The following is a 72,089-nucleotide window of genomic DNA, read 5'->3' as shown; positions in this document are numbered from 1 at the left end:
CCTGCTACGCTCATGACGAACCCAGCTCGTCATGAAACATGCGTTTTTAAAAATCTCAGCACTCGAGCAGAATTCCGCTAGCGCGCATGCGGTTAAATGTTTTAAGTGTTAACACTTTATTCCAATCAATATGACTTCAGGTGTGCCATACTTTTGTCATAAGTAAGACTGTTAGCGCTCTAGTTGTTCTTTAGAACACTCTGGGACATTCTGTCATTGGGCTATAGTGGGCTACATCTGGTTGATATTTGGGCTACATTTGTTTTTTTTTGTCTCTGGTGGCCATCTTTGGGCTACATTGGGCTACATTGGGCTACATTTGGGCTCTAACATATATATAGCCCAATGTAGCCCAATATATATTTTTTCAAAGTTAATTTTCTCAGCAACTACTGAACAGATTTACACCATTCAAAGAAAAGCGTAATCTGCGAGCCGGACTCTACCTTTCTACCAAATTTCTTATAAATCCATTCAGCCGTTCGAGCTGTAGCCGTGTCTAAACGTCCTATGGAAAATAAAATGGGGAAAACATGTTTTGGGACCCCCCTTTTATCTCAGCCCCCACTTGACGAATCTCCCCCAAATGTTCAGGGAAGGAGCGGAGCGGAGCAGGCCATCTTCTTTGAGAAATTCGCAAAGATTCGTCCACCGGCGCCAAAGTTATTCTCAATAGAATGTTGCAGATTTCCTATGGAAACTAGGTCCTAACTATAACTACCTACTGGCGACCGCCAGTAGGTAATATATATATATATATATATATATATATATATATTGGGAATAATGGTTGGTATAGTAGGTAGATATGGGAGGTAGGGAAGTTATGCTAGGCTAACATTAATAGGCAGGTTAGTTTTAGTAAGGTAGGTTAAGCATATAGGTATGCTGAATCTATCAGGTTGTTATGATAGGTAGCTTAGGCAGAACAATTCTGGTTTGGTTGACAGGTGTATTAACTATGGAAGGCATGGTGGGCTCGTTATTGTAGGTATGGTAGATAAAGTAAAGTTGTTAAGTATCATAGGTATGGTAGGCAGTTATGATGTGATATGGTACGAGAGGTATGATAAGTATTTCATGTTGGTATAGTAAGTTAGGTATATTAGTTAGGTGTGATACTGCAAATGTTTTTTGTGATTTCTAAAGGTTTTTACTATTAAATCATTTTCTAGACTTTTTGTTTACGATTTAGAGCATTGTTAACAAGAAGCCAAAATATGTATAGTTATTAATCAAGCACAATTGCTTGTTTATAGATGGGTGTTTTATAGGCTTGTAGATGTTTTTCCATAATAATAATCATCATCACCATCATCATCATCACTGAAATGGGTCCCTTGCTGAACAAACTGCATTGGCAGCGTTATGTTGTACCCTCAAATAAAATATGTTATAAAATCATGATAAGATTAAGTTTACCTAGGTTGTAAGGTGTTGATAGTAGACACTTTTCGTTGCTTTTGCACAAAACATGTGTACCCACACATCTTTACTTTGTAAACAAAAGAAGATTTAAATCCTGCATGTTATCTTGATAGCCTAATGACACAAATGAACGTGCAAAGTAATAATGAATGGCACTGTGACTATATCGTATGGCCTGCTTATGCATTCAAAGAGCAAAGAGTAAAGTCAAATTATTAGAATATAATTTTGTCGGCAAAATAAATTCATCGAAAAACACAAATTGAGAAAAGCTGCACAGCATTTTGAATCTGTCGTAGAAGAAACAACAATACTTGATCCCATCAATCAAAATCTAATGGGAACAGAAAAGAAGCAATGTAACCAACTATCTTCGAAATGTTGTTGCCTGGACAAATAGCCCATCCAAACATTGGCTGATCATGAAAACACATGAATACCAATGGCTGAAGGTGGTTGACCCAAAGCCCACTCTCTCCTCTTACTACATTACACTTCTTTTTGGTGTATGAATGACAAGAGCTAAAGTTGTCTGTAATGACACCTACAAATAGTAAGTAGGTATTTAAGATATGTCTTAAATTCATACATAACGTAACATAACATAGCATGTCTTTGGAATAGTAAAGAAACAACAGAATATTGGAAAAATATAGAAAGTCAAATTGCAAGGGATCATCAAATATATTTTTATTGATGCACATGGTATGATTTTGTGAGCGCAGGTGAAAAATGGGGATTACTCATGTTAAGTGCATTAATTATACGCACAAACCAAGTTGAACCTCGTGAAGTCATGCATCAGAAGATTAATTACAGTTACAGGGAGCAAACATAAATGCACACACTGAGTCACCTTCATTTCATCTCTGATGCATGTGTAATCAAGTGGGAGGCAATCATCTATATATTCTTTTTGTGTAGCTACAGAACACCTAAATCCCATTGGTCTGAATTTTAAAGCGGAGTTTTCTTAATCTTAGCCGTTCAATTAAAACTTCTGCATTGGCTACATTACCCTGAAAGATGCGAGTAATGCACAAACTAGATTGTGCACATCTGGGAAATCAAAATCTTGGGCCAGTAAGAGCATTAGCAATTGCTAGGAGACCGATTTTATTTAGTGTAATTGAAAATGTCCCCATAAAACCTCCAAAGATAGTTGGTTAATCAAAACGAGCACCTTGACTGCCCACTGTGAGAAACCTCCTTCTAATTTCCAGCATAGATTGGATATTAAAATAAGTATGGTTGACCTTGACACAAGCTCTTTCGACATATCTAGTAAATGATGGGAATAATCCGGATTTTGAGCATTTCACAAAGCTAGAAAGAATACGATGTTATGCATGGGTGGCGGCGTGCAAGTCTTTTTTTACGTGAAGAATGTTTTTCCTAGAAGTGTTAGACAGGGGACTAAAACGTAACCCACACTGAGACACAAAGATTCTGCATTCCCTTTTGATGATTTGGATGATTCCTATGCACTCATGCAAGGCCAAAGGTCAGATTTCTTTGTGCAAAGTAAATTGCTGTCGCGTTTAAGGTTAATGTTATGGTAGTTGGCATTTTTATAGTGCATTCATTTAATTATTTTCATTCCAGAATACAGGACTACATGCACACATAGAAAGAGGCAAAAATGAGGATAAATAAAAGTATTTCTACCCGCTGCGCCACTCCTATGCCTCCCATGGGGAAGCAAAGGATTTTCTGACGCATTCCCAGAGTTATAAAACTATGTAAATCTGGGAATGTGTCAGGTTCCATGGATGTTGCGTGGAAACACCCTCAGCAACACCCATGGAACGCGCCTTTCACGCAGAGTAATGTGTGAAAGGGGCCCATATTCACAAGCCCATGAAAAGTCAAGGAGGGTGACTTTATGTGACCTTGTAAATATGGAGAGGCACTCTGCGCCGCCGGTGTATAAAAAGAAATGATGCACCGGCGGCACAATGGCCTTGTAAACGACGTCCAATGGTTTCCAAATTTTGAGGCAAAAAATGGAAGTCGTAAAGTGCAATCATATTTAGTTAGTGCAGAGTAACATAGATCTCTATACGCCGATAAGTCATAACATACAAGCCACCCCACAATTTCTGCTTCTAAAACACTGAGCGAAAAAGGAGAACAAGGGAGACCCTACTCACAAAGGAACCAGGGTAATGCGTTTATCCAGAAAAACAATGGTTCCTGTGGCATATTACTTCATAATTATTGATAAATAGGGACTTAATACCGATCAAAGTATTAGAGAAAGAGTGGCAATCACATGAGAGAGACACAATTAACGCAGTTTCAAACCATTGTTTTATATGTATTTCAAATGACAAAAGTAATTGAAATAGGTTTGACTACAACATATCATACAATATACAAAGTGCAATGTGTCCCCAGTGATTTGTGAAGTAACCAAAAATCAGCATGTGTACACTAAAGTGAAATATACAGGTTACAGTGGTAGCTATTTACAAGAAGGAGACATGACTCAGAAACAATTATTTAAATCAATCGTGGAACAGTTGCTATACAATCATAGGCACTGTGTGAGTCTTATTCGCCTCCAAGTACGTCGACGGCGTTTCGACCCTTAGAATGAGTGTCTCATCAGGACTAGGGGTGAGGGACGTCTATAAAACATAAAGTATGATGTGGAATGGTAAGTATATGTAGTCACCCAGAATATATTTTATATTTATGGAAGAGTGGAGAGAATTACCTTATAGTAGGCTAGTCATAACCCATGCGTGTGGAAGCAAATCGAATTTACTTACAGTGAACCCAGCCGGGCACTGTCGAGGGGCAGGCAAAGAGAAACAGCATGGAATTAGCCACAGTTAAAAGGACAACATGATTTATCACGTGCACCAATGTTAAAACAACTTACCACTGTCATAGACACCTTGGTAGTTGTAGTTTGTCAGTCTGTAACGGGCAGTGCCGTCGTCGCGCGAAATAACCAGGGGTTTTCTGTAATTTGAGAAATGGCGTCTCAATGTTTTGTAGTTTAAGATTAAGATTACAGGCGCTAGTTATTTATGGCATTATAGGCATAAACATACCTGGGCGCGTTATCCACTAGCTCGATCGCTACCTTCCGGGAATTGTGTGGTAAATGGCGGGTGACGTCACCGCGTTTTAAAACGACCGGCATTGCGCACGTAATAGATACTGAAAAAGGACTATGGTGCAGTGTTTACCATTACGGGGAAAAGAGACACTTCCGTATAGTTGCTCAGAGGCATTTGGAGTAGAGGAGTTTGTCTCTACATTGACCTAAATCACAATTGTCAATAATATCTACTCTGCAGTAAGAACTGTAATGTCAGGAACTGTGTACTATGTTGTAAATATATATATACATAGCGCCTGTAATCTTAATCTTAAACTACAAAACATTGAGACGCCATTTCTCAAATTACAGAAAACCCCTGGTTATTTCGCGCGACGACGGCACTGCCCGTTACAGACTGACAAACTACAACTACCAAGGTGTCTATGACAGTGGTAAGTTGTTTTAACATTGGTGCACGTGATAAATCATGTTGTCCTTTTAACTGTGGCTAATTCCATGCTGTTTCTCTTTGCCTGCCCCTCGACAGTGCCCGGCTGGGTTCACTGTAAGTAAATTCGATTTGCTTCCACACGCATGGGTTATGACTAGCCTACTATAAGGTAATTGTCTCCACTCTTCCATGAATATAAAATATATTCTGGGTGACTACATATACTTACCATTTCACATCATACTTTATGTTTTATAGACGTCCCTCACCCCTAGTCCTGATGAGACCCTCATTCTAAGGGTCGAAACGCCGTCGACGTACTTGGAGACGAATAAGACTCACACAGTGCCTATGATTGTATAGCAACTGTTCCACGATTGATTTAAATAATTGTTTCTGAGTCATGTCTCCTTCTTGTAAATAGCTACCACTGTAACCTGTATATTTCACTTTAGTGTACACATGCTGATTTTTGGTTACTTCACAAATCACTGGGGACACATTGCACTTTGTATATTGTATGATATGTTGTAGTCAAACCTATTTCAATTACTTTTGTCATTTGAAATACATATAAAACAATGGTTTGAAACTGCGTTAATTGTGTCTCTCTCATGTGATTGCCACTCTTTCTCTAATACTTTGATCGGTATTAAGTCCCTATTTATCAATAATTATGAAGTAATATGCCACAGGAAACATTGTTTTTCTAAAACACTGAGCAACTGACCCTCTTAGCTACAGTTTTGAGCACGTCGTGATCCATTTTTAACATTCTACTACCACCCTGCAGTCCATTATTTTTTCTTCTGAACTCTCAAGCAGCTGATATTTAATTTCTCTTCTCGCTACCTCTCCTCCTCAAACATATTCAAACTACAGCAATTCATCTGTCATCACATTCAAAGAGAAAGGGCCATCATAAACATCTTCTTCACATCTTCTCACCATAATCCCTTTTCCACTGTCTCATCCTGCACCACTTAACCACTGCTTTCAATGTAGTCAGCTGCACAAACATGTCACCAACCCCTTTCCTCCTCAGGACAGCCAGATAGATCGACTTCCTGCGATATCTTTCTTATTTTTGAAAAACTGGAAGAGTTTGGCTCATAGCACAGCGCCATTGGTTTGTTTTGAATGTAGTATCAATCTTTATAGCACTTGGGTGCGCATGATTTAGACACCCATCATATTTCTATATGAACAGTATATTTTAGTGCCTTTTACATATTTATGAAATAATAACTGGGATGGTGAAGTGGGAGAAAGTTACAATATTCCAATTACATACCATGAAACTGCATTACACTGAGTCCTACTCTTCCCTTTCCCAGTTTGACTACCCACTCACCTTTTCACGACTCACAGCATGTTGGTCATGTTTTTGTTATTTGCTTTGGACAATGCATGCAGTTTGAGGGAGGACCTACCATTTGTTCCCATCTCAAAGAGTAGGATACCCTCATGATTTAGCAACTGACATGAGGAAGATGATAACTCACTGTAATGAAGGTCATGTGAAGGTAAAGGAGACATTATGCAAGATGCCAAACACACACTAAGATAACCATTGTGAGTGAAGCATAATTGAAGGAATACTTATAAAGCGTAAGCACCAAATAAATTGCTGAAATCCAGCATAGTTTGCCCAGATGAGTTCGGCAGGGACTTTGTTAGATGTTTGCAGTGGTGGAGTCTATCAGGTGATACATGTTCCCCACACATGATAGGGGACACACAAAAGAGGACCACACGCCAAGAGTTCTACGCAAAACTGAAGAACTAATCAACAGGTTGCACTTCACAGCAAGCCCAGTCCCTTCCAGCACATCAACTATAATAATAGTCAAATTTGGTCTTCTCAACGGAACCCATATGTACTTACAAATGTCCTTTTGCACCATTACATGAAGCCCCACCTGATGGTTTATGGCATCAATAGTAATGCAAGCTAGGACCTGATACCAGAGTACTGAGTACTATGTGAATACATGTAAAGACCATAAGCGCTGTCATTGCCTTATATCTCCGCACACTCGAAGTGTGAGGCGATGGTACTGCACAAGCACAGATAACAACAGGCATATACAGTTTGGTATCACACAATTTAATTAATTGTGGCACCCTCAAATCTGAATCCAAAATAATCTACAATGCTGCAGCATGCTGATGGCTTACAAGTTAACGTGCTATCCAGGGCCGTTTCTAGGTGTTTTGCCGCCCTAGGCGAGAATTGAAAAATGCCCCCCTCTCCCTTTTACCACCATCACGCTGACTCTCCCCCCTGTCTTAAGAAGCCTCCAGCTCTCTATGCTATAAAACTGTCTAGGCTCAAAAAATGAGAGCTCCCTGCCCAGCTATAAAGTACTATATAAACGCTCGCGCACGTATTATTCAGAAGCATCCGAGCAGGCTGAGGTAACAGCGAGCAGACAGACTGCCTCTCTGGCCCCACTAATGCCCTTGTCTCTCCTTCGCTCGTGGCCCATTCTCAAAGAAATGCCAGCCGCCCACATCAGTGGACTGCAGGCAAGGAGCGACCTCCAGGGAAATGTCTTTACTCTGTCCCTCATTTCAATTTCTGGACTGGACTGGACTGGAGTGTCATGGGGTCCTCTTGCTGATACAATACCACTGAAAGAAAGGAGGGGTACTGCAACCCCAGGGCACCAGAGATGGATACACCCTCTGGAAATATTCAGCTATACAAGGGTCTGTCATGACGCTGACACACAGCCCTGCTTCCTTTTTATGCAAATTATACTGGTCTCTTTTCAGTAAGCTACTTGGCTCGATGCTTCTTTCCAAAGAAAGACCAATTCGAGTCCCAATCACGATCCCAAGTAACAAAACAATAATCGACTCCTAACATAGCACAAACACAAACTGAAAGTTTTACATGCATATGCCCAGGTACACTAATCCACTGAGCTGTCCAGTCCGCACTGGGCGGCCCTTTCTTTAGCTGTCTAAACATTGGAAGTGTTAAGTTGAAAAGTTTCGTACACAGACACTGAGCCAAACATTGCATCAATATCAAAGCAAAGAAGTCCAAGCACTCGGAAGCAGCCCTGTGCTGAATGCAGTGCTGAACTCACAAAAACAATTTTGGAGTAGGGCATTTAATGGGTTTCTCTTATCTTACTTTAGTGAAAATGTATTAAGCTCAAACCCTTCAAAACCCCATCCTTCTAGGCACTTTGTCTCACCGAAATATCGTGTCAGTTCAATTACACACGATAGGGGGTCCGATGTCAAATGGTGCAGTTTTCTATTCTGCAGTGTGGGAAACTAGTGTCATAGTTTTCCAGGGTATTTGCCAAGTCTGCATAGCTTGGCTATGGATGAGAAGGGGGCATCTACACTTCAGCATAACACTTGTAAATAAGAGACACCGAGATCCACAGCTGCCCTCGAAAAAAGTTTGTTGCTGTATTCCAACCTGTTGCCTAATCCCTCACTTCCTCCCACATACTCTCCTAACCCATCATGGCACTCTCGCACATTACTCAAGTCAGACTTAGCACCCCAAGTCCCCTAGAGGACCCTCACCACCACCTCCTATATGCTCACACTTGAGGTTTTCACTCTTCTGATCTCCCTTAGCGCCTTGTGATCCACCTCCCTTCTGGGCTCTCTAAGTGCCCACAGCTGGCCTCCTACACCCCTCACTACACCCCACTTCAGCTCCTCCACATCCTGTCAGCACTCCTCATCTGTCCACACACACTCTCCCACACCCCTCACATGCCCTCCTCCACAACACTCCTGTATCCCTTCTGGACAATCTTTCTGCACCCCTACACCTCCCTGCACCCCCCTCCTGGGGAACTGCAGCCCCGCTGCCAACCTGAAACTGACCTGAGGCCTGTGCTGTGTCTCTTCTGGGGAGATGTAGCACAGCAGGATAATGCACCCGAGGCCTGTGCTGTGTCTCTTCTGGGGAGATGTAGCACGGCAGGATAATGCACCCAAGGCCTGTGCTGTGATTCTTCTGGGGGAGATGTAACACTGCAGGATAATGTATCCGAGACCTGTGCTGTGTCTTCTGGGGGAGAGGGGGTGGAGCATGGAAGGATAATGCACCCGTGGCCTGTGCTGTGAGTCTTCTGGGTGAGATGTAGCACTGCAGGATAATGCACATGAACAGAGAGGCTTTATAATGGAGAGAGGAGTCCTCGGGCAGGCCTGCGGAGTCTCCAGAAAGTGCTGAATAAGCTAGAAAGGGGGAAAAAAGCAGTGTGTCAGGGAAGGTTTGTCACAAGCTTTATAGGAGGAAAGATCCGCCCCTCTGCCTTCTTCCCCTTCTCTATCCGAGACCTGCCCAGTCCGGCTACTAAGGCAGGCGCCACCACCTCTGAAAAAACGCCCAAAAGACGCAGACCTCCAGAAAAGATGCAAGCGGGCTAAACAATGTAAGGCAAAAGTTTATTCAGGGCATTCACTTCACCACCACATGTGTGGGCGACAAGCACAGGGAGCTCGTTGTTCCAGGTCAGGTGTGCGATTCCACTAAGGGGATTCCCAAACTCATGTTTTTTGCCGCCGTCCCCCTTTTGCCGCCCTAGGCGGTTGCCTAGTCTTGCCTAATGGTAGAAACGGCTGGTGCTATCTAAACTTCATTTACCATCGACTCAAACTAACAACTGACTGCGTATATCGTAACCTTATGGTGCATATTCTTGGATCATTTTAAGATGGAAAGGACTGCACATAAATAAAATGTTTCATGTCACTTGGGAACATTATAAAACTCCATAATCTGCTTTGTCTCTCGTCCCTCACCCATGCTAAAGGGAGGATCCTGGACCTCCTTATATCTGACCTGGATGATGCCCTTCTCCCTAACTAATAATATTGATTCATTAGATCACTTGCTTATCCCTCTGTGTCCTAAAGAACCCCAATAAAGGAAATCTTATTCTTGTTGTTTGACATTCTCAACATCTGCACTTAGATACCTCCTCCTCTTGACAGTGAGGCAGTCGGATCTCTGAGCTGACATCAACATGACTCCACGTTAGTACCATACTACAGTCTACAAAGTAGCAGACTCTTTTCCTGCCATATGACTGAAACTCAAGCTAAGAAAAATAAGCCAACTCTGTTTGATTGACTCAACAAGCAAAGATGAGAAATTTCCCATAGTATGCACCAAACTAAATGCGTTGAGAAGGGCATATAAGCTTGCAATTGTTTCTGTCCGTTCTTACTTCTTACAGGACCAACTTACTAATTATTTCAGTACAGCCCTAACCTGAATTCACTTCATCCACCATTACGACACCGCCTCCCCATTCATTTGCTATGACGGCTCAATTTCTAAATGCTTAGGCGCCCTTGTATCAGACACAAAGCACACCAAATCTTTACGACCTAAACCTGACAACACAAACCTAAGCTAGTCTGCAGCGTTTACTCAGTCCATGTACAATCTTAGACATTGAGAGGTGGGCCTCCAAATAATTGGTCATCAAAAGAAAAACCAGAACAATTACTAGTTGAATACCACGCTTTCTTCTATTTTGAATGTTGCACTGAAACACAATTCTAAAGATACCGGAGGATGACTACGGTGTTCTGTAGGATGGGGAAACCTGCCCACCCATTCTCCTAGAACCCTCAGCGGCTTGTGATTCGCTTGAGCACTGAACAGGGCCAGACTGGCCGTAGCAGGCACCGGGCATTTCCCCGGTGAGCCATCAGGGTAGCAGACCGGTTTTGGACCCCTAGGGGGGACCGTTTTTGTTACAGGCCAGTTTTGCAAAATCGGCCCCCTGTAACAAAAGCAGCTGCAGTGTTTTACACATGCACCCTCCCCTTCCCGCAGCCGGCCTGACTCAATTGCCAGGGCCGGTTTGCATTCCCAGTCCGGCCCTGGCTGTGAAGGCTAATGGACACTGTGGAATGTTTCATAGATTCCAGCAGCCATGTGCTGAGATGTTTGGATTTTTGCCGATTTATCTTAATCAATATGTGATGATCAGCGAACACATTCATGACATGGACACAAATTCCTATGGGGTACCACAGGCCTCAATGCTGGCCACGATATGTATATTGAGTCTAGTGAATTAAAATTGTCTAAGGAGGTCCTTCTAAAGTTTATAGTCTCTTGTTGTCCTCGGACAAGATAAAAAATCAAGAAGTGTATGCAACAGGGAATTAGTGTCCTACTATCCTAGATTCAGTAAACATGTTTCAGCTTTTTTAATTGCTATAGTGATCAAGAGGCTTATGCCAGAACTGATTAATTATCACTTTGTGTCTCACCTAATATTAGGGGTTCAAATGAGCAGTGGCTGCCGGCATGGCTCGCGAGTGGGGGGGGGGCAGAGGGTCAAGCGGGGAGGGTAGGTCGCACCGGGAGGTCGCGTGGGAGGGTTTAATTTAATAATACAATTAAATAATAATTAAACTTACCTTTCTCCCGACTGGGTCCTGCATCTTCTCTGTTCCTGCTCTCCAGCTCCGGCAGAACCAGGAAGCGGAAGCAGGCAGTCAGGCTCCCTCCCCTAATCAATCTCAACACTGCAAGCAGCATTGTGATTGGTCTGCCCACCGCCCAGCCAGAAGCTTATGGGGAGGCCATTTTCTCTATGAAGGCAACATTGCAGCCTGCATGAAGAAGGGTAGAGTGTGCATGACTGGTTTGGGTGGCCCCAGGGGGGCGACTAAACAGTATTTGCACACCCTGGAGTCGGCAAGTACACCAGTTCTCCCCTTCCCTGCTCACAGAGCAGCCCTGCCCACCTCCCCACCAGCAACCAACATAAAAAGGTAATAACTTTCAGTTAATACCATTTTATGTTTCTGCTTCTCGCACTGCGAGAAAGCAGTGGGGCGACGCTACTCCACCCAGAGTGGAGGAGCTGCCCCTGCAAATGAGTCTGAAAGGCATACACATAAAGACAAATATGACTAACAGCATGCGAAAAGTATTCATTCTAACTCAGGTCTCAGCGTTTTTCCTTTCAGCTATGAGTGATAGGCCCCATCTTGTTACATTTTTATTAGAGCATTGAAGCAGTCTCCTGACTATTTTATTTTATTTTTTTATTTTTTTTTGGTTAAAGACTTTTATTGAGCAATAAAATAAGAATTACAGAGATGGGCCCACAACCACACGGGCTGGCCGCTAATAGCAACGCATAACATAAGAAGCAAACGATCACTGCCGTGGCCAGGCACAAAGCTTATACCAATTATTGCTCAGAGCATAGGACAGGACATAACAATTTTCTGCATTAATCATAAGAACAACAAACTCTAAACAAGGCGAATGCACATTAATCAAGTCAGCCCAGAAGACGGAGGGGAAAGCCACTAATCAGGAAGACAAAAGCAAATCAATGGAACTCGGCAAGGCCGGGGGGGGGGGGGCCAGCGGGGAGGGCAGGAAAACCCTAAAACAACATGAAAAATTTTCGGGAACATCAGCCTAGGGGGATAGGGTAACATCGGGAGTGTCAACCAAGGGAGGGGTACAAATATCTCCACGATATGCATTCCACTGACCCCAAATCTTCGTCCACGCCCTGGGTCTGCCCCATGCCACATAGACGGTCTTCTCTCGGAACATGGACCAGTCCATGTTATCCTCCCACACCGAGACTGCAGGAGGTCTGGATGCGCCCCAGAGTTGCGCAATGTCCCGCTTCGCGACCATGTTTCCCAAGGTCGCCCATCTGGTCTGGGCCACAGAATAGTCGGTGGGTTCCCATACGTTCAACAGGCATCGTCGGGCCTCAGGCCGCAGGGTAACACCAGTCACAACAGTCATCACCGCAAGCACATCAGTCCAGTAGGCCGCTACCACCGGGCACTCCCAAAGAATATGCAGAAATGTAGCACTCATCCCACAACCACGCTTGCATAAGCCATCTGGGGAAAAACCCATCACAACCAGACGCGGACCAGTTACATACACCCGGTGGAGGATCTTAAGTTGAACTAAACGGAGACGGGCGGGGATGGCGACCTCTTTCGGAGAAGAGAGTGCCGACTGCCAATCCTCGTCATCCAAGTCCAATCCGTCACCGACCCAAACCTCCCTAAGTCGGACCAATAAATTAGCGCGATTATTAATCAGTTTCTTGTAAATAAGGGAGATAGTGCTATCGGGCAGGTGTCCATCCAGTATACGATCCTCAAGGGGGGAGGACTCGGGCAGGGTCACATCAGGAGTCAGAACTGAGGCCAGGGCATGCCGGACCTGCAAATACCGAAAAAACTCTCTATCACTCAAGTCATATTCTGCCTTAAGGGCCTGGAAAGACTTCACTCTACCCTTCACACAGACATCACCCACTTTACATATCGCAATCATATCCCAGCGGTCAAAGCCCTTGGTAGACCAGAGACACCCCAAACGTTCAGAAGCATAAAGCGGAGTCGCCATTGTCAGTCGATTCTCCCATCCCAAACTCACATTCGCGGCGTGCCACACATTGACTGCGATCCTGGACGGGCCCGCAAGATGGCGCCCAGCCGACCTGGAATAAAGCGCTCTATTAAAATCCCCTCCCGGCAGCTGGAGTCTATACATCTCAAAGGCCGGATCTCGACCCGGGGGAGTACATTGCGTGGTTAATGGCAGACAGCTGGGCAGCCCAATAATATCTCTTGATATCGGGGAGCGCCATGCCCCCGTCATACCAAGGGATGGTAAGTTTCGCAAGGGCGATACGCGGACGCCCGTCCCAGATCAGTTGCCTTTGAAGACTCTCGATCTCCCGGAAATAGGTAGCGGGAATGTCGTCATAAGAATTTTGAAGCGCGTATAGGAATCGCGGCAAAGACATCATTTTAAAAAGGGCAGCCCTGCCCAGAGGAGACAGGGGTAGCTTACGCCAACGGGCCACATCCAGTCGCAGCCTAAGAAGCGGGGGGAGGAGGTTACGCTCGAACCGGAGTGAGGAGTCCAGCGTAATAAAAATCCCCAAATACTTGAAGCCAGATTGGACAACCTGGATAGGAAACCTGTCCGGTAATGGGGGCAAAACACCCGAGAGAACATACACACAGGACTTAGCCCAATTAATAACCAGACCCGAGTTAGCACCAAACGAAGTAAGAACGTCAAACAAGACATTTAAAGATTTACACGGGGAAGTAAGATACAGAAGAATGTCATCCGCGTAAAGCGAGACGCGGTCTTCAAAATCCGGTGACCAACGGATCCCTTTGAGTGAAGTTTCCCATCGAAGCCACGCAGCCAACGGTTCCAGAGCAAGCGCGAAAAGCAACGGAGACAGGGGGCACCCCTGACGGGTCCCCCTACCAAGACAGAAGGGGACAGAAACCCGACCGTTTACCACTACCTGTGCCAAGGGTTCGGCGTATAACAACTGCACCCAACCAATAAACTCAGGCCCAAAACCAAATTTCTCAAGAGCTGCCCAAAGATAGGGCCACTCTACCGTGTCAAAGGCCACCGAGGCGTCTAGCGAAGCCAAAATGGCCGGCTCCGTCAGAAGCCCCGCCCTCGCAACAGCTCCGTGGAGACGACGTAGGTTAAGAGCCGTGTTGCGATGCGGGATAAATCCGGATTGATCCGGATGAACCACGCCACTAATGACCGTCAAGAGGCGGGTAGCCAGGAGCTTAGCCAGGACCTTGGGTTCAACATTCAACAGGGAAATGGGCCTGTAAGACGAACAAAGGTCCCGAGGTTTACCTTCTTTGGGAATAACAACTATCGTAGCCAGACGCTGATCATATGGGAGAATACCCCGTTCGCGGGATTCCAAAAACATGGTACGAAGATAGGGCGCCACCCTGTCAGGACGTAGCTTGTACAATTCAATTGGCAATCCATTCGGGCCCAAAGCTTTGCCCGAACGGAGTGAGCGAATGGCCGTCGCTATCTCGTCCGTAGTAAAAGGGGACTCCAAAGAGACTCGGTCTAAATCGGAAACACTGGGCAGAGCTATATCACGCAACAAAAGGCGAGAGTCATCAACATCCCGTTCAGACACTGGGGTATAAACCACACGAAAATAATCCGCAAAACGGTCAACTATTCCAACCGGGTCTGTCACTCCCACACCACTCGAAGACTGAATCACAGGCACCACACGACTCGCCCTCTCCTTCTTATCCAACCATGCCAGTAATTTACCCGCTTTGTCCCCCACATCATACAAACGACCCTGTTGCTCCCGAAACATCAGTTTAGCCGCATCCGTGACCAAAGACTTATAAGCAAATTGTTTCAGACCCAGGGCGTGGAGTTTATCCGATTCGAGGTCAGCCTCTATCTCAGCAATCCCCCTCTCAAGGTCCACCACCTCCCAATTCCTCGCCTTTTTGGATTCAGCAATAAGGGAAAGGGCCTGCCCGCGAATCACTGTCTTAAAGGCCTCCCACAGGGACACCGCAGAGGAGACGGAACCCTCGTTGTCTAAAAAATAAGTGCCCAAAGACTTAATCAAGAGATTGCGGGTCTCGGGGGAGGTGAGATACCATGGGTTGATAGGAGCCACCCGGCCCGCCGCCTCCACTCCCACCTCAAAACAAAGCCAGAGCGGAGAATGATCCGAGATGCCCCGGGGGAGGTGTCTAATCTCACGAACCGCTGGCGACTGCGCCGCAGGCATCAGGAAATAATCCAGTCTAGACAGACTCCCATGGGCCCCAGAGTGGAAAGTGTATTGAAGCTGAGTAGGATGCATAAGTCTCCAGCAATCCACCAAGCCGAACGTATCCAGAAACCCACCCAGCCACTGTTGGGCCAAAGGGGTGTCCCTAGGAGGGTGACGATCATGTAGACCGGAGAACACAGAATTAAAGTCACCTGCAATGAAGAGAGTACCATCAGGGAGGTTCAACAACACACGGCCCAAATCGGAAAAGGTAGAGGTCTGTAGACCGGGGGGCACATAGACGGCAAACAAGGAAAGGGTACGACCCTCATAGCGACCCACGATGACGGCATAACGCCCCCGATCATCAAGGATCACATCATCAATAGCTAGGGGGAGGGAAGCCCGAACAAGGATACCCACCCCCCTGGAACCCGTGGTAAACCCCGAATGTGCGGCGAGGCGATAGCCCCACCTATTCATTGCACGACATGTATTGCCCACCAAATGAGTCTCCTGTAGAAAAACAATATCTGGAGACAAACGACGTATACATCGCGACACCACACCCCGCTTAATACGATCCCCCAGACCATTAACATTCCACGAAATAAATCTCAACCCGCTACCCCCCATCCCACACAGCAACGCCGCAACCCCCCTCCAATGAGCATGACATCAAAAACATCATTAGCAAGATAGAATCACCTTGAGAACACAACACACAAACATCAAACTTCCCATCCACCCACCCCCCAACAATCAAGGAAACACCCCCCACCCTGCACCCCTGCAAGAAGCTAAAAAGCCACCCCAACATGCAGTGTGCCTGTCGCCCAAGAACCCCCATTCTACAAAAAGACCCCGGAGGAGGAAAGGCTCTGGCCCACCCGCCACCCCAACAAGACAAATAACAAGAAAAACACACAGACAGTAGAGGCACTGAGGCAAAAAACCCCAGAAGAAGTTACTTTACACGAGGACCCGGGCATAGACCAATATTTCAGCTCTCTACACCACCCTCAGCACCACCCGGGTGGGCGGCGGACTCAGCCGCAGGAGGTCGGTCCGGCAGAGAGTCCAGCCAGTCATTCACAGAATCAGGCCGATCAAAGAAAAAGGTTCGGTCACTGCACTCAACTCGCAGCCTGGTCGGAAAAAGCATAGCGTAGCGCAATCCCATGTCTCGGAGACGCTTTTTGACTCCACGGAAGCTCATACGCTGTTTCTGTACCTGTTGAGAAAAGTCCGGATAAAAGTGCACCGTGGCATTCTCAAAGGCCACCGGGCCCTTCACACGTGACGCCTGCAGGATAGCGTCCCGATCCCTATAGTGGAAAAGTTTCGCAACAATAGGCCTCGGCGGGGCGCCAGGCTTACCCTGGCCTCCCGGAACACGATGGGCACGCTCCACTGCGAAGAATTTACTCAGCCCAGACGGGGAGAGGTAGTTCTGGATCAGGTCCTCGACCAGGAGATCAACAGAGTGCGGTTCTGGGTTCTCCGGAACGCCAACCACACGCACATTACAGCGACGTGCCCTGTTCTCAAAGTCCTCCAAGCGCCGGGTCATGAAATCGTTCACCCTACGGAGATTGCCAATCTCCGTCTGTATCTCCGAGACGTCTGCCGTGAGGCTGGATGACTTGAGATCCAATGACTTCACCTTCTCATTGGTTTTAGATAGGTCGGCCCGAATCAAGTTCACATCAATGGCCACGGTGTCGATTTTATGGGCCAAAGCTTCATATTGTTGACCTATCGTTTCCTTCATGCCAGAAATGGCGCCCATGATGTCCTGCAAGGACGGTTCCGTGGACGCGTCCACAATGTGGTCAACCGCACTTGGGCCAGGCAGGGCGGCTCCGGGGGACCCCTTTGCATGGGTGTAACGGTCCATAACGTTAGACTGGACCGGGCCCCCCCGCAGGGGCGTCTTGGTCTTTCGTGTCTCTCGGTCCCCTCTGCCCGCCATGTCGGAAACTGCGTCACCAGGAGACTCACTCGACCCGACGGCAATGGCCACAGGAAAGTAGGGCGTCGGGACCAAAAGGCTGCTGCAAGGGTACCACAAGGAGAGGACCAGCCTGAAAGGAGAATAAGCCAGCCAAAGGCCCGACAGCCGTCCCGTGCGCCGGACCCAGTCCAGGCCAGACTCCCCTGCCAGATGTCTCAGTCTGAGGTAGAATCGAAACCGAAACTTAAGAGGGGGACCCACAAGTCCAATCCCCCAGCCGCTGTTGTTCAACTCCGAGACGGCCAGAGAGCCTCACCCAGTCCCGGGCGCACCTCAAGGGCGGACCCCGAAAGTTCAAGTCACCGTATCTTCGGCGCCCCGGGTCCAAATCAAAGTCCCAAAATCCCAGGAAGATCAGCCCAGCGTCCTCTACATAAATCCTCGTGAAGAATCAGGATATGTTCAGGATATCATGCCGGGAGTGGCGGGGGTCCGGAGAGCGCTGTGCTCACGCGGCCATCACGGATGCCCGCCAAGCTCCTCCCCAGTCTCCTGACTATTTGAGGACCGAATGCTGAGGTTGCGTTGTGTTGAATCCACCTCATGCATCTTTAATCCACTATCATTCTCTCCCCACTCATGCAGGTTCCTGCTTTCTCCCCTTGTGACAAATGTTCCATCTTTCTCTCCCTCATTCTTTCTCCTTTGTGTGTTTTACCCATGTAGGAAAGTGGAATATTATGCAGTGAAACTGGTTAGGATTCAGTGTTGTGTTTGGTGGCTCATCGGACTAATGCGTCCAATGCAGTGGCCTGTGTCTAACCTCGTGGGCACACGTTCAAATCCTAGCAAGTCCACTCAGCCTTTCATCCATTCGGGGTTGATAAAATGAGTAACAATAAACATCTGTTATTCAGCTGCCTACAGGCGAACATGTGTTTTAAAAATTCATATGTTATGTTACAATACAATACCCCAACTAGATCCTTTGGATTCACACTGATAACTTCCTAGATCAGTCCTGGTAGTGTGGCACAGAGCAGTCAGGCTTCACTAATGGAACACATGTTTAGCATTTCAAAGACAAACATGGATGATAGCTAATTTACAGGACTCAAAAGACATCCGACACCAATTTATCAAAATAAAGCAGATTTTTATATACGTTTAAACTTCAAAATGGAGACAATCAGGTAAGTATAACCTGACTTATGGATTTTTTAAGGAATAATAAATCAGTGCATTTCACTATTAAAAACGTTAATGTTCCAGTCAATGGGGAAAAACACTAGTGACAATCGGTCACTTGCAGGTTGAGTTCAAGGGAAACCACTGGGTGATAAGGTGATGAGGGTCCCAGGACCAGGCCACCCCAGGCAATTGGATTTGACCTGGCTCAGAGGGCCCAGGTGGAGAGCTGTCATGGCTGTCCTTGGTGCTGAAGGTTTGCTGCTTTTACAGCTTTGATGGTGCTGGTGAGGAAACAAGTGAAAAATCTTGATAACAGGGCCATGCAGACATCAGGTTCAAGGTTCTGGAGGATTTCCTTGAGGCAAAGTGTTGAATAAAGGTAGTGGCAGCCGCTTAGCTATGAGGGTGCGGGGGGGCGGACCGCCCCAGGCAGCACTGTTTTGGAGGCGGCAAGAGCGGCACTTGTGGCCCGTTGTGGCAGCCTTTATGATTTATTTGGGGTTGTCTGACACTTTGCCAGTCAGTGTCCCCAGCCTCATTGAGGGGATCAATGAGGGTCTCGTTTCATAAAAGCAGCCAGTGGGCAGTGCTTTATTTCCCTGCTTTTGTGCTCTGCCTGCCGAGACAATTAACACCTAGTTGGCATGTTGGCTGGGGGAACTCAGTTGTTGTTATCAGTGGCGTAATGAAACCTAAGGGGGCCCCCCTGCAAAGTGCTTGGAGGGGCCCCCTTCCAGACTTACTTATAGCTGCCATGGTTTCAGATTGCTATGTGTGACATTTTCAAAATTCCAATACAATTATGAGTGACATTTTGACCAGTATGAGGGACACTATGTTGCGAGTAAAAAAAATCAAGCAATGAAGAAAAGGAAACATAAAAATGTCAGAAATGAATTAGATCGAGGAGCTCTAAGATCTCAAAAGTGGTGCAAATAAAAACTGCGGTGGCTGACCCATAATTACAATGAAAATATGAAAATGACACATATAGCAATCTGAAACCTTGGCAGCTATGGGCAGACTGGTCTGTACCCTCACCCGGGAGAATGCTTGACCAAAAGTTAACGAATGCCTTTGCCTCACTTATCATTAATGTTTCAGTCATTCTGAAACAGACAGATGGAATCAGGAGCAGAAATCGAAGCTTTCAGCTGGCGGGGCCCATTCAGCAATAAGTAGCCTTACTTAAAAGTAAGCTGAGTGGGTTAGTACTCATACGTTAGAGGTTGCTTACCCCTACTCCCCAGGACGGAAGAAGTAGCAACAGAGAGGCCCAGCCATCCTGGATTGACACTCCAAGGCCTGAGCTGGCAGTCAGGCAGGCAAGCTGCTAAAATTGAGACTGAGTTAGTCATTAAAGAGAAAGGGCGGGCACAGGGCAGCAGAGAAAGTGGCACCCCTAACCGACACACTGGGGGTGCCCCCTTTGGCCCTAGGAGTGTGGGGGCAAAGGATTGGTAACCCAAGCCTGCTCTGATTGGTTTTCTGAGGCCAGGGCTGCGCTAATAAATTTACAGCTGAACGGCGTTGGTAAAGGCCGAGCGGGACAGCAGAGGGGATGGCGCCCCTGAGCCTCCCGCATGTGAGCGGACATAAACAGGGGCCAAAATCTCTCTCGGTACACCTGTGAGCATGGTGGTGCTGTGGAGTGAGGGTCTGACTACCCATCAAACACAAGACCCCGATCACTTGGCTGGAGCTCTCCAATACCTTCAGGCCGAGTCTGCTCTGTTAAACGGCTCAACATTCAGTGGGACAACACTGCGCATCAGGAAATTAATAGTCAGACAAATAAAGGTGCCACTGCCGCCACCGGGCCAAAACTGCCTCCCAGTCCGGACCTCTTAAATGACGTTAAGTGCACTCACTCACAGAGGCATGTTCCGCTTGATGTGCACGATAATTAGACATTGAGGGCATGCAAGTGTGACCTTTATATCGTATATCCCAATGAGACTGGCTCGAGTCGACCCTTCACTGATAAAACAGAGTATTGTATAATCAAAGTTCTCTTTATGTTATGCTGCTGTGCTGCACTGACTTTACCTGCGCGGCCTCATTCGACTTTGTGCAGACTGCATACAGAGCTCTTCTATGTAACTGTATGCAGGCTGAATGTCGCCGCTCCTAAAAGAAAATTACAGTTGGAAGACAAGAAGAAACAGTGTGTGACACCTCACTTACTTTGATGGCGCAGAGTCCCATTGGCGGTGAGGCCAGTTGCAACGATTTGATTGCACAGTCCCTGGCAGCTCCACGGCTGCAGTCCAGATTGGACACTCCTCTCTGACCGACATGCATGGCATTAAGCAGAACTAGCTGCACTGGGCTCGCTGCAGGTGGCACCTGAGCCGAGGCAGTCATGCTGATGCACCGTCACGGCCGAATAATAATGCCGATCTGGCCGAGTGCTGAGAGCTGCAGCGGAAGGCCCAGTGTATTGGCTGCACAACAACTGAAACTATGCCGCAGTCCGCTCACGGTGCCTATGCTGATTGGGCAAATTAGATCATGGGGCAGGCTCATGATTCAAAGAATGCGCGGTATCGAGTAAAACATTGTAGCTAGCTGGGAGCTGAGCCAGCCCCCTTAAGCCTGCCGGACGAGAAGAGACAGCAGCCAAGTTAGGAGCTGTGCAGTCTGGAGCTCTCGGGCGTTGGTACTGTGGATGGTGAGGGGGCCCCCTGGAGCTTCAGGCCCCCCGCACTGCGTGGGCTGCGGGGGCCTTTGTTACGCCCCTGGTTGTTATAGTGACCCGGGTTAGGCTGGCTGGCGCAGCGTAGTCTAAGATTTATACATTGTATCGACCACTGCGCACTGGAAAAAAAACTTGCTAAGTGTGGTCCCGGGAGCGTTCTGGGAGTCAGGTGATGTGGGACTTCATCGGCTACCCTGGAGTTTAAAAAATAAGAAGTGTCTGTCTTGGTCCATGCAGCAGCACAAGTGATTGTTTTCTTTCGTGTGACCCGGTAGACACCGGGTGGTGGTGTCAGAGTTGCCAGCAGCAGAGAGTGGCCATGGAGGACGTGTAACAGTTCAAGTAAAGTATTTGGAAAGGCATGATCATGGCAGCAGCAGCAGCACTAGTCTTTGCTGATGATCGAGGACAACCAACAGAACAGGAAACAGTGCTCACCCGAATACCATATTCGATGTGCATTTTCAGCTCTGGCCAAAGTTTGTACTGAAAGAAAACTTGGGGGCATATTACCAAGCCATAGCGATAATTATCGCTATTGCTTGGTTAGAGACAAAATTTTACCGCTGAGCTGCGGCGATTTTTATCGCAGATAAACCTTGGTATTACCATGGTTTATCGCAAATGCGATAAAAAACGGCCGCAATGCATGAATATCGCTGAAAAGTCCGCGATATTCATGCATTACCGAGCTAATGCTCTTAGCCATGTTATCCACCTCCCATTGGATAACATGGCTAAGAACTGCTCAGGGCAGGTGTTAGCTTTTGGAGATATTCGAGCTTAGCGCGAATATCTCCAAAAGTTGGTAATAGGAGATAGCGATGTTAGCGACTGTTTCCAGTCGCTAACATCTTGGCACGCCCACTTTGCATGTCATTAGTGATAAATATCACTGACATGCAAAGTGGGGCCCAAGATGGTCGCTATCTCCTACTAGCTGTCGCTAACTGGTGTTAGCGACAGCTAGGTAATAGGGAGATAATTTTGTCTCCGCTTTCTTGGCTTTTAAAGCCAAAAAAGCGGAGATAAACCCCCTTGATAATATGCCCCTCAGTGTGTAATCTGTGCTGGATTAAAAGTGTGCACGCATACCATGAAAGGCCGTTAACGCTGTTTAATTACCGAGTAGGTCAGTTATTTCACTTGGTGCCTCTTATAAGAAGGAGATGCGCAGATCTACCCGGTGGTTAGATTGTCCAGAAGATGTAATCTTAGATTTAATCTGCAAGCTGACAAAGCCCCCCTCCACCAGGTGCAAGGGACTAAGGGGCATATTACCAACCAATAGAGATAATTTTTGTCTCTAACTTGTTTAGAGACAAAAATTATCGCCGCAAATCGGCGATTTTTATCGCAGATAAACCTTGCTATTAGCAAGGTTTATCGCAAATGCGATAAAAAAACGGCCGCAATGCATGAATATCGCTGAAAAGTCAGCGATATTCATGCATTATCGAACAAATGCTCTTAGCCATGTTATCCACCTCCCATTGGATAACATGGCTAAGAACTGCTCCTGGGCAAGTGTTAGCTCCAAAAGTTGGTAATAGGAGATAGCGATGTTAGCGACTGTTTCCAGTCGCTAACATCTTGGCACGCCCACTTTGCATGTCATTAGTGATAAATATCACTGACATGCAAAGTGGGGCCCAAGATGGTCGCTATCTCCTACTAGCTGTCGCTAACTGGTGTTAGCGACAGCTAGGTAATAGGGAGATAATTTTGTCTCCGCTTTCTTGGCTTTTAAAGCCAAAAAAGCGGAGATAAACCCCCTTGATAATATGCCCCTCAGTGTGTAATCTGTGCTGGATTAAAAGTGTGCACGCATACCATGAAAGGCCGTTAACGCTGTTTAATTACCGAGTAGGTCAGTTATTTCACTTGGTGCCTCTTATAAGAAGGAGATGCGCAGATCTACCCGGTGGTTAGATTGTCCAGAAGATGTAATCTTAGATTTAATTTGCAAGCTGACAAAGCCCCCCTCCACCAGGTGCAAGGGACTAAGGGGTATATTACCAACCAATAGAGATAATTTTTGTCTCTAACTTGTTTAGAGACAAAAATTATCGCCGCAAATCGGCGATTTTTATCGCAGATAAACCTTGCTATTAGCAAGGTTTATCGCAAATGCGATAAAAAAACGGCCGCAATGCATGAATATCGATGAAAAGTCAGCGATATTCATGCATTATCGAGCAAATGCTCTTAGCCATGTTATCCACCTCCCATTGGATAACATGGCTAAGAACTGCTCCTGGGCAAGTGTTAGCTCCAAAAGTTGGTAATAGGAGATAGCGATGTTAGCGACTGTTTTCAGTCGCTAACATCTTGGCAAGCCCACTTTGCATGTCATTAGTGATAAATATCACTGACATACAAAGCGGGGCCCAAGATGGTCACTATCTCCTATTAGCTGTCGCTAACTGGTGTTAGCGACAGCTTGGTAATAGTGAGATAATTTTATCTCCGCTTTCTTGGCTTTTAAAGCCAAAAAAGCGGAGATAAAGCCCCTTGATAATATGCCCCTAACTTCCGAGACAGAGAGCTCCGAGCTCTCCTTGGAGCATGCACACACACCCCTTGGCAATGGTGCCTGCATGGCAGACTGAAACACTCGTCAGCCGCTGCTGTGCTTTTTCACACATCTTTGCTTGCTCTTAACTATTGCCGTGGAGCCTTCAAACGGAAGCAAAACAGGACCTGTTCTGTTCAATGCGACTAGAAGCCTGGAGCTGGCACGAGAGGAGCTGGTGGGGAGAGAGACTCTGAGTGCTCACACATTTTAAGGTCTACACAAAACTGCAGAAATCGGACATCAAGCTGCCTGCATGCTTTTTATAATTAACCATTACTGTTGTATTATGAAATATTTCGTTTACTCGCATGGTTGTGCAGCCTGCAACAGATTGTATGTGTCTGACAACTTTGGCTAACCTTGCCTTTTACTAGAGCCAATTGTGTTTATCATTTTAAACCACCTCAGACTTCTCCCATTATATTACATAACAGGCTCAAAAGTCCCAGCATGTAAAAGGAATGCTTATGTTGTATACCCGTGAATAAGAACTTCAGGCGCATTTCCACTGGTGCTGTCTTCTATAGACCCTAATATGGTGCAAGAAGTGGAAATCATTTCTTTAATTCATCACCTTATGCTAACGTGGCCGCTTCGGTCAGCCCGGAATAGTGTTACATTAGAAGTATTCAAATGTCACACATAACCATACTGCCAGCATAGAAATGTCACATAAACAAACTGAAAAATTGGGTAGTGAGTGGGTAAGCCCATTTCAGCTACTGCTAACTTCACTGTGAGGGACAGAATTCTGCCCTTTCACAAGTAATGCCTCAACACAGAAATCACCCCCTTTCAGTGGCAGGCACTACTATAGCAATAAGAGGTTTTTTTCGAATGAAAAAATATTGAGCGCATGCTTCCCCCTCATTTAACAGCTCTGCCAAGTATCGGGCATCAGGCTTTAGACCAAGGCAGAGCCTGTATGTAATGTAGCTCTGTGTGACAGGCTGCAGCTGGTGTGATTGTGCCGCAAGTGGGGCTGGGGAGGTAGCAGGCGGCGCCGCAGGCCAGGGCGGACCGCGCAGTCACCTAATGATTTTTATTGATGACCCTATTTCTTTTTTAAATACAGCCTGTGACCTATGATGTGACTCTTCTTAGAGTTTCTTGTTGCTTAGATTGGTGTAATTTCTGATACTTATATATGTTTCCCTCGGCTTTAATGCTTGATTTTGTTCGGGAGAAAGTGTCACTCATGGTCATTAAAATGTCACTCATATTTACACTGAAATTATGAAAATGTCACACATAGCTATCTGAAATCTTAGCAGCTATGAGTCTTTTGTAAGCCTTCTCACGGCTCAGAAGTGGGTAGTTTCCGATATTTATTTCTTCACATGGACTTTATTCCTCAGTTACATTTGTGAGAAACTGTTACTCAAGGTGTCACAAATTTGGAACTACCAATGTCACTCATGAAAGCAATTATTCCATAGAAATGTCAAATTTATCAATCTGAAAACTTGACAGCTGGGTGTAATTTCTGGTATTTATATGTTTTTCTCGTCTTCATTGCTTGATTTTTCTCGCAGTGTCACTCATAGTCATTGAATGTCACTCATAATTACAGAGAAATTCAGAAAATGTCACACCTAACCAATCTGATACCTTGGCAGCTATGCGCACGTTGCACGCATGGTGGTGTGGTGTGCGCGCCGCGACAGGCCGGTCATCCGGAAGTCAGGCAGTCTCTCCTGGGCAATGTCAACCTCCAGCACACATACGGGGGGCGGCAATCTGAGGGATAGCCCCGGGCTCCACAAGCTCTAGCTACGCCTCTGGGTAGTGGTAGCCGGACTGGCCACCAACAAGCTTTGGCAGCCGCAAGTTCAGACTTCGACGACCTGATGTCCAGGGGAAAACGGTAGCCATCTAAAACTTGCTGGAGGTCAGGACTACATTTTCTACAATGTACTAGATCATCTACTTTTGGGCAATCCCTTAGCGGACCCGATGGCCAGTGATTTTTTGGTTCCAGCAGTGTGCTTTACCTGTGGCTGCAGGGGATTGGTACCTCTAGTTCAAGAGAGTTCTGAAGTTGCCTTTGGCTCTTGGAGGATTTTCTCTTTCCTTTGGAACTGATCTCTGGTCCGGGATGAGTCGCTGTTGTGGAGTTGCAGGATGGTTGCCACAGATTCGGGTATTGTGCATTTGATTTGTGCAGGTCATCAAGTCGTAGACTTGGGCCTCTTCTTTGCCCTTCATTGCAAGTCGATTCAGATCTGAGGTTCTAGTGCCAGGAGAACCCCTTGAACCGTAGATGTATGGATGTTAGGAATGTGGGTCCTGGTAGCCAATGCTACTTGCCCCAACATCTAATTGGCCCCTGATGTGACCACTTCCAATGGAGTGTGGCACCTTTTCTACCCAGAAGACACTATTCTCCCACTTTTAAAAATGGCAGAAACCTTCCTTGGCAGTACAGACCAGGTAGCCTACCATAGGGCTGTGGTTAGCCTTCTGGGGCTGTACCCCTCCTGACTATCTCCTTTTCCTGCCTGCCTGAGTTACGAATGTGCCTGGGCCAGGGGGCTTGATTAGGCAAGTTGTTTTATACCAAACATTACATCTTTCAGTGAGTCCATAATGGAGCTGGTAACTGGGGTGTTCCTAGGTGCCAGCCTATGTTATCTTATGGCCCCCGAATCACTTATAATAGTCCCTAATGGAAGGCAGCAACTATAAGGACATATATGTTTTCACTCATATGTCCTCACTATTAATATAATGCACCCTGCCTCTTGGGCTCAGAATGTCTCCATTAGTGCTGTGACCTTGCCACTCATGGTGAGAGCCAAGAGGAGTTTGATCAGTCTGCACTACTCATGCAGTCTGCACATGTAGGCCTTCTGTGATCTGTCCTCTTGGGTCACTCTGGGTGGCACAATCAGCTCTTCAGTCTTTGGTGACCCCTTTAACTCCCATGTCCTTGTACCACTTACTAGGGACTTATAAGGGGTTTAAATTCAATTGGAGTTATCAATTCACATGCATCATATTTAGGGAGAGACTACTCTAACTGTGGCCTGGTTAGCAGGCTCCAGTTCCCTTTCAGCATCCTTTAGCACTGGAGACAAAAAGTGTGGGATTGACCATACAAAAAGGTCACTTTCCTACACTCTACTCTTGCTAAATGTCTGATGAGGAAAAATAAGTGCGCCCCCAAAAATCAGTGCGGCACTGCTTGTTTGGTCATAATTGCCCCTTTCCTCTTGTCATAAATTCTTCTCACTAACGTCAGACATCTTACACTGTTTCTTCCACATCACTTTTTGCCATAATTTGAAAGGTTCTTGGTCAATATTTTGTTTATTCAGAACCTCACAGGGTCAAATGTTCCAAAATGACTTTCTGTACAACTTTTCAAATTTTGAAATGCTTTATTACAAGTTGACGTGTGTTTCAATCTGAGTGATTTTCTTTTTACAAATTACTTTTAATGTTGCTTGGCTCTGTGTATTTTTCTCAGTGTGAAGCCATCTGCAGTCGCCAAATTGCAAACCTTTTCACGGCACTAAAGGCTGAGAAACATTTTACTTTACCAAGCATTAGTGAAGCTTGAAGAAACATCTGGTTGAACCCTAATATGTGCAGAGATCAGAGTGGAACTGATACTTACTCTGTCACAAGTCATCAGAGGATGCAGATAGCAATTATTTATATCTGCATTTTACTTACAAATATTTGAAAAGGCTTTTCGTTTGCATATTTATTTAGCATATCTTCTTTATACCTTTACACACACAACACTTCAGTACGTTTAAATGTCATCAAGATTTCATTAACGGCGCGGGTGAATTTGTAATTAGTGGAACAATTACGCTTTGACTCATCCACTACTGAGTCACCTTCCTGAAAAGTTATTCAACAAGCATCCAAGACTTCATTCCAACTATTCTGTCTTTTTAAAATAATGTTTTGTCTGATGCTTACCAATGAAACGTTCCCCCTTCCCATTATTGTTTTCACTATCTCACATGCTGTTGTCTTATTGTTAATGTTATCGTGGGGGCCGTGTGGCTCTTCCAGCACCCTTCTGTGTAGGTACGTGTGAATGTATGGGCTTTCTCTGTTACGCTTTTGAAGAGGGGATATTGTTTCATTTGCTGCATAGCTTTTCAAGCGCAAAGACAGGAAAGTCTGCTTGGCATGTGCTGCGTCGAGCCAAGCTTCCATCTTAGAGTTCGAAGTATGTTGACCATCCAGAGAATTGTCTTAAATTTCCGTCTTGTCTCAGCAGGGAGTTTGGTAGGGATGGATTTGAGCGTCTACCTTACTGCTAAATTCGAATAGCGGTAAAGCAGCTTTTACGATGCCATGGATTCCTGGGCCTGGTTTTTGTGCCCTTCAGTGCCAGTTGTAGCTGGGGGAGGCGGTCAAACTCTGTTGGTGGGCTTCTGGATGAAGGCCAGCTGCATACTGGCAGACGATGCACACACAGGTGTTCCTGACCTGCTATCTCTTTAATTGATTCAGCCTCTGCCATTGACTACAGAAGTAGTTGTGAGACAAGACAGATAGCATCTTGGGGACATGTCTTCTGTGTACTGTGGATCTACAAGTCTAAAGAGCATTCCCTTTGTCAGCACAGAGACTGAATAATTCAATATAATAGTTGAGTCTTGCTGCTGGTTACAGAAGGTGGAGACCGAAACCATGTGCCTAATTTCATTAAAAACTTGTTTTCTCATGTGTGTGATCTAAATTTCTAACTTTAATGCGTGAGCTGGAGAGACCATAGCAATGAAACGTGGAGCAGCATCTCAAATACTACTCTAATATCACAAACGTTGCGCATACCTTGCCATTAGATGATTTCATGCTCCCCCTCCCGCCCACCATCTTCAAGGAGTACTTTACTTGCAACACTTTCAGGAGGTGAACACTTAGGGGCAGAGGCCTAACTAGAGCTTGTGGCGCCTGGGGCTATCCCTCAATTTGCCGCCCATGGCAAACAGTGGCGCGCCACTGTAAACAGTGTGGCAGGTGGCAGTGCGCCTCGGTGGCCAGCGTGGGCTGCTCCAGCGTCCCATAGGCTTGGGATGCTCCCAGCAGCTGAGCAGGCTCACAGTCAGATACAATGTGTGTCTATTGTTGATTGATTTCCCACTGCGCTCTGTAAGTCAGACATGGGGGTAATTCTGAAGGAAAGGAATCTATAACTAACATATGTCTCTTACAGATACATCATTAACGAAGGTAAGTAACTTGTTCTTCGCTACCACACTATGCTTTTGTTACATTAAAAAAATCACCCATCTCCTTTAAAGTAAGGTGGCTTATGAATGTTTGATGTAAAAATTGAATTATGGTTCTAAAACATTTAGGAAGAATGCTGTAGAGAATATGAAGGAATTAGAGACAATCTGGTACATTTGATGGAGCCGGGACTGAGCTGGTCCTATGTGGAAAGCAAGGCTTATTTTCTTCTATCTAGTTGCTAGATCCAGATTTGTCCTCCGCTTTACAGGTAGGGAAACTCAAATAGGTCATATTTTTGTTGAAACAGACTTGAATAGCATCCTACTTTCCTACTTTTCAGTCCGTCAGCCTCTTACAACATTGTGCCTGGGGCCTCAAAGCAGACTGCCATCATCAACTCCTGCTGTCTGTAAATCACTTATAACTTGGACAAATATCCGTCTTCTGCACCGATAATAACTTAGACTAAAACCTACTTATGCCAAACGCTCTTTGAATTTGGGGCAAGAACTTAATTCAGAACAACATTATTGTGCACTGATATGAGATGGAGGGTCCGGTATTTAAAAAAAGGGTATGTTTACTCGCCAAAGAACACTGGATCTTGCATGAATGATAGTGATCAGTACACTGCCCCAAATATTGCATGACGACATTGAGGATTGTGACTAACCAGACCCGGAGAGTAAAGGACACAAGACGATCAATGGAAAGCTTTGCAGCTGTTCATGGTTGTGGATGGTAAGGAAGAAGAGGGGTGGATAGATGAATACATGAATGGAATAAGGGGATGGGAGATGTTTCTGTTGAGGATGATTTAAAATCACTAGTTGAATGCGAGAAGCAGTGTACATCGATCTGGTGCCTTGAGACTAAGTGACAGGAATGGAGCAGGTTGTGGTTGAACTCAGATTGAAGTCCAAATGCATTCCATAGTCTCTGATTCTTTTTTTTTTGTTTTGTTTTATGAGATAAAGGGGTGTAGGTGGGGGAAAACCTGCACGAAGTTTAAAAACTTGACAGTTCACTGAAGCACTGGGTCTCTTTTGCAGCACAAGCAGACGCTGAATTAGCACATGCCCTCAAGTTGTAGTGTAATGGGACCTTCAATTCATGTAAAATATTGAAATCTATTATTCCAAGCTGTCTGATTTGAAGTCTAAAGAGTTACATTTGCAATAAAACTGGCACTATGGATGGACAGAGTCAGCCGCTGTGGCTGTTGGCAACCTCTGAAGTTTAATATTCTGGTAAAGGAGGACATTACCACAGTTCCATACAGTTCGAGGTAGCAGCATTTAAGGAGAAACTTGGTTTGTCAAATGTTGGATGCAGTAATAACGTAAAAGATTATAATAGCCTTTTCCTCTTGGCAGACATGTTACTGGCCTTGTGAGGAGTAAGTTAACTGACTGGATTACTTGCACAGTCTGATAGGTACTGACCTAAGTAGTGCACTCCTTTGGTCACACCACCTTGGTTACATTTCTAAAGGTGTATTTATTTATTGCCGAACTTTGAGTTTTGCCCCTATGTACTGATGAGAGAGCCAGGAGGCCCCAAACACGGAAGGTTACAAATGCCACATACTTCGTACATAAACTCACTTTAAAACACCTGCTGGTCACCAAGGGACACCCACACGCATAAGAAGCAGGCTGCAGGATAGGCAAAATGGCCCAGCCTTGACACTCGTGACTCCTCTCTCGAGCTTCAGTCAGACTCAGCAATCCGAGTACCTGTGCGCCCGCGCCAACAGAGGCAAATGGAAAAGTAAAAAAAAAATTATGACAGGCCCGCCCCTCGCAAAATGATTGGTCGATTCTCTCTTAGGGCAGGTCTGTCAACAAGAAGCAGGGCAGTCATAAGTAGCACGTTTGCGCTATGAGTGATTGACGACTGTTTATAACAGCTTCTCAGCCGCAGGAGCCAGCCACTACTTGTGCGCACACAACTGCAGCTTTTAAAATGTATTTGGGGACAATGACACTACTGGGTAGGAAAATGTTGGGGGAACCACTCAAACCATACATCACTGGACTCCCCCGGGTGTCTAGTTTTCAGAAATGTGTAGGTTTGGTAGGTTTCCCTAGATGGCCGCAGAGCCCAGTGCCAAAAACTCATGGGACCCCCCTTGCAAAACCAGGTTGTTTTGTGATAGGTAATTTTGATGTTGCCTCAATAGGTTTTGGGCCCTTGCCTGTCGCGGGTACTTGACCCACCCACGCAAGTGAGTTATTATTTTTATCGGGAGACCTGGGGGAACGGTGGGTGGGAGGAAATGTGTGGATCCATGTAGATTCCAGAACTTTCCCACACAGAAATTTGAGAAAAAAGTCATTTGTTCAGTAAAATTTGAGGTTCCTAGGGGATTCTGGTTAGGCAAACATTAGGGGACCCATGCAAGCCATACCTCGCTGGACTACCCCGGGTGTCTAGTTTCCAGAAAATGTAGGGGTTTGGTAGGTTTCCCTAGATTGTCGCCAAGCCCAGGGCCAAAAACTCATGGGACCCCCCCTTGCAAAATCAGGTTGGTTTGCGATAGGTAATTTTTACGTTGCCTCAATATGATTTGGGCCCTTGCCTGTCACGGGTCCTTGACTCACCCATGCAAGTTAGGTACCATTTTTCTGGGAAGACTTGGGGAACGCTGGGTGAGTGGAAATGTGTGGATCGACGCAGATACCAAACTTTTCACCATAGAAATGTGAGGAAAATGTGTATTTTTTGACAATTTTCTAGGGTTTGCAAGGGATTCTGGGTAACAGAACCTGGTGTGACTAGTCAAGTCACCACATCCTGGATTTCCCTGGGTGTCTAGTTCCAAAAAATGTATATGTGTGCCAGGTTTCACTAGCTGCCAGCAGAGCTAGGGTTAAAAAACTACAGCTAGGCACTTTGCAAAAAAAGGGTAATTTTTCATTGTGAAAATGTGGTGTGTTCACGTTGCGATGTGAGCCGTTTCCTGTCATGGGCACTAAGCCTACCCACACAAGTGAGGTACCATTTTTATCGGGAGGCTTAGGGTAATTCAGATTTGTAAAGCAACTGTTACTTCCTATTGACTTTCAATGCATTTCTGCTTTCCAAATGAAAGACAATGTGTGAAAAAGAAGTAATTTTGAAAAATGAACGATAATTCTCATGCTAGTATGAGTATTCTCAATTTTGGAAATGTGCAAATATCTACTGTTTCTAAACTCTATATTTTGTTCCCATTTCAGAAATAAATAGGTGTCTTTCATACCGATTTTTCCATGTACACACTTTCCAGAATAATTGCTATATACCAAGTACATAATAAAAAACCATTGCAAGTTGCTGCTCAGTTTTTGCTCTTTATTCGTCGGGTTCTTAGTGAACCTATAAGTCCCATATATCCCCTCAACCAGTATGGTGCAGTGGATGTAAAGGTATATTGCTTTCAAAGAAGTGTCATAATCAGATGAAGTTACATGTGGAAAACATGGAAGTGGATATACCTAGTTCAGTAAAGCTGTTCGCTGGTCGACGGTAGGAAGCCTCATTACTATGCATGCATGCATGCACTGCTAATTTGATTTAATTACAGTACTTGGCGTTATAATGCCAAGCACTACAGCTTAATATTTGTGCAATATCACCCACCTGGTCACGATAATATGATGGTGGGTAGGTAAGAACAAGTAGAAGAAATAAACACTTGGAAATATATATCAGATTCTTTGGAAGGTCTCGTTGAGAAGTTACTTTGCGAATAATGCTTTAAATCATGCACAGACTTTCAGCTACATGATATGGCAATTCTGACCTTTAGAGAAATGCAGACTATGAAAGACCATAGCCGATCAATTACAGGAAGTGGTGTGTTATCAATCTCGATGGACATGGTCACGCCTACTATTGCAGAGCATAGGTCAAGCAGAGGAGAGCGCTCTTTATAACAAAATGTAATTACAATCCTTCACATGCCCTATTCAGACAGAGGGAAAAAGTTTCGAAAGAAAGCACGAGCAACACATTCAAAATGATAATTCAAACCAAGTAAAGTTCAACAATTGTACGTTTCGCTGTGTATGTAGTCCTCGGAGTCTGAAAAATGAACTCCGAACTATGGTTAAGGGACGTGTTAACAGTGGTAGTGAAGAGAGAAATACATATTTCACAGTTAAATTGAAAATGCAGAAAGTGCGCGCCTGTTCCCAGATCATAATATATCACCTGAAGTGCCCCTGCATGCCTTGAAGTCTGCTCACATCTGTATAGAAGTCCAGCACTGCTGATAAGATTTCTCTTCAATTGCTCTGCGTGATAAATGATAGCACACACCAGCACTTTCCTGATTGGATTTTAAATTGGTGCCACTTACCTATTCCAGCTTTCTCCTTTTGTGCCATTATGTCTCTCCTCTGCGCAGACACCTGTTGTTGCATATCAGCATGCTATAATGGCATAAAAGAGCCCTAGCTAGCCCTATGAGCAGGGTACTGTGTAGGTAAAAGGTAGCCTATAATCAAAAATGGAGAGTGAGGAACTAGAGTAGCTAGTTCGTTTCCCCAGGGGATATGTATTAATCAACAGGAGCTAGCTACTTGTAAAAAGTTATGTGTCTGTTGTGTCAAAGCAATTTTTTTTTGAAGGAGAAAGAAAAAACAAGTGTTTTTTATGAAGGCCTTCACCCACCAACCTAGTTGGTGGCATGCTTCATCCTCAGGCCCCACCCGAGGCACCGAGTGTGCCTCAGGTGTGCTTTGACGCCTGATTGCTGCGGAGCTAGTTTTCTTAAGTGAGTGTGCAGTGAGGTGATTTGTGTGGGGTTAAAAAGGCTGTCCTAGAGGTCCCAGTCAATTAATTTATTATTGACCCTAGGCAGAGTTAAAAACAAGGCTTTTGGACGTGGTTGGAGAGACTTATGGTCTCCCACGTCCCGTGTGGTCAACTAGTTCAGCCAGGCCTTGGTTAAAAAACTGGCTTTCTTCAGGACCTATGTTTGAAGGGGTGAACAAGGGGCTAACGTGTGTTGAGCACCTTATGTGAAGCACTCGCTAAGATGCTGTATGTGTCAGAGGAGGTTTTCCTCTCAGTTTGTACCTGTGGAGAAAAAGGGACAAATACAAAGACACAAAGTTCATAATCCACTTAATTTAGGCACACAACAGGGTAATGGTGTCTGGTGCCTAAATAGTGAGCGAATCAACCTACAGTGTAGGCGGCATGTGTCGGTAGTGAGAAAAAATGCAGTGTAGTGATTACTATGCGGTATAGGTGCTAGTACCTGGGGGGGGGGTAAATGCACAATGCATAGGTGATAAAGGCTGAACATTTTTGAAGTGAGAGCTTACTTCCTAATTGTAAAGGGCAAACATCATGAGTCTTAAGGGGGATCCGCAATACTCAACCTTTCTAAAGGAATTCAGAGAGGTGGGCATTAGAGTACTAGCATGGAGAAGGGGGATCTCAGCAAGCGATAAAAAGTTTTGAAAGAAAGCACGGGCAACAAAGTCAAAACGATAATACAAACCAAGTAAAGTTCAACAACTGTAAGTTTCGCTGTGTATGTAGTCCTCGGAGTCTGAAAAATTAACTCCGAACTATGGTTAAGGGACGTGTTAACAGTGGTAGTGGAGAGAGAAATACATATTTCACAATTACATTGAAAATGCAGAAAGTGCGTGCCTGTTCCCAGATCATAATATATCACCTTAAGTGCCCCTGCATTCCTTGAAGTCTGCTCACATCCGTATAGAAGTCCAGCACTACTGATAAGATTGTTCTTCAATTGTTCTGCATGATAAATGATAGCACACACCAGCACTTTCCTGATTGGATTTTAAATTGGTGACACTTACCTATTCCAGCTTTCTCCTTTTGTGCCATTGTGTCTCTCCTCTATGCAGACACCTGTTGTTGCAGATCAGCATGCTATAATGGCATAAAAGAGCCCCCCTAGCTAGCCCTATGGGCAGGGCGCTGTGTAGGTAAAAGGTTGGACATGTGCCTTAACTGTGTGGCATGTCCTGATAGTGACAAACAGCGTATTTGGTTTCTCACTGCTGTGAGGCTGCCCTCTCATAAGGAAGCATTGGGGATTTCCTTATATGTGCTTCAGTTCCTAACATGGGAGAGGTAGTGTAACCAAGTTTGGTATGTTTAGAATAGTAGTGATAAATCCTGCTTATTGGTGAAAGAAGATTTATTCTTACTGTTTAAGAAATGCCACTTTTAGAAGTGGGAATGTCTGTGTGCTTTGTGTCTTTGTGCCTGCCTGATGTGTATTGACCATCTGGTTCTGACTGACAGGGGAGAGAGGATGTGCATTCACTCCAGCCAGTCCCTGGAGGGGGGGGTTGAAGTGTGTCCTGCCCTGCCTGGGTGACTCAGAGCTAGGCCGAATAGGCCTGGTATGCATTCGGAGTGGTGAGAGGAGTTGCACCTGCACCTGAATAGGGCTGTAGCTGCCGTCCACAATGATGGCTCTGCCCCCCTGTGGTGTGTCTCGAGAAAAGTCTTACACTAAGAAAGGAGAGTGTTGTGCACGGTTAATTTTATTTTTAAAGTGCCTCCAGAACTGTTTTGGACTGGGCTCAGAGCCCTGTGCCGGGGAGAAGAAAGACATGTGGACTAAAAGCACTGGGGCTCCATGTTTTTTGGCTTGAACTGGAACTGAACTGAAAGAAGAAGACTCTGGGTGGATTGCTGTGTGCCAGGAGGAACCACCATTTGGCACTGACCTGCTGCCTGCTGGGTGACTGAAAGGACTTCCACACTGCTGAGTGACCCTGTGTGCTGGCCTGCCTGTGCCCAGCTCTGCCCTGTGTGCTTTTAGACTCAGTGCATGGTGAGCGCTGTGTTTCCCCTCCCTGTTGTTCCAGAGCACGTGTGTAGCGCTATACAGGGTCTGGAGACTGCTGTCTCCTGCCAACTACTTGGGGCACTTTTACTTCCCCGACGGGAGGAGCGTTTGAGTGGCTCTACTCCCTGAAGTGTCTGGGGAACGCTGTCTGACAGCCGATTTTAACCGGAGGGCGTGTGGAGCACTTTGGGTTTTAACCCACAGGCCCAGGGGATTTTGAAAATGTGGCTGCGCTGCAGAAGCCTGGCCATTTCCCAGAAACCTGGCCAAAACCAGAAGCAAGGCAGAGGCTGAGGCTGAGCCTGGTTGGGGGCGGGCCAAAGACTGGGAAGTCTACGGAGACTTTGCTCCGTGTTCTGCTGACCGGCTCTTCAGTTGTGGGATAGAGCTGCTGCACCACATTGTTACGGGCAGTCGCGGGTCAAGGATCCAGACCAAGCGGACCCTTGGCCCAACAACGGATTTTTCTGGTACTGGAGGAGGAGAGCCAGCCCCTAAGAAAGTGGTCTTTCCCTAGAGGACACCCGCGGGACGTCTGTGTGGAGCCGACAGGTCAGCAGAAAGTGGAGGAGGGCGGGTGGGTTTGTCCTCACCATCGGCCACTGCTGAAAGGGGATCCAGCAAGGTTTTGTCACCGGGTGCAGCTGCCATCACGGGAGTTACCTTCACGGGAGACCAAGTGAGGTCTCCCCACCCTTGAGGGCCTTTTCGAGACGGGAATTTGGCATTGCTTTTGTTCGGGGCATGACGGCCCCGGTGGCCTGAGCCCTCACTCTTGGAAAGGGCATTGTGGGGTGATCCCAGGATGGGGCACTGTGTACATTACCACATTGTCTGTGGTAGGTGGGCAGGTAGTCCAGACGTCTACACAGGGAGGGGACAGTGACTGCGTTTTCTGCATACTACAGATGATACACTGATGTGGATATCTGTGGCAATAGATCTCCTGTTGGCATGAGGTTTCTGATATGTGCACTGTACAAGTGACTGCTATAGTGGACTGCTGATGATTTGAATACCTAATACTTTTTCAAATATGTGCACGCTATAAGATATTGCTATGGTGCACTACTGAGGATGTTGGTTATGACTGATGTTTTTATGCTTAAGGTAATCCTACCTGTAGTTACTAGTCACCCTAACTGATGTTGATGACAGTAGCCCAATTGGCCTATTGATTTATATAATCTCTGTGAAGTCATGACAAATGCCTAGTGGCATGGTATTATAAGTGATTGTGACCTAATGTGTTTTTATGGATAATACAAAGGATATTTTTATATAACCTTGTATGGAGTTTCTTTTGTGGTGTGTCTAGTGTGTTTACTGCTGTGTTAGTGTGTTGCACAAATGTTTACACATTGTCTCTGGGATAAGCCTGTCTGCTTGGCCAAGCTACCAAAGGGGTGAGCAGGGATCATATTCAGCATGTAACTCCCATGTCCTGACTAGAGGGTAGGTTCTGCCTGGCTCAGGTGCATATCCTAACCAACCAGAAACCCCATTTCTAACACTAATCTATTTTTTTATCTACTTTATTTCTTATATCAGCACCAAAGGGAATCATCTAAGGCGGGTGAAGGGTCTGTCACTAATAGTGCCGCAGGGTGAGGTGGAACTACCCCCACCTATGCCACGGACTATGGTTCTGCTGGCCCCAGTAAATCCTGTTATTAATATTATTTTCTTAACTTTTACCTATCCCCACTATTAGAATATTTTTGTCTTGTTTATTTTTTTAAACTGTCTCCTATATTTTCAACTTCTTTTCTATCTAAAATGTTGTTAAATTCTTGTTATCCCCGCATGAACCTTATTTTCTGTATTCCATATTTCTCCAGCTGACATCCTCTTGTCTGTATTAGTCTGTAGCTTTCTTCTGCTTTGTTATTAAGCTTTCCCTCTCCCCTTATATATCCTGTGGACTTGTACTGTAAGACTAAGAGAACAGATTTTTGTTGAGAAGGGTTTCTTTTTCTTGCTTGTGCTCAAACATTTCAAATCATTCATTTATACAGTATACCAGCAGCGTCCAAGACAGTGCAGCATGGCATGAAAGTATGAGGTCCCATTGTATTTGCCAACAAAGACTATATGTCCTTCTTTGACCATTATTCCACCCATTCATTGCACTTCAATGACTCAGAGTCATCATTTCTCTGCCCCTACATTATGAAAAGTATTTGGTTGGCTTGACTACCTGGCTTTTTTAACACTGTCAACCAACAAACCGCTCAAAGGGATAGTTTTGATAAAAGTTACTGGTAACTGAACTGCAGTGAGGTATTTTGGCTGGATTTTGTTAAAAATAATAAGGGAAGACACATCTGGCATCTAAAACGTTTAATATTTTTTCTAGCCGCACAGAGCACCAGTGCAGTGTCAGTGCACCAGTTGCAGCAGAGGAGGCACTTGGAGTGGGAATTCCTGCGGTGGCAGGGACAGTTGGTGGCAAGTCACATTGCTTGCTAATTGACAAATTCAGTATACTCACTGTATTTGTTAAATGAAGCAGATATCCCACACATCATCATTCACCACCTCCCTACCCATGGCATTCCATCACCTGCAGCATGGTTCCCTTCACCACTTGTGACCTAACTGCAGCATGGCTGCACAATGTGCATCTGCTTCAATTAATGCACCATTTACACAGCTTTCAATGCATTACAAATTGAAAATAGGGTGTTTTTCTCACTGCGCACTCAGTCACCTCCTTCTACTTCTTTCCTTTTTTCTTTCCTAAGTTCTGTTCCAACCGAACAAAAACTCTAAAAATCCATTCTTGGCATGTGCCACATTATTCTGGTCAAGTGATTTATGTATATATATTTCATGACTTCCAAAATGGATTCTCATGCCTGTTAAAATTTTTCCTTTTCAAAATGTGTTAACTCCAGTGACTGACTAAGCCAAAGCTTAAAACATGATGATCAGTGACATCCCACTATTCTATAGCAAAACCTCTACCTATGTGGCCTAATGACTCCAACTTACACTGCAGTGGATAAAGTTAAGTTTCCCTACTGCCAAGTGAAGATATTTGTTGAAAATATTTAATGGTGGATGGCGAGGCCAGGGATTAAATTGGGACTAAGGGGGTCATTATGATGTCGGAAGGACCGCCACCAACGGGCTGGCGGTCCTTGTGCCATCACCAAGCTAATTACCCACTTCCAAATTAGGATGATGGTGGATATCACGAGAGACACAAAGTCCGTTTGCCTCTTTTCCGCCAAAGGCAATCACACCGATTGCCTTGCGGACGGTGCAGGGCCCCTGAAATAGTGGAGGTGCCTAGCAGGCACTGTCCATCAGATCAGGATCTGGGTTTAGGAAGGCTAGCGGGGATTTGGTTTGGGGTCCCGTTGCGTGCCCCCATTGTGTGGGGGGGTGTCGTTGCACAGGGATACCCATGGTACCCCCCTCATTTCCATGCACCAAGTGGCAGGCACCTCGTGGTGCCTGCCATATAGTGCGGGGAAACGCTGTGCATGCACTTTTTCACATTGTGTGCGGTGCTGCAGCAAGCAGCACCGCCTGCAATGTGAAAAGCTCAGGATGCACCCGCCAGTATGGCGGGCACATCCTAATAGCAGTGGTGGGACCACCGCATATCTGGCAGGTGGTCTCAAACACCGCTACGATGGCAGGCGCACCTAGTCCGCCCGCCATTGTAATCAGCCCCTAAGTGCCTGATTTCGAGTTTGGTCGAATGGATACTCTGACAAATGTGCCAAATAAAATCTATACACCTATCCTTTCCGTGTACTGTAGCGCATCATTTTTCCCACTGTCTACTTACACTGGGTGAAAAGCAGGGCTATTGCAATTAAAGTAAGATAATTGTCCATTACAGCTAACTCAGTTGCAGACTGCAGAGAGTAGCAAAGAACCTGAAGCGCTAGCATGCCTCTATTAATCTAACAATAATTCTTGTGCTACATAGTGCATACTACCTTACTCATTAATGAGAGATAATTTATTTTTTGTTTTATGCACAAAGTGTCAGTTTAGCTTTTTTCTTTACTAGGAAAGCCTTTAGAAAGGAAAAAATAACACTTATTATTAATCTGGTGGTATTCTGGCTTAAAACTGAAGTGAAATCCCACTCTACCTATTTCATTCTTTATAGGCTTGCTAGAGCTCTAAGGGCTAACAATCACTAAATGTGTTAAGTCATAAACATAAGCATACTGACATTTATAATTTTATTATATTTTTAAACTTGTTCATATTTTGTTAATGGGAATTTCTAATTATATAAATGTTAAAAACATATTTGTAAAGCCACACATTAATCATTAATACAGGTCTACAGTTCTTCCACATTGTAATACAACCAGTGTTTGTCCTATCATAATGAAACAAATTTTAAAACTATACATATGTGATAAATCATGTACCAATTATAACATATGGTATTCCCCCTATAGCCAACCACACATAAACATTCTAAACTCATACACAGCAGCACACTATCACACTTTCATCTCATATGTGACCTTTTGGTTAGGTACGTCATGCATGAGATGAGAGTGTGATAGTGTGGTGTTAACAAATTTAGTGATGGCCAGCCCATAGAGCTCTAGCGACCCTACAGAGAAGGAGTACAGGTCTTGTGGGAGTTCACTTTAGTGTTTTGTCTCCTCCACTGCTTCCTGACCTACAAATTAATTCCAGAGGGTACCTCTTTCTATATAGTGGTATTCTGGCTTAAATCCTTGCAGCCAGACAGTGATTTTATGTGAGGCATGTGTGGGTAAAACTTGTCCTTATGACCAATCACACCAAAAATCCCAATGGCCCTAGAGGGCTATTAGGTAAGAAAGTGTTGGCGCAGAGCATTATTTACAATTTGTCTTTTTTTTCCTTTCATGATATATCTACTTCTGCTGGTCCACCACCACCCCCATATCGGCAGGAGATAGCAGCCTGTTGCGCGGCACCGGATGGAGGCCATCCAGACTGAATATCATCAGCAGGTGGCAATGGAGGAGTTAGATTCATCTGCGACTGCCCCGGGCCCCAGTTCTTCCAACCAGCTGCCAGTACCTCCATCCCAGCCACACCATCACCAGCACTGCCAGCAGCTAGGATCCGCCTCAACCACCACAGCTTCCCCTTCACACCCACACCTCTTTCAATGATGTGTGCTTCGGGAGCTGGCACTGTTTCGTTAGCATATGGCAACCCTTCTCCAGTTGGGAAGAGTTGGAAATCTTTCACATTCACATATTTGATGCCCTCTGACGCCCTTTTTTCTCTTTTGCTTTTGTGGGAGGGACTTTTGTTGTTCGTGGTGTGGGTGGGGATTAAGAAGGGAATGGGACAATGGACTTTTCTTTGGACATTTTGGACATCGGTTGGGGAAGGGTAATTTGTTTGAGTAGAAGGGTGGTCCTGTTGTGGGTGGAAAGAGTGGGTTTTATTTATATTGTTAAGAAAGATGAAAGGAAAAAACAAGACATTTAGCTAAATGTGCCATTTTTACAGTTTGCATTATTCATAATACGGACAATATAATTTTGCGTTTACTTATTATCCTAAATAATTAACAACAATAGTGTATCCATTCCAAAGTCAAACCACACCACCATAACATTTAATTTTCAATCCTTGATAACAACATACAATGTAACTGCTTTATGTTCATCTAAGGGAGACAACTGTGGCAGTCTGGGAGGTCCAGGAGAAAATAGAATACTCCCTAAAAAATGCTGGTGTGCACTGTGCACCTACGACAGGCATGGGGGTCCAAGAGGAAATGGAACAATCCTTAAAAAATTAAGGCTTGTGTGCGTCTATGGCAGGAAAGGGAGTCTAGGGCTAAATGGAATAATCCTTAAAAAATGAATGCTGGTGTGTATATACCTATGGCAGGCTGGGGATAATGGAATAATCCTTAAAAAAGAACACTGGTGTGTGGCTGCGCATATATGGCAGGAAGAGGTCACTGGTCCAGGTGAAAATGAGTAATGGCAATCCTTAAAAAATTAATGCTGGTGTGCAGCAGGTGCTTACGGCAGGCGGGAGGTAAATGGAGGGAAAATGTAAAATAAGTAAATATATAAAAATAATAGCTGGTGCACTAGGGAACTATGGGAAACTCATTGGAAGGCAAGGAGGTGCATGGAAAAATGAAAAAATGCATTTAATATATAACATTTTTCATATATAATATAATAGTATAATCCTAAAGCTTATCAAACTGATATCAGGAAAAAGTAGACACAAATTAACAAAAATAAATAGGCAAAACCCTCTCCTATCAATTTTCCTAGAAAATGGCTTTGAAAACTGGAAAACGAAAAGGATTTAGTAAGTGGAAGGCTGCACGAAATGGATACCACCCACACAGTCAATCAACAGCAAGGAGGCAATGCCCCAACAAAGTACACTGGCTGGCTATACAAAATGGCCATCAGCCACATGGCCAAACAACAACAGCAAACAAGGAGGCATGGCCCCAACAAAGAGCCTATACAAGCCTAAGGCAAAAGCACACTGGCTCGCTATACAAAATAGCCACTGGTCATATGGTCAAACAACAACAAGCAAGGAGGCATGGCTCAAACATAGAACACATGCAGGCCTATGCAAAAGTTTACTGGCTGGCTACACAAAACGCTCATCAGCCACATGGTCAAACAACAACAGCAAACAAGGAGGCATGCCACAACAACGAACACATACAGGCCCCAGGCAAAAGCACACAGCCAGGCTACGCAAAAAAAGTCACAGCCGCATGGTCCAACAATAACAGCAAGCAAGGAGGCATGGCCTCATCCTAGATAACATGCAGACCTTTGGCAAAAGCACACTGAGTGGCTACAAAAAATGGCTACCAGCCGCATGGTTAAACAACAAAAACAAGCAGGGAGGCATGGCCCAATCAAAGAACACATGCAGGCCCATGACAAAACCACACTGGCTGGTCACACAAAATAGCGACCAGCCAAATGGTCAACAAATAAGCAAGGAGGCATGGACAACAATGAACACATGCAGGCCGATGAACACTGAATACACAAAATGGCCCCCGACCACATGGTATGGAGGCCGATGGCAAACTCATACACTGGCCAGACAAAGGAGGCATGGTAACACTGAAGAAAACACTACTATTAATTCAGCAATGCCAAAAAAGAAAATTAAATAATTTATACGAATTATATAACAACATAATCCTTCAAAAGCATCAAATATTACCCCACCAAAACACACTTTTTGCCAAAAAACTATGATATACAAAACAAAACCTACGTTTTTAATTTAATCCAAAGCCACCCCTGCCTTAAAAGATCTTTTGAAACAATATATGACACAGAAACAAAAGTTTCATGTACCATGATTATTACTGGGCTTACTGGCTGGATGACCCATGGGCAGACTTACCCACATAGTAAAAAAAATGACTAGTGAACATTTTACAAACTTGGAGAAAATGTACTGTACTGTGCAAACTTTTCCCCTTACAGACAAGAAAAAAATAAATGTAAAAAAAATCTAGGCCCCTAAAAAAATCGAATAAAGGTAATATAAACACTGGTGCATGCCCTCTATCAACCAAAACCCCTAATATGCAGAAGTTTTTAGACTAACTTGTGATATCTCAAAAACAAAGGCCCTTATTTTTGGGGATTTGCCAAACTGAACTTGCTGTGCTGCCCTATTCAAAAGTGAAATGGCAGGAATGCATCGTATTAATGCAAAAAAGAAAGGAACAGCTCTAGCTTTCGCCCTCAGATCTATCCACAAGAAACTATATGGCCCAACATTTGCTCCAATACTTCAGGTGGCACAGGCAAACGTCATTCCAACCCTAACATATAGAAGTGAGGTGCTAAAAGGACTGGACAGCGACCAACTAGATAAAATTATAGTTAAGATTTTTAGAACAGTCTTCCAGCTACCATCCTTTACGTCACCGGCACAAATTAGGCTGGAACTGGGTACTTGCAAACAATCGCTGGGCAGAATGATACATTTTCTAACCTGCTGCCACAAGTTGAGGTCATCGAAAGAAGGCAGCCTAGCGGCACACCTATGGACCAATCTGAACACAAAACATTGCCTAGCAGGGCATGGCTACTTGTCAAGTGGGCTAAAAATCTTAGGCCTGAGCGAAGTCTGGGACCTACACGTTAGCCGAAAGGAGTTTAAAAGGCTAGCAAAAATAAGTGCAAAAAAGCTCTCCTCTATGGAAGACAAGGCGAGCCTTGCTAGAAGAAGCCATGGTTGGATGAAGCTCACAACATATGACCAGCTGACACCTCAGAGCTACTTAACTTGTCCTTTCAACGCACACACCAAACTTTGGTTCTTAAGACTAAAATTTGGGGTGATCAACTTCTCGTGCCACCTTCCCAAATGGAAAAGAGTTCAAGCCCAGGAACAATGTCAACTTTGTGGCAACCATAGGGAAGACATAACTCACGTTCTGGGCCTATGCCCAAGTCTCTTGAAAGAAAGAAGGACCCTTCTACGGAGGGCCTGGAACGAGAAGGGAGTAAGATCATGCAGATCGGCAGTTTCGGCTTGCTGTGACCCAAGGTACACACACCTAAACTGTGCCCTGGTGAAGTTTTTGAACTGTGTAGAAAAAAAATCGGAGGAGTAGAGATGTCTACCCCAACCTCAGCTAGAGGCACAAACCCATGGTCCTCTATAATAGCAGGAAGTGTGCCTAGATATGTAACGGTCGGAAACACCCAAACAAGACCGATATTATAAAGGGAAGGGCGAATAGACTGGACAACTTTTGGACTCAAAACACAATCTTGGCCGCGACAAAAATTGCCCGGTCGGGACTGTTCCCATAGGAATCCAAGGATCAGTGTACCCACAAGAGAGCTCGGACATGAGGGGGCTGGGTATTTTGTATTACTGGAACTGGGGTTCCATTTTATTAAACCTATCAAGTGTTATAACCTATTAATATGTAACAGTGTCACAATTTTATCTTTTGTACTTTGCAAAGGTTTTCTTTTAAATCATGCAATAAATAAATAAATATTATTGCAATACAGCGTATTTCTGTCCTGTCGCACTGCATGGGTGCTGTTTCAGCTGCCTAGCACCAACACCAACACACGAACTCTTGCACCAAGGTGCAAGGTTTGCTGTGTTGTCGGCGGGATTCTTTTTGTGCAGGAAGGGGCACCTTCCTACACAGAAATAATCCTAAGAGGCTTTTCCTATTTATTTATATGCATGCTGCAGAATACTGTGACCCCCTAAATTTGGTCCTAGAGTCCCGGAGGAACCATGCAAGGCCAGAAAAGCATTTCTTTAATGAAAATAGCAGAAAATTCATGCTATTCCCAAATTTGCTGTCAAAATAAAAGCAACACAAGCACAGGCTCCCCTATAACATCCCTCTTTCTCACATTCTAGATGGAGACACTGTTCTCCTCTTGTGCAGACCCTGTGCGCCCCCCAAGAAGAGGGGCCAGGGTAGTGAGCAGTCCTCTCCTATGTGGTCACTCAAAACTGGTTCTGGGGGTAGCTTTCCTTCCACAAGGTTTGATGCCAGCCTGAATTTGTGAACAAAAGGCTGAGCCTTTCTAGGCGCCACCTCATGCTAGGGTAGTCACTTTTGAAGTAAATTAAGTATCTTGGGTCCACCACAGCTGGTCATCTTTCCAGTGCAAGAAAAGACCTCACAACTCCCACGCCATTGTCCGATTTGAGAGCAATTTCCCATATTTGTATACCTTATTCAGTCCAAGTACAGACTTGGCAGTTGCTAGAGAGCTAAAGCAAATTAATCTCAAACAGCTTATGACAGGGTGAAGGTAACTTTATAAAAGCTACATTTCTGATATATATAATACAAATCTAGCTTTAACATTAGATTGAATTGTTATTAAATATAAAATTAATTCTTTGAATGGAGTCTGTAGCTATTATAAGTCAAAAATGATATATTCAAGTGTACAATCTATACTTTGATTTTTCCTATGTACAGTTACAGCCTGACCAGTAACAATGTAGTTTTGAGTCTAGTCAGGTCTGAACATGCCATTTGCAATTTCACACACTTTCTACTCTTGGTGTGCTTAGGCGTGACTTATTTAATATTTAAAAATCAGATTTTCATACTTGTCAAAATCATGATTTTGGCACGTCTGTGCAGCAGGGATTAAACTGCTGCTGTCAGGCTACACAGGGTGTTCCTGAAGCCATTTTTTCTTGTCTGTATTGGATGGCACAAGAGGTACTGTATCCACAAAAGGCATTTAACTTTGGAGTCCTGGGTCAATCAATCAATCAATCAATCAATCAATCAATCAGCAGGACTTGTGGCTAATCGCCAATAAGGGTATACAGTTGCTGAGAACCCTGCTGCTTAGAGAGTGCTCAGTTGAACAGCCAGTTCTTGAGTCCTTTCTTGAATTGCAACAGACAGGATGAGTTCTGGAAATGAAGGGGAGGTATTTCAAGGACTTTGCAGTAAGGTAGGAGAAGGAGCTTTCTCCACTGTTGCTTTAGCAGATGCAGGGGATCTGAGTGAGGGAGCGGGAGGGGGAGTGCAGGTGCCTTATGAGTTGGTGGAAGTTCAGGTGGTGGGTAATGTACGCTGGTCCTTGGTTGTGTAGGGCTTTGGAGGTGTGGATCTGCTTCTTGAATTGACATATTTTCTGAATGGGAAGCCAGTGGGGCTTCTTGGGATGGGGTGTGATGTGGGTTCTCTTTGGGAGGTCGAGGTTAAGTCTGGCTACTGAATTCTGTATGGTTTACAGTCTCTTCAGGTGGTGCAAGGTGATTCCTATGTAGAGTGTTTTGCGATAGTCTACCCAGGTAGTGATTGGGAGTTGACAGGTGGTGCTTCTGGTGTTCACGGAGAGCCATTTGAAGATGTTTTCATAGTGAGCTTGCTGTTCAGGGTGATGGCAAGGTTGTGGGCATGGTCTGTCGGAGTGGGTGAGGGTTATAGTTCAGAAGGCCACCAAGTGTCGTTCCGCGGCAAGGTGATGTTCATGAAAATCAGCACATCCATTTTTTCTGTATTGAGTTTTACGCAGTTGTCTTTCATCCAGTCAGCAACGCTCGTCATGCACTTGTGGAAATTGGCCATCGTTATGGAGAGGTCTTTTCATAGCGAGAGGATGAGCTGGGTATTGCGTCGGTGTAGGATATAATGTTTAGTTCATGGGTTCTGACAAAGTTGGCCAAGAAAGTCATGTAGATATTGAACAGTAGGGCTGAGGGGCTACCCTTGGGGGATCCTGCAGATGAGGTTCTGAGGTGAAAGGTGACAGGCAGATTCACTGAGTTCTTCCGGTGAGGGATGAGGTGATCCATTTAGGAGTGTTTCCTTGGATTCTGATGTGGTGAAGCATCTTGATAAGTGTATGGTGGGATATGGTGTCAAATGCTGCTGAGAGGTCGAGGAGGAACAGGACAGCCATTTCTCCCTCCTCAAGGAGGGTGCCGATGTCATTGGTGGCAGTGATCAGGGCGGTTTCGGTGCTGTGATTCATGCGAAATCCTGATTGGTAGGTATTCTCCAGGTGTTCTGTGAGAATGTCGGTTGTTGGCTTTTTCAAGGACTTCAGTGGGAAAGGGGAGCAAAGGGATGGGACAGTTGTTCTTGAGTTCACTAGAGTTGGTGAACGGTTTCTTGAGAAGGAGTTTAACCTTTGTGTGTTTCCATACTTTGGTGAAGGCGGTTGTGGTGATGGATGCATTGAAGATGACGGTGAGCTTGTTGCTGATCATCTTGCTCTCTATGTTGAAGATATGTTGGGGACAGGGAACCGTGAGTCATCCTGAATGGATGGAGTTCATGATGGCTGTGGTGTTTTGAGTGATGAGCTGGTCCTATGTTATGTTATGTTATATGTATTTGTTTTGCGCACAGCTGCTCCAGCGGAGGAGCGTCCTGGCGCCACCAACAAGATGAAGCACAACACAACAGCAGCCAAAAACAGAAGAAGCTAAACAAAGGTATTAAAACAAAAATGTTTTGATAGCAGGTGTGGTGAGCAGGTGGTGGGGGTTTTCATCTGTGGGAGCGAGGAGGCTGAGGATGTCGGCGGCACAGGGTTGGGGTTTAAAGTTTTTATAGATGGTGGAGATCTTGGGTAGATGGTGGAGACCTTAGGTACTTTTTTATACAGTATACTTAGGACCTACAGGTAAGTGAAATAAGTCAATTAGGGCAAAGCCAATTAAACGTTTTTAAAGGAGGGACACAGGCACTTTACTTCTGTTTAGCAGGGATGAAGTGCGCAGAGTTCTAATTCCAACAAAAATAAGGTGCTGAAAATGTTCAGATCAACTGGTTCTCCAAAATGTGATTGAATTGGAGTTCAAGGAAATTGCAAGTAGAAGGATCTGGAATCAGCACAACATTGAACTGTCAATAGCATTTATTTTAATTGATTTGGTGCAATGGTTAAGTCTGTGTTAACAGTAGTTAGTTTAGGCATCTTCGTCATAGAAAATTTACCTGCTTGAGCTTCTAAAATTAGTACCTATTAGCTAAAATTATGAGAAAACCTTCTCATATATTTTACAATACGGGATGTCAGCATAATAGGAACCATTGTAGGATTTTAAATGCAAGAGCTCCTAGGCCAACTATAGTTCAAAACTGTTTTTCTCCAAGCCAAATGTCTACTGTCCACTAACCAGTCGCCATAATGGGAGTGCAATCTGAGCCCCCTGACAGAGCGGGTGAAGACTGAGATTGGGTTGTGGTCGCCCTTACCCCTGTCCCTATATGATAGCTCTACCATCTTCAATATGTTTTCCTGCCTCGCCTCATTTACCAACTCCAAAACCACGCTTATCTGATTCCCCCGGCGTGATGTCCAGCCTTGTCAAGCGACCTTGTACCTTGAGGTACAGCCCCAGATATGACCCGGCTTACGCAGGGAGGATCTGTCTCTGCGCCAGTATCTTTATAGCTGATGATGTGGGACCTCTCCTGCTGGTGACTCGGATTTGAATATTCTTGTGGAGAGAAACTCTTTGCAGGAAGGTTTGGTGTGGCCACCTCACACAGGTGATCCAGCTGTGGCAGAATAGACTTCTCTCGGATTTAGCTGACCTGTCGGCTTTTTGAGAATGGGGCCACATTGTCATCCCCACCCTAGGGGATGTGATGTGGTGTCCTATTCTTAAATCATCCCTGGAACTCCAGTATGAGTTCTCAATGCCCCGTAGCTAATTTTGTAAGTATCTACAATTCTGACATGCCCTAATGCCTTATATTACCAACCTCTCAGCCCTCCCAGACTTCAACCCGTTAGAGGGTAAGCTTCTGATGGTGACCTCGGAGATCATAAAAAAACAAAAGTTCTACCAATCCCTTATCACAAACAGTATCACCACCCTAGATTCCTTCAGGGCAGCATGGCAGGATGACTTGGACACTATCGAGGATGACAACTGGAGAGAGGCCTTGGAGTCTCCGCATGGTGCAACAATATCCTCCTGCCTATGCCTGTTACAGTTTAAATATCTTCATCACGCTTATTTTACCTGACATAAGTATGGTAAATGAGTTTTACTGACTCTCCCACATGTTTGCGCTGTGAGGCTGACAATAGTACCTTCCTACACACAGTATGGGCCTGTGCTGCTCTTGCTAGGTTCTGGAGTGGGGTAATGGCGTGCTGGCAGATGTCCTGGGTTGGCATATTACCATGTTGGCGAAGTTAACATTACTACCCTGCACAGAATGGATAGGTGGCAATAGCAACAAATTACACCTGCTGTTCCTGGGGCTCACCATTGCTAAGAGAGACATTGCACAGCAGTAGAAGGCTAGGTCTCCGCCCTTGATAGGGGTTTGGAAGAGGAGAATGGACTTTTGCATGGGTTTGGAGCAATGGCAGCCGCTAGTGGCGGGCGGGGGGTGGAGGAGGTGTGAAGGTTGTAAATTAAAATATGAAATAATGAAAAAAACACTTCACTTCAGGCTGCCGCCTCTCAGTCCACTACCCTCTCGCTCCTTGGATTCAGGAACCAGGAAGCACTCAGGCTCCTGACTCCCCCAGCCAATCACAATGGTGCGAAGAAGTGTTGTGATTGGTCTGAGTGCCATGGTTCATCGCTCAGACTGAGAATGGGGGCCTGGCCATGTTCTGCATCCAGGCTGTAATGCAGCCTGGGTGTAGAGCATGCAAAGTGCACATGGCTGTTGGGCTGACCATAACAGTCATGCGCACTTTCGAGTGTTGCAACCACTCCTCCTCCTAGCCCCTGAACTTTCAGTCCAGCCCCACCCTGCACCAGGAAATGGAAAACATAAATGATAATAATAATGCTGGTTATTATCATTTAAGTTTCAGTGGTGCAACGCTCCACTGATTTGGAGGCACCCATACTGCAGGTGAGGGGGTGCCCATGGAAAAACACCCCAGGATCTGGCTGAGATGGGCAGACTATCAGGGCCTGATCATGGAGCCAATCATCCTAGCAGACACAGTCCTGGAAACGGAAATTCGGCACTATGGTCCGGACACGCACACTGTTTCCAAATCCGGGCACATGTTGACGATTTATGTGATACCAGGCTCCACAGGCCATGCTGTGTCAGAAATTCAATTAAAAGTGTTGTGAAAAAAGAAATGCATTATGTACTCTGATTTTTGCTGGCTAGAGTAAGTCCAAACAAGTGTAATGTCCCTAAACTGCAAATTTTAATGGCTGCACTGGCAAGGCATTGTCACACCTGAATGAGAAACAATATGTCAACACACTTGACTGTTCATCATTCAACCAGGTCGATCATGAAGGTGGAGGTGGGGCAGATGATGCTTGCGGGTTCCCATGGCCCATGCCTCTCTCATGTCTGGCATCTGACATCAACAGATTAAAGCACATGTGATACAGACTGCTTCTGATCATGTCACTAATGAGGGCACTTGTACGGGCTAGAGGGATGGTGTCACTTAGTGATATTGGATTGGAAGCTATCTGTACCTCATACCATACTAGCTCTGTGAAAAATTGCAAAACAAGAGCAGACTAAAGATGCAGGTAATTTGCAGACACAATGGTAGAAAAGAGATCTCTTTTACTAGTATGAGAGGCAAATTGAGCCTTTTGATCATCAAATAATGATGTGTGGGATAGAGGTAGCACTATTCTCTTCAACTCTTTGGGAAACTCCTGGTGCTCAACTTGAGTCTACTCTGACCCTCCACCTACCTCTGTAAGCAGAAGTGAAATCGCTTTTGCTTCCAGACACACATAATGATTGATTTTAAGGATGATTTACACATGGTTTGCAGGAACATCATCTAAACTGCTATACTGAAGCTCCCCAGCTTTCTCCAGTGGACAATGGATGTGGCTGCTTAGGAAATTCCAGGTCAACAAAAGTGCATGCCCTGAGAATGGCAGTGGCATCATTAGAAAGGATTGCCACTTCCCTTGCCACTGTTACCCCTCCTCTAAAGGAATTTCTGACTATGGATTTTGGAATGGCCACAATCCCGGAGCTGTCTATGATGGTGCCTCCGCTAAGGCAGAGGAGTGTCGCCCCTCTGCTCATTCAGCAGTGGAAAATAAAAATGAAACTATAATAACAAGAAGTTATTACCATTTTATTTTCCTTTGCGAGTCCTGGGCGTGGCTGGCTTGCGCAGAGGTAGCAGGAGTGGTTTGCACTCCCTCCCTACATGTGCATGGCGCTTTGACCGGTCCTCTAGGGCTGGCCAAACAGTCATGCATAGTTGGCATGTTCTCCATTGGGCTGTGTTGCGCAGCCCCATGGAGAACATGCCCAGCCTCCCCAGGCACTGCCTGAATGGCCAAATAGGCCGCTCAGACCAACCAAGACACTGCGTCATGGTTGGCTGGCAGAGTCAGAAGACTGGGGGCTTCCGGTGCAGGCTGCACAGCTGGGAGGAAGATGATAAAGATGATGGAGGAGAGGTGTGCGGTGGATGCGGCGGCAAAGCAGGTACGTTTATTTAAAAAAAATTCATCCTGACTCCCCGCCTCACCTCCCACGTTCAGAGGCAGCTGCCACTCGAGGCTTTCCAACAGACACTCAAGTGCACATTGCAGCCTCTGGGACAGTGAATCCCCCCTGGCTCCCATTCTCAAAGAAGTTTCACCTCACCTAAAAAAAAGTTCAGGAGTTAAATCTGGAACCCACAAATTGGCACTAAATTACAGGTAACTTTTCAAGTCCCTTCCCATGCAAAAAGCCATCAGGGGTAATGCTGGAAAGGAGTGAGTCCCCTTTTCCAATGGTTTCTCTAATTAAAGCACTCATGCTGTGGGATCATGGCAGTATCATGATCCCTAAGAAGGAAGCACTCCTCCAGCCCCCAGGGGACTAACGTGGAGCTTTGGTACCCTGGCAGAAAACCTGATTGCCTCCATCTTCTCCATGCACTCAAATGCCTCTCTTGTAGGTATCTCCACTATGCTCAGACAAGATAGCTGTCCACTAGATCCCATACATAGGTTTATACACCATAGTGGCAACAAAATAAGGGGGTAATTTACTTACCTTAGGCATGGAGAAGGGTGGTTAAGGTACCTTTTGAAAAGGTACCTCTTGAGAAGGAATTCTGGCCTGGGAGTTGAAGGAGGACTGCTTACCCTAAACATGAGGCACTCAATTATGGGAGTAGAGTGAAGGAAGAGGCCACTCCTGGGACAGGGCCCGACCCATCCGTCTTGCCCTCCCAAAACATACCACAGAATTGCACCTTTCTTTGGCTCAGATTGGACCCTTGCTGATCTGTTCATCTGGGGACTTGAATGGAATTCAGGTGGCTTGACACAAAGAAACCACAACAAAGTAGTAGCATATACTTCCAACTCACACAATCAATCATTGTTGAGGACTGCATCAGAACTGCAAATCACTAGCCAGTCTTCCTGATGAAATCTACGTGCAACCTACAAGTGTGGATGAGTAGTCTACATAGCAGAAGAGTTGCCTTTTGCTATTTCTGGTGGGATCTTCTTGCAGAAGTTTGCCCAGAGCAGTGGCTGCTGTTTTTACCATGTATTCGACATAAACTAAGGAAATCTAATGACCTTGAAGGTTTTGAACAACCGAGGCCATGGAGAGTGTAAGGAACAGAGGCTTGTAGGAATTGCACAATCTTTACCTACTCATGTTACCCTGCAAAGATTATATTTGTTAAAAAATACAGCTTCCTTACTGTTAGACATGGCACCATTGGTGTTGGTCTCCCCTGCCTTTTTTTGCCTTGGCCTCCTGTAGTTTTTGCTGTGTATTGGACTCTGTTTTGCTGGTCTAGATGCTTTAGGCTCTTTGCCACTGCTGTTCAATGGCAAAGTGCAAGTCCTCCCTTTGAAAATTACTGTTATAGATTGGTATTTCCATGATTGGCTATTTATTTACTAGACAGTCCCCAGTACAGTGCACCGTGTGTGCTCAGTGCCTATAAATCAAATGCTGCTAGTGGGCTGCAACACTGAGTGTGCCACCCACATAAGCAGCCTGTAAAAGTAACTCTGGCCTGCCATTGCAGAGCCTGTGTGTAGTCTAGTACTGCCATGTCGACTTGGCAAGTGCACCCACTTACCAGGCCCTAACCTTTCCTTTTCTTACATGTCAGTCACACCTAAGGTAGGCCCAAGGTACCCCTGTGGGCAGGGTGCAGTGTATGTGAAAGGTAGGACATGCCCTGGTGTGTGTGGTATTTCCTGATAGTGAATTACTGCCAATTTCGTTTTTCACTCTAGCAAGGCTACCTGTTCCCATAGGATAGAATGGTGAGTTTGTTTATAACATCTTATAAACATAACTTCCCCTAGGAACATGGTAGGAAACTAAAGTTTAGTATGTCTGAACTAAGAATGTTAAATGCATCTTTTAGTGAGGGTGATTTTTACATTCTTTGATTGAAAATACCACTTTTAGAAAGTAGGTATTTTCTCGCTTAGCCATCCAGTGTGCCTCTGCTAGGTTTCTGTATTGCATGTCTGGCTTTTTGGATGACAGGGCCTGGGGAGGAGCAGTGGCTCCAGAGAGTCTGATTAGTCAAGGCTGGGTTGAATAGACCTGGGCTGCATTTAGAGTAGGGGGAGGAGATTTCCTTTCACCTGAATGGGCTTGGTCTGCCTTTCACAATGCTGTCTCCACCTCCTGCCAGGAAGCTGCACCAGAGAGGACAGAACCAGTTTTGACCAATCACAGGGCTTCTCTGCCACCAGAGAACAAAGGATTTTGTAGTATAAATAATGGGGCCCAGACCCCAGAACTTTAGATCCCTTCTGGGAATTAAGAGGAACCTTTGCCAAGGAGAAGCTGAGGAGGAATACTGCTCCTGTGCTGTTTGCTGTCTGGGGTTGGCCTGCAGTGGCTACTTGCTGCCAAGGAAAGGAGAAAAGGACTTTGCTGTTTGCTGTGTCCCCTGCTTGAAGAAGTTCTCCAAGGGCGTGAAACTGAGCTTGCCTGCTGTCCTGAAGTTTCAGGGACACAAAGACTTCACCGCCAGCTCCCCTGAACTGCCTTGCTGGGAGTTCTGACCTGCAAGGAGGTGACTGCTGTTGAATTGGACCACTAGAGACTGTTTTCAATTGGCACCTGGAAAATCAACACATCACTGAGAAGTTTGATGCATTCGTGCCTGTTTCCAATGCATCGCCGAAGAAACCTTCGCAGCCCCTGCCGCTGCTCGAGAAATCGCTGCACGCCGCATCGAGTGCAAAGATCTCCAAAGTCCAAGGTCACCGCACTGATTCAGACGCAAGCCCTACTGTGCGGCTGCAAGTATCCATGCATCACCCCGGATCATCGCATCAAGGCACCAAGTCTGTCTCATTGTTGGGAGACACAGTAAGAAACTGATGCATCGCCTCCCCACGCAGTAAGATACCGATGCATCACCTCCTCTCTGGTAACGAACCGACGTAGCACCTCCCCTGCACAGCAGTAAGGAACCGACGCATCACATCCCAAAGAGCAAGAAACGGATGCATCACCTACCCTGAGTGTAAGGAACAGATGCATCACCTTCCCTGTGGCCCATTTTGTTTGCTTGCGTGATGCATCCAAGGTACTTTGTGTGAAAAGTGTTGCATCTGCAATTTGCTTTGAACTGAACTATTTCTACCATCTGAAAGTCATATTTTTATCACTGTATTATGGATTTTTGTTGTTTGGTCTTGTTTTGGTTTAGATAAAGATTACTTATTTTTTCAAACCGGTGTGGTGTCCATTTGTAGTGTTTTCACTTTATTAATGTATGTGTTCACAAATGCTTTACACACTACCTTTGAGATAACAAGCCTGTCTGCTCGTTCCAAGCTACCAAGCGGATGAGCAGGGGTTATTTTAGGAGTGTATCCCCCTTACCCTGACTAGAAGCATGGGTCCCTATTTGGACATATGTACCTACCTCTGCCAGCTAGAAACCCCCATGTCTAACACTTACAAACAATGATAACAACCAAAATGCACTTATAGCAGCCAGTGACCTACCATTAAAATAGCAAAAGGTGCTATTATGAAGTCAGGATTGTTGAAGCCAGTAATAAATCAACAGAGATATTCAACATTCATAGCACCTAAAGCTGGTGTTAGAAACAAGAAACCCTCAATTGAATGGTGTGAACAACTGGCCTCTTTTTTTCATAATAAAATTACAGGAAAATCAAGCCAGTCTGAATATGACATTGCTATCTGAGTCTAGTCTAAATATTCCTACTGGAGCGGTCAAAAAAGTATTGCGCGCATTACTTTCCTTTGACCTTATTTTGTCAGAAGATACTATGTCACCAATTCTAGGTCTTAAATTGGCATTGCCTTCAAACCCAAGCCCCCCTCCTCTTTTTGTGATGGCTGAAAAAAACAATACGATGGCCAATAGACTCTTCAACAACTTGCTCTTCACAGCAGTTGTTCTTTTGAATTTGGAAACAAATAAAAAATTCCTTTATTAAAAAAAATCGAATGCTGATTCTAATGTGCCAGGGAATTACAAGCTTTTTTCCTTGTTGGTGGTTCTGTCTAAATTGCTTGATAAATGTGTTAATTGGCAACTTTCACGCTATCTAGAAATTAATGAACTTTTGCACCCTAGCCAGTCAGGCTTTAGGCCTAAAATGCAGGTGGTAAGGCTGTACTCAGTCCTGTCAAGTATCACGCATCAGGCGTGACGCTAACACATTTCAGTGTGGTGTTCCCGCATCACCGCACTGAAATGCATTGTCACGCATTTCTGTCACTGACCTGACAGCGCTGAAACTGGCTGCCTTAGCCTATGCTAGGTGCTAGCGCGTGCTCTGGTGCCTCTGACACCTGTGTGCTGTGCGCCCGGCCTGGGCTGCAGCAGACTTCACTTACAGACTTCACAGGTTCAGTATTTAAGAGTTAAAGATCCGATGTGCACTGCTCTTAGTGCTACAATCTTACATCGGATCAGCCCTGCTGCCTGGAAACGGACCGGGGCGAGCCTGCCCGCCGCCTGGATGGTGCAGTTAACACTATGTGGCAACTTGGCCGTGGCGCCCTGTGTGGACACGACGTCACGTCCTGCTGACAGGGCGCGCTGGGAGTTACATTTTGAAATGAAATTATGGAAGTTGAGGCCGGCTGCTCAATGGTTAGCGCCCCGGGCGGCGCCGGAATCATGGGTCTCAGCTGCTTCGCAACACTGCTGATCACACCGGCTGCACTGCCAGGCCGCCCCGCGCTGTGGGGCAGAATAATTTTATAGCTGCAGTGCCGGCTAATACTTATTTCTGAGCTGGGAGCTTGGCCGGGCTGAGTGAGAGAGAGTGCTGCAGATAGGCTGCCCCGCAGTGTGTGATCCCACGACTGACCCGACCCTGTAGTGTCCTGCTAGGACACAGTCTAGTTGTTCCATGTGTAACCCTACACTAAACACCCACCCACCACAGACGTCACTGGGTCAGGTGACGCTGTTAATAAAAGAACCCGAGCGCACGTGCTCGAGGCCAGATCTACTATCCCCTAACTGGTGTCCTGTGTCTCATTCCTTCCACCATGGGGGCCTAGGGCCCCAACACTACTTTGGCGACGAGGTCGGTAGTGAAGCCCACGCGTGCCACTGCCATACATCCTGGAAAAAGGGGGAGAGAGCTGCCCGCCTGCAGGGCACCCCCTGTAGCAGGGCGCAAAGCGCCGGAAAGCCGGTGGGCACGTCTGAGCCCCACAGCCTGCAGCGACCGGGAGGCCCACCGCACCAGCCTTCAAGGACGAGCCGACCGGAGCCTACCCATGTCGGCCGCCACCATCCAGCACCACCGGTGCCGAGCGGACCGCCCAGTGCCCACCTGCGATGGCCGAGAGGCAGAGACCCCCACCGGAGAGGTACACGGGCCGGGCGGAGCCCACCCGCCACGACCGCGACAGAGCATCAGGCCCGCCGGCCGAAGGTGAGCCAAGGCGAGAAGTGCCCGCCCATGAACACTGCCCAATTATAAGCAGGACCAGCGGAGCCCACCCGCGGCCTGCCAGAGGCGTCCCCTGCCCCGCCGCGTGTGCGAGTGAAGGCGGTGGGCGTAGAGACTGAAGACGGCGTGGGGAGTGTGCGGCCGGACCCGTACCTTAAGTGAACTATGAGGGGGAGGGGGCGGAGTAGCTAACCGCCTCCCGACCCCCCTCGCAACGTGGTCTGGACTTTCAACAGTCCAGCGGAGCCCACCCGCGGCCCGCCGGTAGCGCCCCCCCGCCCCGAAGGAAGACTCAGCAGCGCCAGCGGAGCCCACCCGCGGCCTGCCGACGGCCCCCAGCGGAAGAACGACTGAGCAGAGCCAGCGGAGCCCACCCGCGGCCTGCAACATGCATGGTAGGTCTCCGCCGCGCAGCGTGAGCAAGGTGAAGCTGCTGCGGCGGGAGACCGGGAAGAGTGGAGCCTCCCGTGCCGAGGAATGAGCAGCGGGTAAATCAGCAGAGCCGGCGGAGCCCACCCCCGGCCTGCCTCGAGCGCCCCCGCCCAGGGAGGAGAGATGGGAGCGACGCGCTCCCCCGCCTGAGGGAAGCATCAACACCCCCCCCCCGCCCGCGTGAGGACGGCCGCGGGCTGGGAAGGGAAAGAACAAAGTGCCTGTAAGCGGCCAGCGCCGCCAAAGATAAGCTGTGCCAATTGTGCGAGACACTGAGCCTTTCATCCCCTGCACAGCACATACCCACAGAACTGCCTCGCCATCATGCCTGCGCCCTCCCACCCCCAAAAGTACACGAAAACAGGGAAGGGACTCACCAGGTAGGCAGCGTGAGGCCAGGTAACCAGCAGCAGCTCCGGCCCACAGTGAACACCGGGAGGAGAAGGGACAGTAGAGTGCACAGCCAGGGAGGAGAGTATCAGGCACAACAAGCTACTGCTGAAAGAAAGCTATCCAGCAACACTGCCACCCAGTGGCCTAAAGGAAAAGCGCACCTGCCACCAGGAGAAATAAAACAAGCATTGCACAAAACAAGATAAATCAGCAGCAGCAAGGGGCAACAGACTGAGTAACGCCCCCAAGGAGAATCTACTACCACGCAGCAAGTAAGTGCGCAACCACGCAGAAGACACCCACACACACCAGCAAGGAGTCTGAAGATGCCACTTCCAGCGCGACGTGGGAAAGAGGCACGAACGCCTCACTAAGCATCCAAGCACTGACAGAACGTCTGGAGGAAACGACTGCCAAGCACTGGGAGAACGTCCAGGGGAAACGAGTGCCGAGATCAAACGACGGAGAGAGCAGCGACGCCTTGTGGCCACAGGTGTTCACCGCAGCATCAACCACTCCCGCCAACGGTCCAAAGCAGCAAGTCCCTGACAACAGCCAAAGCAGCAAGTACCCAACGTCACGCAACAGGCGTCCAAGAACCCTGAACAGTAAGAGCGCAGAAACGCGCCACACAGCAACAGGAGAAGCTGTCCAAGCACAAGGACACTGCCACGCCCGAATGACGCCACGTCAACATGCAACCTCCTGAACACATCAGGAGACCATGCAGGAACGCGCCAGAAGCACAGAACCATGAGGGACGCGGCAGAAGTCCAAGAACTCCACACCCGCACGACAAGACCGCGCAGCACTGCGCCGGAACGTGCCAAGAGCGCCAAGGATCAGGAGCGCCAGAGTGACGCTGCACAGCGACACGCCAACGCCACGGGACAGAGTACAAAAGTCCCCAAGGGAGACAGCGATGTCTCACAGCAACCAGAACGCCATCGTCACTGGGTCAGGTGACGCTGTTAATAAAAGAACCCGAGCGCACGTGCTCGAGGCCAGATCTACTATCCCCTAACTGGTGTCCTGTGTCTCATTCCTTCCACCATGGGGGCCTATGGCCCCAACACTACAGACCCCATCGGGCTCCTTATGAACTTGCATCAGGTACCGTTATCTGCACTTTTGGGGATTAAGAAGAGGGCTGCAGCAGCTCCTCCGACCTCGCTGCTGAGGCTCAGGTCGCAGCGGGGAGCCATGTTTTTGTCTGGTGCAGGTGAACTGTATGGAGTGCTGCTGGCCGCGGGCGCCGACTGCACTGTCTGGCAGTCTTTCCGCTGGGCTGTTTGTTGCAGGGCAAGTCAGGCGGAGAGCAGGATTCGCCGCTGCCCATGCCGGCGGTGAGGAAGGGAATCCAGTCTGGATGGGATTCCCGCCCCCGTGAATCGGCCCAGATCGGCAGTCTCATTCGGAGTCACTCAGGCAGACCAGTCGCTCAACAGAGTGGGTACATTAAGCTCCGCTGCTCTCTGGAAGTATGATGGGCCCCCTCGGCCCGGTGGTATCACATAAGTCATCATGCGGCGAGCGGGAGGGCCCAATCCCAGCCTATCAGGCTTGACACCAGCAGCCGTGCTCAGTTGGAACCTGTGCTACCAAGGACTCATCTGCATCAGGAATCATAAGTAAGTGTATGACAGTTAGAGCTGATATTATTATTATTTTCAAAGTGTACTGTGACAAATATTGATTGTGTTACAGAGTCATCACGATGCCAGTGCCCAGCTGACTCTCATGTTCTAGCGGGCGGCACGGCAGACCTCGGGGTGGTCAACCGTTCATCAATTGATATTTATACTATAGCTCTCAGTGTCTTTTTAATTTCAAATGTGTTTTATTAGTTTTTAGAGCAAAAACAGGCATCACAGTGCAATGGGCACATACGGCGAGACAGACAGACAGGTCTTCTCTGCAATTCGAACAATGAGCGGAATATATATGCCAGGTCAGAGGTGTAATACCAGGATAGCAAATGGTAGGCATCGTAAGAGAACAAAACAGTAGGAGTAGAAACCAGGAATCCACCGCCACCCCCGTGTCAGTGTCTTTTTGAAAAATTGTTCAGCCGGCTGGACGCTGCGGCACGACTGTGACCTAGGCTCTCTAGTGCCATAGCCAGCCTCTCCGAGGCTTGCCTCCCCCCCAACAGTAACAGTACGATCAGATTAGAAAGGTATTAGGTTAGTACCTTTCCAGCAGTTTAAAGAGTTTTTCGTTGATCATATAGGTGTAATTTGTGATATTTATGTTTCACTCATCTTCCTTCAATGCTTGATTTTGTTCGCGAGAAAGTGTCACTCATAGTCACTGAAATGTCACTCATAATTACACTAAAATTATTAAAATGTCACACATAGCAATCTGAAACCTTGGTAGCTAGATGTATCAGCTCCATCAGCAGCCTTTGACACGGTGCCTCACATTATGATCTTTGCTTGTCTTCAGAGCATATAATTGATGGGCATGCACTGGAGTGGCTGAAGTCCTTCCTAGCAGATAGAGATTAGGAAGCACAGAAAGCCTCCTTTTTACTCAGGCGTCAAAAGACTGATGGTCGGAGTCCCTCAGAACTCTGCCCTCAGTCCCACGTTATTTAACATCAATATGATCCAGCTAGCTTCTCTGGTGGTCCTTTGATGCTAAAAATAATCTCCTATGCAGCTGATACACCGCTTTTTTTCTCCTTTGGTAAAGGAAAATATATATGGCTTGTCTTGCTGCAGTCTTCCAATGGATACGTACAGATCTGCTATAATGCAATTCGGATAACATTGAGGCCTCTGTTTTGCCTGAAACTTTTCATTAGAGTGGCATATTTGCTGGCCCGATGGAGCTTCCCGCTAGGTCCCCAGTAAGAGATGGTCACAAATCTTGCAGTGAAGTTGACAATCAGCTGTCATTTCAAGATCAAGTTAATACTGTGATAGGTACCTGTTTTGGTCTGCTACATACTGCAAAAATGTGTTTTCACTTTCTCTCCCTCCCTGCCAGGAAAGCAGTCATTTTAGCTCTCATTATGATCATGCTGGATTATGCAAATGCACTTGATTCTGGCCTTCCTAGGTACTTAGGGCTTCATTATGAGTTAGCTGTCCGCCAAAGTTATTATAAGGCCTTTAGTAAATAGATTACAGATAATACAAGATGCAGCTGCTCCCTTGATGCTTAAGCTTCCATTGAATGCACACATCTCCTCACATCTTCGTGCCTTGCATTGACTCCCAGTGAATAAATGCCTTTTGTTTAAAATAATAAATAACGGCACAGTGGCAGGGTATATCTTGCTGCACCAACTACCAGTGTTTGTTCAAAGTAAATCACAATTAATTCAATAATGCTCCAAACATTTGCTAACAGACATTGCACACCTCTCGAAACCAGCCAACCACTATTGTTTCAAATACAACACAAGAGATGAGAGAGGCATTATTGTAAAAGCAAACATGCATAGGATTTTAATCCCACAGAGGATAAAGGAAAGCGATGACAGAAATAATCATTCTTTCTCTGGGTGGTGTGTTGATCCTTTTATTCATTTTTTCATACACAATAGCCAACGCGTTTCACCCTTGCGGGCTTCTTCTGGGCAAGTAAGTGGTCCACAAAGTTATGAAAGGGTTTTATCCCAAATTGGTCGACAATTTCTTAAATATTATTTCCAATCACGGGATCTGAAAAAGGATATATTTTTTATGTAAAGATCCATAGTCACTGTCCCAGTCAAGAACCAGGATATATGAAGTGTTGCGTGCTCAGTCGCCGGCCTGTTCACGCCACCTTCGAGGAATCTCCTGTCACGTCAAGTATTTGAAGTAAAAACTTTTTACTTCATGTATCCTGGTTCTTGACTGGGACAGTGACTACGGATATTTACATGAAAAATATATCCTTTTTCAGAACCTGTGATCGGAAATAATATTTAAGAAATTGTCAACCGATTTGGGCTAATACCCTTTCTCGACTTGGTGGACCACGTACTTGCCCTGAAAAAGCCCGCAAGGGTGAAACGCATTGACTGTTGTGTATGGAATGATGAATAAAAGGATCAACAACACCACCTACTGAAAGAGTTATTATTTCTGTCATCGCTTTCCTTTATCCTCTGTGGGATTAAAACTATATGAATGTTTGCTTTTACAATAATACCTCTCTCATCTCTTGTGTTCTCGCATTTTGTTTAAAACTCTGGTTCTGACCCATAGGGCTTTACATCTGTCTGGTCCTAAATATCTTTGATTTAGGATACACCTATATTGCGCAATGGCCTTAGGACATTGTATCTGCCGCTTTAAAGCAGAAACCTATTTTGCCCCTCATCAAGGAACAAATTCCACTTGGATCTTTGTCAAACTGAATCTGGACACCAGTTTAAAAAGAAGCTGAAAACCTGGCTCTTCTCTCAGAATTAATCTCCAGGATTAATCATCATTTACCACGCTTCATGATATATGAAAACTTGTTTCATTCATTCATTTTTCATTCCTACACTCCTCTGGATTAAATCAGTAGCCACACTTTTGGAATGGGCATATTACCTGACTGCAGAACAGGCCTAAAAGATGGTTATAACTATCACTTTGTTGGCTTTTTCTTTACAGAAATTGGCTTAATGAGATGGCCGTAGTTGTTGGCCAACCAGCCAGACCTAAATATTTATGAAAGCTAAAGTCACAGGGCAATCCATTGAAGTACGACTTGACAGGATCGAATATTTTTGCTTAACCATAATGCCCTGAAAATGTCAAACTATTGCTCACATAACAATATTTCCTGATATGTGTGTATGGAAAACGCCATAATTTGCTGCCTGCATCAAATACCCTGTTATTCTCCCTTCTTACACGTATTGCTACAAAAATAGTACACAAAGCTGTGCTGGAAGTTAAATTAAGAAGACCTGTGGGGTCATCGAAAATTTTACCTTGACCTGCCCTCATTGTACCTCCTCATGAATTGATTACTCTTTAAACAAAGGCCCATTTTTAAACCTTTATTTCACATTGTGAAATACTGGAGAGTGGCACTATGAAGCATGCACCGATTCCATTTATCTTTGGCGAGAGGGCAAACTATGTCAACCCTGCTAAATTGTTAATTGGGGGTGCTGGGTACAGGGATCTGTGAGACAATGAGCCTCTGCGCTCATGTATCCATAACTATACATTTGAAAATGTAGGCACCTCCACGTCCTCACAGACAATATGGGTAGTAGTAAATCTACGTAAAAGGAACTTATGATACCAGATCTATCATGTACAAACAAAAGTCCAAGGCTGAGCAATCAAAACTCTGGATTACAGCCAAAAATATAACATTATGCGAAAATACTGATCCCAAACTGACTGAAATTTGTCAATGAGAATCAGCCAATATTGAGATCAATACTTTTTTTCACTAGTAAAGAAGAACAGACCTTGTTAAAATTAAAACAATGGCATTATGCTCATGGGATGAAGAAAACCAGGCATTTGTGGACCCCCCCCCCCATACACAGCCCTTCACCCGGGAAGGCCCCGTCACAGACTAATCGTCCATTTTACTTAACATCCTTTTTGGTTACGAATACACTTTCTGTTTCATCACAAAGCATTATTTGCAACACATATGCATATTTAAATAAATGAATCACATCCCAATATATCCTAATATTCTAATATTCTACACATATTAGAAATACACTGAAAGAGAGACAAATCACAACAAGCATTGGCATTGCCAATAGGTCTCGCTTGTGGGACCTTATAAGTATTTAGTTTTGCAGCACAATATCCGATTATGCAACAAGGATATTGTGCTGCAAAACTAAATACTTATAAGGTCCCACAAGCGAGACCTATTGGCAATGCCAATGCTTGTTTAAGAGTGCTAACAATGTTAATGCACGTGCTGCCTGTGACCTGTTTTTCAACCTCGCTCAAACGTCCTCCAGTGTGCCCAAAACCCAACACACGTCATTATTGTTGCTGCTGAGGGGGTCTTCATCTTGACACTCCACTATTTGCTAAGGCACAAAACAAAATAAAGCACCCTAAAGTGGCCGGTGTTGCGGGGGTATCGATTACGCCGCTCTGGCTGTGTTGTGGGCCCCGGGGCTCGTGGAGGTGAAAAGTGTTTTGTTAAAGGAAGTGGGTGTCTTAAGCGGCCCCTGGTAAGCGAGTTAACTGTTGATTTAAGGCTCACGGATATTTGTTCTGATGTTAGGAACCTACGTGATGACGGTGACTTCCATTGATGCCGACGACCCCAAACAGCCAAATGGCAAGCTGAGGTACAAAATCATGTCCCAGAACCCCAGCACCCCGTCGTCCAACATGTTTACCATCAACAATGAAACCGGGGACATCATTACACTAGCGGCGGGGCTTGACAGAGAGGTAGGACTATTTTCGCTGGCACGCAGTATGTAAACAGGCAGCTGGAGTTGGTCACAGTGGCTGCAGCAGACAGGGCGCAAGGGAACTATGAAGATAGTAATAGCACCAGCCTGTCGGGTGTTTTTCCGATTTCTCTACATGCCTGTCCCTCTCTGGCAGTGAAATGTTCAGCAGAGAGCAGCTGAGTGCGTGGCTCATGGCTGTTAGAGGCTATGTTGATTCCAGTAATTAATGGGCCAGCATACACATGCAAGAAGTTAATGGGACTGGTCCAGAAAGGCATTTTATTCGTGCATAGACAGAGAGTGATCGTGAAAAATCTGAGGGTGACATAGTAAAACACACACAGCCAGGTGTGGTGGGTCGTTTGAGGAGTCACAGTCTGTGCAAATACTGAAGGTGTAGCGGTATGAAGAGGAAGTAGGACAGGCAAAGAGAGAGGATGTGAAAAGGTAGAGGAAGGAAGAACAAATGGAGAGGAATCAGAGAAAGGGAGCCGAGGGGGTGTGAGGGATGAGGGAACACGGCCTGGGGGAAGCTGGCTGGGGAGGGGGAGGAGAAATGCAAGGAAGAATAATTAGGGGAGGAGAAGCCGAGAAGCCGCAGAGCGCACGCTGGGCGAAGCCCTTTGATGTGCTCTGCGGCAAGATGCAATTAGGAGGGAGGGAGGCTGATGCGCGTTCATGTTGATCACGTGGTTCACGTGAACTTCGTGAAAACGCCAGGCAAAAAGCTGGTGGTTTCACAAGCAGTTTGCCTACTTGAATTCTCGCTCCGCTCGATGCGCTTGCGCGCATCGATAGGTCGCGAGACCTAAAAACCACGTGGCACTTGTTAACTGCCCATTGTCTTCAAATATTCTTGTGCAGCAATCTCTGAAGTGAAAAGTTGAGTTTTTTCTTGATACAAAACCTTCAATTTAGCAGGATTTAACAGGAAAGCTTGCCCACCTTTAGCCTGAAAAGCTGATATTAATTGCCGCAATCTCCACCTTTGCTACATGGTAGCCGGGCAAAAATCGGAGCGTACAAAAAATTTGCACCCCTTACCAGCCCGGCGCATATCAGGGCGAGCAAGATCGTATATTGCCTCACGCAACAGATAATTATTCAAACAAATTAAGATTGCTCGAGGCTGTACATTAACCACTCCCCCAGCCCCAGTGGCTCTCATACGCTGAGCAAATGGAAATCTATGTGCCCGGATAACCTTGGTCTCCCAATTCCAATCTTTCAAATCAGGGAAGGCCTCCTTGAACATTTCAACAATAAATTGTCTCACATCCTGTCCTTCCCTCTTTTCAGGAATACCCAGCACGCGAAGATTATTGCGCCTTGCTCTATTTTCGAGATCCGTTAATTTCCAGTCAATTTTCACCTTAGTTTTTTTGTAGAGCAGCAATAGACGACTGCTGATTCGCCAACTAATCTTCCACACCAGAGATGCGCTCTTCCACTTCCACAACCCTTGTCGTTATTTCTGCACAAGACTTTACCGTGCGGCGAACTGTGTTTTGTAATTTGTGTACTGCCCCCTGATGACGTAGACTTTCTGCCTTAGTCTCCACCCTGTGGGCCATTATGAGCTTATCATTTGTATTTAACGTAACTTCGCCGCCATCCTCCCATAGATTACCAGCCTTGCTTTCAGGCTGTGCACAAGGTGTTCCATCCCAAATAGGCTGGTCGACAGGGATCATCTTCTCAATCTCAAACTGGTCACCATACTCTTGTATTCTCCTCACAGTCTCTTGATTCACAGATCGCTCCATACAGGAATCGGCACCCTCTAAATGTAAGTCTGTTTCATCCCCCCAATCCCCCACTGCAGGCAGCTGGGGCAAGATGAGGCAGCTGGGGCAAGATGGTGGCCGCTCTGATGGCTGTGTGTGCAGTCTGTGTACTGCTCCTCCGTAGCCCGTAGCCCTTACCTGTGGTCTGAGGCACCCGTCCTGAAGCATCCTATAGTGGCTGTGGCAGTGGCTCCTCAAGGGTAGTCGGCGGTGACTCTCTTGTTTTGTGCGCTGATCGATTTGCGATACTCGTCTTGTGGAGGATCGTCTCTCAGCAGCCCCGCGTGTAGCGTGGGGCGGCGTTGAGCTGCGGCGTCTCCTGTTGCCGCTGCTGACACTGTCAGCTTGAGGGGGCGGAGTGGAGACGCAGAGTAAGCGGATCAGAGCAGCGCAGCAAGCTCGATTTGAATTTCGGAGTGAAACATAGGCATTGCTGCGTGCTGCCGCCGCTGGCTGGAGGGAGCACAGTGGAGCCGCGGAGTGAGCGGAGAGGCAAGTAACTACGCGGTATCTTCAATTAAAACACCTGGATTTTAGTTTGGTGGCATTTTCCTTTTGTCTACCTGTGGCCTAACATGGCTCCAAAAGGCAGAGGTGCAAAAGCCCGTGGGGGTGCGCCATCAGGATCAGGATCAGCTCCGGTGTACCTGTTTCAGGTGCGGCGGGAGTGGCTGATGGCGGGGTAGACACTCCAGAGGCTGCAGTGAAGGTACGGGCGGCCAGTGGGGTATTTACCGCCTCGCTGAAAGGAGCTAATGAGGAAACTGGCCCTGGAAAAGGGCTGCAACCTTTAGATAAGATGCCCGATCCCAATGGGGCTGTGAGAAGCGCTGTTAATGTCACCACAGGAGTGGAAAAGAAAACTGGGCAAAATGAAGCTAATGGGAAACAATATCAAACTCCCCAAAAGGAACGGATAGTCCCTGCAATGTTTAAGAAAAAAAATGATAGGTCGCAGGGTGCTCCATCGAATCAGCCTGCTATATCGAATATGGCTGGGGACAGCAATGCTCTGGTGGCAGATAAGCCACATAAAGGTGAAGGCACAGTAGATTTGGCGGTCAATACCTCATTGGGTGCAACTGACACATCAGCCCTAGTGGTGAATGCTGACTCATTTACCACAGAAGGGCCATTGACCATGGGAATTGATATATCAGACAGGGCAAACATGGCGCATGATGGCTGTACTATGTCGGAAAAGGGGAATGACGCGGACTCTGCCGGATCGGGTAGGAAATGCTACTCGATGTCGGACCTCTCAATTGTCTCAGAAAATGATAACGATAATGAAAATGATAACAGTGGCCTCCATAGTGTTGTTCTCCATTACTGCCAAGAGAGCTTCAAGGTCATCAGGCTCAGAGTAATCAGCATTTTAATGTCTCTCGTCTCCTTCATAACCACAGGGTCCAGTAAGCCTTATTTAATGTCCCACTTCCATATCTGGGTCACAGCTCCATGGACATATTTTTTTTAATGTTTGTCTCATATGAATAGACTGCCAAGATGTGCACGGGATCTTCCCTAGCAAGAATAAATCATTCTTCTTTTTCACATTTTGGAGGATAACTTGATTCTGTATGTGTTATAAGTGGCATGAGAGGATGTTTTTTTATGTGTTTGGTTCTGTGCCCTGATCTTATGTGCTCTATAAAACTTTAAATGATCTGGTAAAGAAACCTCCAGCAGCCATGAAACGAGATCTGTTAGAAATTCGATTATATCATCTCCCTCTGCTTTCTTAGGGACTCCATAAAGGCAGATATTGTCTGAATCTGTGGTGTCAACAACAAACGTCTTTAGGTACCTAATGCCTTGCCCCCAGTAAGGAGTACAGCTATGTTTTTTTCCTGCTTGTCCAATCTCTTTTCGGCTGAATCAAGACATTTTTTGAAGGATACATGATCTGTATTTATGAGTCAGACTTCTTTATGCAGTTTTTTTTCAAGGCCCCTTAGTTCCAGCCAGCATTTTAAAACAGCTGGCAGCTGCAAGACATGGGTTTCTTACAAATAGATATGTAGGCATATTTCTCAGATAGCGCAGGGCATCAACTCACAATGGTGCCCTTATCTACTATGTCTGCCTCTAATATCTTACCCAGTGTGTTGTTCTCAGAAGGTCGGGACAAGGCAGTGAGTCAGTGTGAAACAAGGTTCAGTGGTGCCTCTGTTCTTAGGGCTTGCTTAACATGCCTTGGGTGCCTAAATCCTAGATTATCTTGTGTTCCACAGTGCACCTCCAGTGACTAAAAGTGCTACACTGTCCCTTCCGGTTTCAGTGTTAATGGGGGAACCTAAATGTTCAACATAATGGAGGTCACCTCGTTCAAAGTAATGATGGCTGGTGGTGCAACACGCCTACTTGCATTTCCAATTTCCCGCTTGTACTGGTGCCAAATGGGCCTCGGGGCAGGAGGTGGCATCTCCTATGTCTGGGGCAAGCTGGGGTGGCATATCAAAGGCAGCTGAGGCTTTGCAGCCTCTGGCCTTGGTATGCAGATTCACTATCCATCCTGCTGGAGGAGGTGTAAACCTCCTGCCAGAACAGGCATGGTTTCTGACCTATGAGACTCTCACCTCCAGGGGTCAGAAACGTATCTGTGGTGGCAGGATGGATCATATCAGTCATCCAGCACACTAAGAGACTTGTAGGTTCCCTCTGTGTGCATATATTAACAAATCCATTACTGGAATCAATATGGATTTTATAAGGCAAGGTATTTGATACCAAACACCATAGGTTTCAGTAAAGCCATCATACAGCTGGGGAGGTCATAATGACCAGTGCCCAGTACATATGCTTACGATGGCTTCCCTGCTCACTTGTACTATCTAACAATTGAGCTAAACAGTACAGGGGCATATCTGCTCATGCAGATATGTCCTTAAGTGTAATATAATGCACCCTGCCTTAGGGCTGTACAGCCTGCTGTAGGGATGACTTACATATATTGGATCCAGTGTATGTGAGCATGGCACACAGGGTCAGTGCCATGGTGTGTTTTCATATTTGTTTGCACCATTTCAAGAAGCCTGCAATGGCAGTCTGCATGAGTTTGGTGGTAGGTCCCTCAGGGTGGTACAATACATGTTGCATATATTAGGGACCCTCTTTAGTATCCATGCTGTAGGTACCCGGGGTAACATTTACTAGGGACCAACAGAGGTGCTAAAGCTCTTTCCAATTGGGGAACAATTGCACAGTTACCTTATTTTAGGTAAAGAGAATTGGCACTGGGGACCTGGTTAGCAGGAACCTAGTGCACTTCAGTCATAATTGCATCAAATACCGGGCAAAAAGTTGGGGTGACCATGTTAAAAAGGGGCACGTTCATACAATGAGGAATCTCTATACTAACCAAGAAGCGACAGTGAGGACTGATTATAGAGACATAGGCCACCATTAGGATGGCCGGCGGATCGCCCCCGCCATATTAGTATGGCTGGGGGATCCGCGGCGGATGAAAAGACCGTCCGCCGCTTTTCAGCACCGGTCGCCTTGTGACCGGGGCGCCTTGTGACCGGGGCGGAAAAGGGTTTATATGGTGGCGTGTCTACTTTCAGTTATATTAAATCCCCTTTTTTTTAAACAAACTAAAAAATAAATTTATATTTTTTAGGATATATAAAATCTAAATCACCAGATAGAATTAACTTCAGTTGGAAATTCATCACTGGACGAAAATTGAAATAGGTAAACACCATCTTGGTAAAATCCTTTTTTCAAATTAATAATTATGGACCTAGCAATAACATCGCCTTGTCCTGCTATTGTTTTCTTTTGGTCTAGAGCATATCATCAGATATCAAGAAAAGATATAGTTCTCGCTTGGGAACCAGACTCATTCTTGGTGCTAAACGTAGTACACTCCATGTTTTAAGTAAGTGACCTTATACTTTGAATGAATTCATCTAAACAAACCCATGGGTTCCCTCATGATGAAATAATAGGAAAGTATTAATCTCCCACTAACGGGTTCCTTTGAAGCCCCACCTGTACAATTTTCTATCCTATACAAGTGGTCAGCTACTGAGGGAGCTTTGTATTAGGAACTTTAAATCACACAATCCCTTTTCGTGTTAGTTTGTTATTTCCAATTATTGGAACCACTATCCCTATATAGGATATTACTACCTGGGACTACAAGTCAGGTCTATAACTGTATGGCTTCATCCTATTATCCATCATCCCCAGCCATGTATGAGGTATTAATAGGAAAATATAATCCTTTGAATAATGACTTTTGTCATGCCCCATTTGTATTTTTCACAAGTGGCCAGTAAGTAAGGGAGCTAAACTGGGCACTTTAGATTATACACCCTTTTCTAAAGTTTGGTATTTCCGATCCTTTGAACCGTTAATTCTATACAAGCTATCATCTACTGGAACTAATGGTACTGTATGGCTGCATGTCCATCTTTATATCCGCCATCTGCAGTCACTGATTTTGGGTGTCTATATATTGGCCTAAACCCCAAAAAAATGTAATTGAACTTTGCAGCGGCTAGTAAGGCAAGGAAACGAAATTAGTTGACGCAAACTGTTGAAATGTTAATATGTTATTGTATGATGGAAAGACTGAGACTACTGTTTAAAACTTTATAAATTAAAGCATTACAAAGTAAAAAAGTTTGTATTAGAGAACTAGGATTTGAAGAATATATAAGACATTATGTATAATCTTCCCTGTATGGCATTTTCCTTTTTTAGAAATTATCGTGGCTGCTCCAGAAGAAGGCGCTGGTCCGCCGAAACGCGCGTAGAGATATAATTTGCCACATTCCCCTTTTACCTTGTTTCTATTTTATGTATATCCATATATACAAACTGGATTTTTTATTTTTATTAATGCATTGTGTTTTCTTGATTTTATTATGTCATGTTTGTTAACTGTAGATATTGAATGTGTAATTTGATATTATGTGTCTTGATAAACTTTGAATAAAATTGTACTCTCTTTTAACAAAAAACAAAGGTTGTAGCTCAGTCCCTTTCTATGTGTATTATGTTTGTTGCCTAGATTGATACATATCATTCATTTATCAGACACTGCCAGCCATATTACAATGGGATTTTTCAGATGCCGCCACGGAAAGGCATGCGGAGTCTGCTTCCCCATGGACTCCGGGGGGGTGCACATGGGGGTACCCATGGTACCCCCTAGCAGTTCCATGCACAGCATGGCAGGCACCGCGCGGTGCCTGCCATGCTGTGCATGGAAGTGCACAGCATGCCTTCCTGCCATTGTGGCGGGCGGTGCTGAGTGCACCGCCCGCCACAATGGTAGGAATGCAGGATGCGCCCGCCACTGTGGCGGGTGCATCCTAATGCAAGCCATGGGACCCCCGCCCTTATGGCGGGCGGTCCCTTTCACTGGTAGGATGACGGGCGGACAAAGTCTGCCCGTCATTCTAATGACCCCCATAGTGTGGTTCAATGTTGAAAATGGTGTTCGACAAGGTTGTATCCTATCACTATATTTGTTCATTCTCTGCGCTAAGCATATTGTGCGAAAATCCAAACTCTATGGTGTGCAGACTGGAATCAAAATTGGAGGCAGAAAAATCAACAACCTGTGGTATACTAATGACACAACCCTCTTGGTGCAAAGTGCAGAAAGACTCAAAGCAACGATTGTCAAGATCAAAGAAAATAGCGTTGCAACTTGACTAAAGCTAAACGTGAAAAAGACTAACATTATGTCAACAGGATTCCTATTAA

Source organism: Lissotriton helveticus, chromosome 2_1 (assembly GCF_964261635.1).
Source record: "Lissotriton helveticus chromosome 2_1, aLisHel1.1, whole genome shotgun sequence".
Lineage (NCBI taxonomy): Eukaryota > Metazoa > Chordata > Amphibia > Caudata > Salamandridae > Lissotriton > Lissotriton helveticus.
This window is presented reverse-complemented; position numbering follows the sequence as displayed.